A 70,000-nucleotide genomic window follows, 5' to 3' on the forward strand; every position below is an offset into this window, starting at 1 on the left:
AAACAAAACTTTCTCCAGCATATCATAACTAGTTTCACAACATCTGCAGCTGTCTTTGACGTTTAATACCTTGTCTGCTAATTTCAAACAAAATCCACTTCAGTATGATTCTTTCAAATCATCACAAAACAAAGAATGGAATCTTGAAATAAGAAATTGTTTTTTTTCCATGATTTCTCTTGTTCCAAGCAAACGTCTTAAAAAAGAAGAAGTTATATTCTCCTGGAAAAAAAGTTACTGAAACCAACAAAAGTGTCTGTCAGCACAGTGAGATGATCTGATTCATTACTCTGAGGAAATCTTGATAAATAAAATGGTTTGCAGAGTGAGACGCGTCCCGCAGCCGATCAGTTACTGTGTGAAGAGAAATGTGAATTCAGTGTGAATCAGTCTGATCTGATCTGATCTGATCTGACCTGACCTGACCTGATCTGATCTGATCTGACCTGATCTGACCTAACCTGATCTGACCTAATCTGATCTGATCTGACCTGACCTGATCTGATCTGATCTGATCTGATCTGACCTGCTCTGCTCTGCTCTGCTCTGCTCTGATTTGATCTGACCTGCTCTGCTCTGATTTGATCTGACCTGCTCTGATCTGATCTGATCTGATCTGACCTGATCTGATCTGACCTGACCTGCTCTGCTCTGCTCTGCTCTGCTCTGATCTGACCTGATCTGATCTGATTTGATCTGACCTGCTCTGATCTGATCTGATCTGATCTGACCTGATCTGATCTGATCTGACCTGACCTGCTCTGCTCTGCTCTGCTCTGCTCTGCTCTGCTCTGATCTGACCTGATCTGATCTGATCTGATCTGACCTGCTGGCAGCGCTGCAGCAGGAAACACTGGGTATTTTTGTGAATGGAAGAATTCCTGATGTGTGTGTGTGTGCGTGCATGCCTGCACACATGCATGAATGAGTCTGTGTGTGTGTGTGTGTGTGTGTGTGTGTGTGTGTGTGTGTGTGTGTGTGTGTGTGTGGCGGGGGTGTCTGCTGTGTAACAGGCAGCAGTCGTGTGAATGGGAGAATTTCACCTTGTGTGTATCTGTGTGCATGTGAGTCTGTGTCTATGTGTTTGATTCTGTGAGTGTGTGTGTGTGTGTGTGTGTGTGTGTGTGTGTGTGTGAATGAACGTGTGTGTGTGTGTGTGTGTGTGTGTGTGTGTGTGTGTGAATGAACGTGTGTGTGTGTGTGTGTGTGTGTGAATGAACGTGTGTGTGTGCCTGTGCCTGCTATGACTGGCACAGTCAGCAGTGTGAATGGGAGAATTTCACTTTGTGTGTGTTTCTGCAATTGTATCTGTGGGTTTGATTGTGTGTGTGTGTGTGTGTGTGTGTGTATCTGTGTGTGTATGCATGTGCGTCTGTCTGTGCATTTGATTCTGTGAGTGTGTGTGTGTGCGTGTGTGTGTGTGTGTGCGTGTGTGTGTGTGTGTGTGTGCGCATCATGAAGGATGTGTGTGATGTTGGCAGTGAGTGTGTTTTTGTGTGTTTGTGTATTTACGTGTTTGAGTCTTTGTCTGCGTCTGTGTGTGCTGTGAAGAATGTGTGTGACGTGGGTTGAGTGTGTGTGTGTGTGTGTGTGTCTGTGTCTTGGGGGAATGCAGGAGTGTGCACGTCGGGGAGCGTGCACGTGACGGTCGGAGGCGTTTATTTGCAGGGATGGAAAATGCTAAAATTAGCCGATGTTGCTGGACAATACGCTTCGCCCTTCGCTAAAACTGGACCTGTGTGTGTGTGTGTGTGTGTGTGTGTGTGTGTGTGTGTGTGTGTGTGTGTGTGTGTGTGTGTGAACTCGCCGTGGGGTAAAACCAAACCACGGGGGAGGATTTTAAAAGTTTAGACAATTTGTTCCATCTACCATGAGGCTGCTGTGACCTCTGACCTTCGACCTCCTCACTGTGGGCTGATTGTAATGTTGGTGATCTGAGAAGTGAAGCTTCTGCTGTGTGTGTGTGTGTGTGTGTGTGTGTGTGTGTGTGTGTGTGTGTGTATGTGTGTGTGTGTGTGTGTACTGGACTGAAATCAGCAGCTCCAGCAGTGTGTTATGACCAGTCGACCTGCAGCTCTAAGCTCCTGCTGGCTCCATTGTAAATAAACGGAGCAGAGATGAACTCAGTGTAAAGATGAGTTTTGGATTCCTCAGCTGTTTGGTTCATGACCTTCCTTTACTCATCCAGGGCAGGTTGACTGAGCTGCACTCTGCTTCACAGCCATCCAGATCCAGGGGCAAGAGTGCCTGGCTCATGGGTAACTTGATGGTGGCTGTTGGGGTGTTGAGGGATTTCCTCATGTTTGTCCAAAGCCTTTCAGTGTAATAAATTGAGGAAAAGGTCGTAACAGATGTGCATTACAAAGACTTGAGATTCAGATCTTCGTCTATAAATCTAAATTGTTCTAAGCAGTGTTGGGAAAGTTACCATTGAAACTAACTGGTTAAAAAAGTAACCAGTTACTTCAAACTGGCAACTAGTTACTAAGTTAGCTAACAATAACTCAGAATCCTTTCAAGTTACCCACTTAGATCTAAGTTCTTCGCACAGCTATACCAGGAGACAGGTTTGTAGGACTTTTGTCCAACACAACTTACAATAAGTGCAGTTTGTCAACAGTAGTGAAACCAACTGTGTCACAGTCTTCATCAGCTAAACATTGTAATAGGAATAAATAGCATTTGTAGAATCAGAGTTTTTTTTGGGTGTTTTTAGTAGTAGAAGGGGAAGAAGATCATTACACGATAGGTTAGTTGAAGTGGAGTCCAGGTGTAACCTGAAGAGATGTGTCTTCAGTCTCCGCCGAAAGATGGGCAGTGATTCAGCTGTTCTGACAGAAGGGGGCGGAGCTCGTTCCACCATTGTGGCGCCAGGGATGAGAAGAGTCGTGACCGGGATGAGCGAGCCCACGCAGCGATGGAGGGGAGAGGCGACCTGCGAGGGGGGAGGAGCAGAGGGAGGGAGGCGGAGTCTGAACCTGACCAGAGACTGCAGACAGGGAGGCAGTCTGATGTTCTGCTCTGTAGACGAGGACCAGGGTCTGGAATTTGATGCAGCAGAGATGGAAGCCAGTGAAGCAACAGGAAGAGGGGAGTGACGTGACGTGAGAGAATTTTGGTTGGTTGAACACCAGACGGGCTGCAGCGTTCTGATTGGCTGTAAAGGTCTGATGGCAGAGGCAGGTCGCCCGGCCAGAGGAACGTTGCAGGAGTCCAGGCGGGAGATGACAAGAGCCTGGACCAGGAGCTGAGCCGCTTCCCTCGTAAGGAACGGGCGAATTGTGATGTGATGTTATAGAGGGAGAACCTACAGGAGCGGATCGTCGCTGCAATGTAGGCAGAGCAGGACAGCTGGTCCAGGATCAGCCCGAGGTTATTGGCAGTCTGAGAGGGCAACACAGTGTTGTTGTCATGGTGATGGAGGTCTGTGTGAGGACATCTTTCCTCTTTCCTATGGGAGAAAGAGCAGCTCTGTTTTGTCAAGACTGAGCTTGAGGTGGAGCACAGACATCCAAGCACTGATGTCTTTAAGACAGGCAGAGAAACACCCATCAGTTAGGCCCCGTGTCACCAAAGACCTGTGAAAAAAGCGATGGCGCAGAGTTGAAACTAGTTAAACTTTTCTGAAGAGCACCGCTCATCAATGTCACTTCAGAGTTCTACCAACCAATGAGGATGAAGCAGGGGCGGGACCAAGAGCCCGCATCCTGCCGTTTATTAGCTAACGTTAGCTAACAGTTAGCATAGCAACAACACCAGGAGACGTGTTCTCAGCTTCCAGCTCACCTGATGCGGCCAAAGCGCTCAGCAGGTCGGCTGGTGGACACGCCCCCTTAGTGTTTCTGAGGAGGGGAAGGAGAGGTAGAGCTGAGTGTCGTCAGCATAACAGAACATGTGAAGAGACTCTCGCTATTGATATTTAAAACATTTTATTGAAAAATACCAACATTTCAGTTCTGAGACCGTCTCCTAGAACCGAAAGGTTGCTTTTTTTCAATAAAATGTTTAATTGCAGTGTGTGGGAGTCTCTTCACCCTCTAAAAAACAGCCTTTATTTGCAATAACGATATTATCAGAAACTTCAATCCAACACCTCGGTATCGGTCTCTGTATCAGTATCTGGTGCTGGTTGATGTCATGTGTTTGGACAGAGGGAGGGTCGAGGGTCGAGGCGTGTCCGTTCAGCCGTTCTCACCGTTCAGACATAACACCCCCCCTCCCTCCCCCACCCCACCGTACAGATAACAGATAATATTATAACTTCCTGCCGTATCCCAGCATTCCCACAGCCTCCCCGTTTTCACAGGTTGCATTGTGGGTAAAGGTAAATAGAGAGGGTCAGGTATCGCTGAAACCCGACGAGCCTCCAGAGTGTCTGAACACACACATACACACACACACACACTTACACACACAATCTGTCAGAATACACACATAGACACACACACACTGACTTAAGACACCTGCTGCGTGTCTACAACTAACACAGCGTGAGCAGAGGAACACACACACACACACACACACACACACAGGCAAAGACACTCTAACCCCAGTGTGTGTTCCTGTTACTGTATATTATGTCATTTGGAATAGGTAATATTGAAACAGCTGATTTGACTACAGGTTTTAGACTTTTAGACATTTCAGTCATTCTGACTCTCAGAGCTACTTCACTGAGCTCAACAGTAGAATCAGCTTCAGTTCCAGGATCACCAACATGACAAGCAACCAACAGTAAGGAGGTCAAGGGTCAGAGGTCACAGCACCCGACAATAGACAGAACACATATTCCTGCGATCCTACAATTAATGCATTTAACACTTTTAACCAAGAGAGACTTCACAAAGTGAAACAGGGGATATAAATACACATTAAATGAAGGAAAGAGAAAGAACAGACACAACAAAGGACTTTCAGGTGACATATCCCCCCCTCTGGCGGCCATCTTGGAGGTCCTCGGCTCTGTGAACAGCTGACTGTGTTTCTGTCGTCTCAACAGAATTGAACAGACGGTTAATTTCTGTCTGTTTCTGACTGAACTGATCATTTCATCACTGATCCATCTGATTGATTTAGTGTTTAGATAATGTCAGCTTGTTAGCTAGCTAACCATAGCATCTGGTCTGCTAACCCATAGAGATATAACACGATGTAAGATGTTATATCTCTATGAGCTAACCATCACTGTCTTGTTGTTAACACATCTGATTAGCACACTAAGCACACTAACAGAAATCATTCAAGTCAATGGAGGAGCTCCGTAAGAGTACAAACTCAACGCCCCCTTGTGGTCCACTGCCAATGCGTCAGAATTTGTCGTTTTCAAGTGACCGTTGGCATAGCAAATAGTAAACAATGTACGTTTTCAATTAATGAATCTTTTTTTAATACATATTTTATTTGACTTTTTATTAAAGATGTTTGTAGTGATGATCTTTAACATATAAATATTGTGATTGTTATTTTCAATGAAAATATGTTCTCACGCCAATTGTTTTTTAATAACCAGCCTTTGTAAGACAGATTACTTTTTAGATCAAGCTACTTTTGACAGCTCGCTTCCTTAGCTCCAGGTAGCTAGTGCTAGCTTATAGCCCAAACAGAGGCGCACCGGGCGCTCCTCCATCTTCAGTCATCTTATGTCAAGACACACTGTGCAGTAGGAACCGCTGGGTGGTGAGACTGCGTTGATAATTCAGGCTGTAAATAGACTACAGCACTAAAATCAAAGTTTATACAGTGTCCGTGGTCGTAGCTGCCGCCTGCACAGTTTGGTGAAATCAGGACCAGTTTCCAAAGCTGTTTTAATATGAATTTTTACCGTGCCATATCATGAAAATGTTATGCTAGTTTATATTGACGTTGATCTCTCATGCTGAAATACAAAATGTCCCCAAGTTTCGTTTTGTGGGCAACAGATAGTGTTTTCTGTTCCAGATACTAGTCTGTGGTCTTCTTCTGGCGGGGGAATCTTAATGTGTTCTTAATGTGAGCGTTCGTGTTTCTTTCCCTCCTTCAGTCTGACAGCATGTTGTAAAGTTCCTCAGTGTGTCTGTCGTGTTTCAGATGCTGGGCTGCGGCTGCCTGCTGTCCTGCCTGCTGTCCGTCACTCTGCTGCACTGCAGCGCGGGCGGCCTGAGAGTCCGACAGGAGCCGCCGCAGGTCAGAACACACACACACAGGTCCGAGGTGGGGACTTGAGTCACATGACTTGGACTCCAGTCGCATGACCTGGACTTGGGTCACAGTTTGAACTTCTTGAGACTCGACTTGATGCATGAAGAGAAGACTTGAGACTTGACTTGACTTGGGTTCTGGTGACTTGGGACTTGACTCTGACTTGTACTCTGATGACTTGAAAAGGTTTCTAAAGTCTTGACTTGAGATCTTGTGTTTGTGTAAATGACTTCGATTGAAAGTGATGAGATTTGTTCCAGCAGACGACTGAATTTAAATTCTGTTTTCTGAATTTGTATGGAATGATTGAATTTATTGAAGTTGAAACTGATTATAGAAATCAAACTCATGATGCTCTTTTTTATCCTATTAAAACCATATTGCATTGAAAAGTCCTAGATATTTAGTTTTCTTTAAGATATTAAATTGATACTGGACTCTTGATTTGTTCTGACTTGACTTGCTGTTCTACATTTAGACATTTAGTCAGAATTCTGACTTTATTCTCAGAATTCTGAGATTAAACTCAGTTTTTCACATGATTCTCTGATCCTCTTCCCTAAATTCCCACTGGAGCCACCCAAGCTGAAAGTTGATCCTGGTCCATGGTACTGTAAGGAGCTGTGGATAAAATCCTCCACCAAGCGGTTGATGTTTTGTTAGGTGAAACTAAAGTAAAGCACAGTTCACCTCGGCTAAACTCTCATCATGACAGTCTCTGGTGCAGACTGGCGCCCCCTGCAGGTGGCAGCAGGATAAGACAACAGGAGGCAGGAGACACTCGGGGTTTCAGGGTTGCGTAAGGCCGTGTGCCGCTACAACACTACAACAAACTACATCACAGAGCCATCAGATATGCAGCGGAGTCGGTATCAGACGGTGAAAAAGCATATCAGATGGTGTCATATCAAATCATCCCAAAGGCCAAAACAAACAGCAGCGCTCTCCCTCCCTCAGAGAGAGCTCCAGTGTTCGTCTGTATCAGATAGACGGACGTTATTCAGCTGATATCACATCATATCAGATGATGTAACGTCAGAGCGAAGCCAAAACAAAGCGCTCTGTTCTCAGCCGAAGGAGGAGTGATGGAAAACCCTCTGTGAGCCAAACTGTTTTCTGTGATGTCTGGGCAAAATCTGATACCATCTGATCCGTCAGCAGCAGGTTAGAGAGATGGTCCTGTAATGGGAAAGTCACAGGTTTGATCCCTGCGGTAGCCGACCCAGCTAACCAAACTACATCAACATGACGCTTCGACAGTGTAACCAGACAACTGGAGATTCATCGCAGCGATGTAACACTTTACATCGTGAAAAACAAAAAAGCAAAACTCCAGGATGCACCGCTGTGACACACTCTGTAACATCGACTGTCAGTCATAAAATTAACAAAAAAGTTTGAATAGTTTCCCTTAGCAAAAAGTAGAAGGCCAATACTTAACATAAGTATGTTTAAGAAAGTAAACTTAAGTATGGAAAGTATACTGACTCTGGGGAACTAGAAGTGAACTTATAAGTTTACTGTTTTGTTACTCGTTGGTACTAAATCATTTCCTACATCATTTCCTGTTTCCTGATGTGATGAAGTCAAACTGGTGTGAGCTGATTGGATCTCATCTCCTCCATCTGTCTGTCCGCTCAGACCGGGGGTGTCAGGAACATAGTTTGTATTCTAACCTGTGGTATGTTTCAGGATGTAGGCCTAACCTATTGTTATGTTTGAGTATGCAGACCTATCTTATCATTGTGTTTCAGTATGTAGACCTATCCCTCCTGTCCCTGTGTTTCAGTACGTAGACCTATCCCTCCTGTCCCTGTGTTTCAGTACGTAGACCTATCCCTCCTGTCCTTGTGTTTCAGTAGGTAGACTTATCCCCTCCTGTCCTTGTGTTTCAGTACGTAGACATATCCCTCCTATCCTTGTTTTTCAGTACGTAGACCTATCCCATCCTGTCCTCGTGTTTCAGTACGTAGACCTATCCCACCCTGTCCTTGTGTTTCAGTACATAGACCTATCCCTCCTATCCTTGTTTTTCAGTACGTAGACCTATCCCATCCTGTCCTTGTGTTTCAGTACATAGACCTATCCCACCCTGTCCTTGTGTTTCAGTACATAGACGTATCCCTCCTGTCCTTGTGTTTCAGTACATAGACGTATCCCTCCTGTCCTTGTGTTTCAGTACATAGACGTATCCCTCCTGTCCTTGTGTTTCAGTACGTAGACCTATCCCATCCTGTCCTTGTGTTTCAGTACATACCTATCCCACCCTGTCCTTGTGTTTCAGTACGTAGACCTATCCCTCCTGTCCCTGTGTTTCAGTACGTAGACCGGGTCGTGTCGGGGTCCCAGCCCAGCCTTCAGTCCCGTTCTGGAGAGCAGAAGGTGGGGGAGGAGCTAACTGCTAAGCTCCTCCTCCTGGACCACCTGGTGCGGATGGAGAACGACGTCATCGAGCCGAAGAGGAAGAGGAGTTTCTCCAACAACAACACGCCGCTGGACCGCCTGTCCATCAGCGCCATGGAAACCAAACAGGCGTCCAACAAGCAGAGGTAGGACGACCCAAAATATTATTTAGTGTCCTGTCCTGTGCACTTTAGTGTCCCGTGTACTTTAGTGTCCCGTGTACTTTAGTGTCCTGTGTACTTTAGTGTCCTGTGTACTTAAGTGTCCTGTGTACTTTAGTGTCCTGTGTACTTGTCTTGTGTACTTTAGTGTCCTGTGTACTTTAGTGTCCTGTGTACTTTAGTGTCCTGTGTACTTAAGTGTCCTGTGTACTTTAGTGTCCTGTGTACTTGTCTTGTGTACTTTAGTGTCCTGTGTACTTTAGTGTCCTGTGCACTTTAGTGTCCCGTGTACTTTAGTGTCCCGTGTACTTTAGTGTCCTGTGTACTTAAGTGTCCTGTGTACTTTAGTGTCCCGTGTACTTAAGTGTCCTGTGTAGTTTAGTGTCCTGTGTACTTGTCTTGTGTACTTTAGTGTCCTGTGTACTTGTCTTGTGTACTTTAGTGTCCTGTCCTGTGTACTTTAGTGTCCTGTGTGCTTGTCTTGTGTACTTTAGTGTCCTGTCCTGTGTACTTGTCCTGTCCTGTGTACTTTAGTGTCCTGTGTACGTGTCCTGTGTACATGTCCTGCCTTGTGTACTTTAGTGTCCTGTGTACGTGTCCTGTCCTGTGTACTTTAGTGTCCTGTGTACGTGTCCTGCCTTGTGTACTTTAGTGTCCTGTGTATGTGTCCTGCCTTGTGTACTTTAGTGTCCTGTCCTGTGTACTTTAGTGTCCTGTGTACTTGTCCTGTCCTGTGTACTTTAGTGTCCTGTGTACTTGTCCTGCCTTGTGTACTTTAGTGTCCTGTGTACTTGTCCTGTCCTGTGTACTTTAGTGTCCTGTGTACTTGTCCTGTCCTGTGTACTTTAGTGTCCTGTGTACTTGTCCTGCCCTGTGTACTTAAGTGTCCTGTGTACTTTAGTGTCCTGTGTACTTGTCTTGTGTACTTTAGTGTCCTGTGTACTTTAGTGTCCTGTGTGCTTGTCTTGTGTACTTTAGTGTCCTGTCCTGTGTACTTGTCCTGTCCTGTGTACTTTAGTGTCCTGTGTACGTGTCCTGTGTACATGTCCTGCCTTGTGTACTTTAGTGTCCTGTGTACGTGTCCTGTCCTGTGTACTTTAGTGTCCTGTGTACTTTAGTGTCCTGTGTACGTGTCCTGCCTTGTGTACTTTAGTGTCCTGTGTATGTGTCCTGCCTTGTGTACTTTAGTGTCCTGTCCTGTGTACTTGTCCTGTCCTGTGTACTTTAGTGTCCTGTGTACTTGTCCTGCCCTGTGTACTTTAGTGTCCTGTGTACTTGTCCTGCCTTGTGTACTTTAGTGTCCTGTGTACTTGTCCTGCCCTGTGTACTTTAGTGTCCTGTGTACTTGTCCTGCCCTGTGTACTTTAGTGTCCTGTGTACTTGTCCTGCCTTGTGTACTTTAGTGTCCTGTGTACTTGTCCTGCCCTGTGTACTTTAGTGTCCTGTGTACTTGTCCTGCCCTGTGTACTTTAGTGTCCTGTGTACTTGTCCTGCCTTGTGTACTTTAGTGTCCTGTGTACTTGTCCTGCCTTGTGTACTTTAGTGTCCTGTGTACTTGTCCTGCCCTGTGTACTTTAGTGTCCTAGCCAGGCTGCAGCATGGTGTTTGGTGTGTTTGACCTCATGTAAACTCTCTTGTCTTCTCAACATTGTGACTGAACTTTGAGACCCTGCTCTTCATAAAAAGCTCCATTAAAACATCTAGAAGGAATTTTCATTTGATTAAATAATAAAAAGTCATTTATATAATTTGGTTTTGTTTGTTTAAAGTGAACTGAGCTCATTTCACTCTGATGATTGAATTAAACAGAGTGAACATCTCTGCAGACAGTGATGGAAACAACAGCAGTAAACCCTCTGCTGACCTGATGAGGTCATTAACGCTAATTATCACATTGCTGACATCCACCAATAGAAAGCTGAGTGACAGAGGGACGACTTGTACTGCAGCCAATCAGAGCGGCTCGTTATTGACGCTCAGCCAATCAGTCAGTGAGTGAAAGTGTGTAAAACAGAAAAAGAGCGAGAGAGAGAGAGAGAGAGAGAGAGAGAGAGAGAGAGAGAGAGAGAGTGAGGAGGGTAAGTCTCAAACATTACACTGACATTTTGAATTTTAGTTTTATATTTTCTTAGTGCCTTGCTCAAAGACTGGACAAACCCCGTCTGTCCCTCCGTCTGTTTCTAACTGTCTGTCTGTGTGTTTCTGTCTGTCTGTCTGTAGGAAGGTGGTGGAGTCGCCACGGCGACGGGTCAGTCCGCCTATCGACAGGATCGGAGTCAGTCGTCTACCCAGCAGCCGAGGATAGGCCACGCCCCCTCCCCCCCCGACAGCCCCTCCCCCTCACAGCCCCCTCCTCTGGACAGGTACAGTACTGCTGCGTGCTGCGTTCACGAACAGGAAGACAAAATCTGAAATGTGATGCTTTGCAGCCTCAACACAACGCTGCCGTCTGCTGAAAAACACCAACGGGCAACTTTGGTGTCTTTGTTTTTCTTAAGTTAAAGTAAAGTTTCCACGTGTTGAGTGAGTTTCGTGACCTTTGAACTTTTGAAACCTGCTGGAAAGCGGATCGGAATACTTGAGTGTCCCAGTTACTGGAATATTACGGTGCATGTAAACGCAGCAGCTGAGCTCACCTGTTTCCTGTTTGTGTCTTTTCTCTCCAGAGGAATCACCACGGAAACGCACACCAGCAGCAGCCAATCACCAGCCGAGCTCCTCCCACCACCTGCCAATCACCACCCAATCACCTGCCTTCACCTCGCCAAGCCGCCTCCCACCACCCAACACACACACACACACGCACACACAGACAAACACACACCTATACATGTGCCAGTGATGAACTGTTTGATCATGGTGCGTTCAGGTGCTGCTCGTAAACTCATTATATTGTAAATCCATGCAAGAGGCTTGTCAGGACCAGTGAGGTTTGAAGTAGCAAAGTAAAAAATATTGTGCTTTTCAAAAAAAATGTCTTGATTTATATTTGCGATACGTCCCGCCACAGACAGATGACATCACACCCTGTGAGTGAATTATCAGATCAACCAATCACACAGGAGAATGAAAGCCACTGTCACTATACAGCTGTATCAAGTCAAGCTTTCACAAGTTTCCACCTTCTGATACCGGAAAAACACGAACAACAAAACCCAAGTTTCTGCTGAAAACGCATCCAGAACTTTCCTCTCCAGATCCTCCGCTTCACGACGGGAGGAAGAGAGAAACCACACGTCTAGAAGAAGAAGCGGAAATCGTGCACCAAAAAACAAATTACAGTTTAAATTACCGGATTACAGGATTAGTATTGTCAGAGGAACTCCGCCTCCAGCAACATACGGAAGGTCATTTGTGCCTGAAATTATGATTTTACAAACTGCAGACATACAGGCAGATTCACAGTGGATTCAAATCACTGATGATTTCCTCAGTGGTTACAAATCACAGCCATCTGTTTTTTTTTTTAGTTTCCCACTTGACTTCACAACTTCCCAGTGATAAAGACGGAAGTATTGTAGTTTACGAGGATCACCTGAATGCAGCGTTGCTCCTACTCGCCCATCTCCGCCTCCCAAAAGCTTTCAGTGCGTACCGCCTGACACACCGGGCCGTCACCAGCAGCCACCAGGTGAATGCTGGGTAATGTAGACTTCATCCGGTCTCCATGAACCGACCATCAGTCTGCTGAAAGGGTTTAAGGTTCAACTGGCTGTTTTTGTTTCAGTACAGAAGCCCATTAGGGACACTATATTCATACATTTTATTTGCGCCGTCTTCCAGTGATAATGACTTAATAATTTTCTGATGATGTAGAGTTATTTTTGTCTTCATCTCAACATAACACTTTGTTTTCCCAATATAATGAGAATTATCTCCTCAATTATGTCCTCAATGAGCTTCCGTACCACCGCTAGTAGCCGCCAGGTGGCCTGCTGCAGTTAAACTCACGCTGCATTCAAGTCATGTGGAATTTACTGTAAATATGAGCTGCCGACCAGGACAACCCGTTCACTCTTGGTTCATCTTTATCAGATTCAAAATCTAAAAACCCTCAGCAGGTCGTGGACTCTAACTGCCCACTGAAGAGTGATGTGGTATTTAATATGACATTTCAGGCAAAAAGGGGACATGTATGTGTGTGTGTGTGTGTGTGTGTGTGTGTGTGTGTGTGTGTGTGTGTGTGTGTGTGTGTGTGTGTGTGTGGTGGGGCGGGTCCTGTCCAAGGAAACTATAATGAAGGCAAAGTCAGCCAGGACAGAGTCGAGCACCTGGAAGCTCTAAAGCTCCAGCACATGTTGTATTGTGGCAGATGGGAAGATCAAACCTTAGTTCTTATTTAACTTTAAATAAATTAAAGACAGAACATCTGTATTGTTATATAAATAAATAACAAATTATTGCTAGTGTCGTCGTTGAGATAAAAGGTGTTTTAAAAAATGTTTTTCCCATCCGCTACAAGACAAACTGCTGCAGCTTTACAGTTCGTCTCTGACTCTCCTCTGTCTGTCCCTCTGTCCCGCCCGGTCCTGTCCCGTCCCGGGGGGCGGGGCCTCTCCGTCCCGTCCCGTCCCGTCCCGTCCCGTCCCGTCCCGGGGGGCGGGGCTGCTCCCTGCTCACACGCTCTCCTCTCCTCTCCTCTCCCTCTGACCGGAGGCCGGCGCCTCGACGCTCCAGTGATCTGACACAACTTGACTCCAGGTTTTGCCTCGTAGCTTTTCTACTAGAGCTGCAGGTCTGAGTTCACACCGGGACGACAAACCGCACCGGAGCTGGGCCGGGTCCGGACCTGGTCTGGCTTGGTCCGGCATGGCACAGGATCGGTACATTTTGGTTTTCCACTGCAAATTTGACCACATGGACCGGACCCTGTTCACAACACACATGTAACTACAGCAACAGCAGAACCAGAGCAGCCTCCGGCCCACTGGAGGCTTTTTTAATATTTTGGGAGTGAGCCCAGGATCTTTCTGGCTCTGTATCGCCCACTTTTAGACCAATCAGTAAATACATTACTACTTATATTTATATTTAAACAGATAAAAATATCAAAAATATGCAGCAGAGAAGTCCATATGTACAAGATAATGCTTGCTCTGTCTCAGATGCAGTCTGTAAACCGAATGGAGCTGAATTCAAACGTCTTTAAAGGGCAAATCAACATAAAACCGCTGCCTGCAGTTAGCCAACGCAACATTGATTATTTTTTTAAAGTTTTCCGCTGCGCTCTGATTGTTCTGCACTTTCCCATCAGCCCCTAACATGACGGGCGATCCTGTTCCTTCAGCTGGTGTCGTGTGTGATGACAGCTTCCTGCCTGTGGCGGCAGGCTGGGAGCGATCTGACCTCCTTCCTGTGTGAACTCAGTCTTGTTGTTGTGGTTCTGTGTTTTCAAACGCTTGTTACTGCCTGAATGTTAACTGTGCACATTAAAGAGTAAATGTTCAGTGATGAAGTGCTGTGACTTTGTTCTGAGGTTAAAACGCGACGTGAAACGAAGCAGAGAAAAATTAAAGCGGAGGAGTTTCAGTTTCATTTACCTTTTAGTTATTTCTCTGAAAGACACTGAGCTCAACAGTAGAAAAAGCCTCTGTTCCTAGATGAACCACACCGCAAGCAACCAGTTTAAATGTTTTTTATGCGTAGTTACCATGTCAAACATAAAAATTATGAAGGGACATAGTGGAGGATAAACATAAATTCAGCCGCCCCAGCTTTTAAACGGTGACAAAAACTCATAGTATCACAGAAAATAGCATCAAACTGAAAGTTATAAGTAGATTGGGTCGTTTAAGACAAAAAAAATCTACTTTCTGAAGTTATAATTGATTTGTTAATATTGGTGCTTGCCAACAGACTGCAGTCCCTCCTTTTCATTTAACGCTTCATTACTGGATTTAGTTTGCCGTTACCTTGAAACTACAACTGAACTAAAACACGATAGAAATAATGAGAGCGGAGCGGAGAGTTGAACCTCTTTATTATGAAAAGCGTCACGTGACCCGGGACAGACAGACGGGCTGCGATCACAGAGACATGATTCCTCACTGCTGAACGCCAGACCTGACATCAGGACCGTCTGAACGCAGCAAAAAACAGATTCATGTGGTTTTTACCTGTTCAGACACGCAGGAGGAGAGCGACCACAGAGTGACCGAGCTTTCTGTCACCTGCGTGGCTCAGCCCTACAGACAGTTACCTCTGGTTTCTGTACAGCCTCTACAGGAACAGAAAAGGGACAAAAAGGACTGAGGAGGTCTGGCCGGCCGATAACGTCCCAACACACCGACTGTAACGTCTTCACACTCAGACACTGGGGTGGGGGGGTGGGGGGGGGGGGGTTGTGGATTTTCTCTCCAAATCAAATAATGACAAACTTGAGGTGTGAGAGGGATGTCCTGTAGAGTCGGGGTAGTTATCCACGCGGCGGCCATGTTTGATTTACATCGTAACCCCGACCAGGAGACGGCAGGCTTGATGCATCGCACTTTGGACAGAAACTTTAGAATAAAAACCTAAATGACGGTTGATCTGGTGGAGAGACGAGCCGCTGAGAAGATCCAGATCAAAGATCCAGATAGCTAATGTTAGCTAACGCTAGCAGTCAGTTACGTTACATTTATCTTCACACCAACCAGTCAAATTACTTTTAACTGTCAGCATTAACAGCCTACAGCTTTAGCATTAGTAATGTGCTAACATTATTCTTCATATCCTTAATGGCGCTTCTGTTAAAGTCAAACTGTACCTGCTAACTAATGCTAGCAGGTAACTTTATCTGGCTGAAACTGCAACTGTTAAAACTAGTTCAACCTCATTGGTTTGGAGATAAATGTAACGTAGCTGACTGCTAATGTTAGCTAACATTATGGACCATCAGTCCAGTGTCTGTAGTCTTTGATCTGGATCTGCAACCTGATCCAAGGACAGTTTAGTGCAGATTTTACATGTTTTTGTCCAAAGACTGGTGAGTTTCCCGCTTGTTCTCTGTCTTCCAGGTCGGGTTTCCCACCCTGAGTCTGACTAAATCAAACATGGCCGCTGTGTAAATAAAACAAACTGTAATTTAATTTACAAACAATCTGCAGCATATATTCACATTCTGAAACGAGTAAACTGAAAGTGATTTGACAGCAGCTGGACGAGGCAGCTGGACCTGGGGGGGGGGGGGGGGGGAGTGTGGGATTGTTCAGGAACGAAACATTAAAAGAAAAAAAAGTGAATAAATCCTAAAGGAGGTTAAAATCAGAGCGGCATCCGGTTGCCCTCCACGCTGATCTTGACGGCGTGACCCGTCTTCGTCAGGCGGCGGATGTCGGCGAAACGCCGCATCTGTTTATCCACACGAGATAAACCTTTCTTCACCGGACCCTGAGAGAGAGAGAGAGAGAGAGAGAGAGAGAGAGAGAGAGAGAGAGAGAGAGAGAGAGAGAGAGAGAGAGAGAGAGAGAGAGAGAGAGAGAGAGAGAGAGAGAGAGAGAGAGAACATTAGGGAGTGCTCATACATTATTCATACATTTTATGTACACAGTTTTCCTGTAATAAGTTTATATACTTTTGTTTTCTTGAGTTATTCATTTCATTGTCTCAGGCGAACACATTTTGTTTTCCAGAGATAACGTCATAATCTCTTTATCTGGAGTTAAGTAATGGGCAGAGAGAAAGAGAGAAATTATCTCATTATCTCAAGAAAACCAAACTTTGCTTTCCTGAGATAATGAATTAATTGATATTGTTCCTCATGATGCCATGCTGATCCTGAACACTAACAGGTAGACCGACTGCAACATTTGGGTTTGGAATGATCTGCTTTCCTTTAGGATGTTAGTTCCAAGCAGAAATTTATCTCATTATCTCCAGAAAACAGTTCTTGTGATCCCGAGATAATGAGAAAATGATATCATTATATCCAAAGATCGAGATAATTTTCTTGGGAAAACAAAACGCGTTAACTCGAGAAAACAAAGACAATGTACTCATCACAGGAAAACAATAAATAAAATGTATGAATACACACATTAATGGGCTTCCGTAGTACAGGGTTCCTACACATTTTCAATTAAAAAGTTCCATACTTTTTCCAGACCTTGATTTGTTTTGAAGATTTTGTCTGGTGTTCAATATGATTTACGCAGATAGACATCTTGCCCCTGCTAACTAGGTCATATCACTGTATAGATGAAGATTGTTCTTCACAGACAAATATCAGAATATGTGAGATGATTGGCAGGGTTCCTACACGGTTTCCATTTTAAAATTGCATATTTTTCCCAGACCCTATGTTCTTGACCGGATTTGATTTTGGTGGGTATTTGATATAATGCAGCTAACAGCGGCTGGGTAATAAGAGCGTCCCTCTATCTGAACATTATTCTTCACATCAACAAAAACTGTGGACTCAAAGTGGCTCTACAACAACATAAAAGCTAGAATTATGTGTGTATCGGACATGAACCTAAACATTTTCCATACTTTTCCAGACATTTTTTCAAATTCCCAAACTATTCAAGACCTGGAAATTATCAAATTCATTTTTAATACTTTTCCAGACCTGCGTAGGAACACTGGTAGTAAAGCCCCTGGTAGTAAAGCCCGCTGCTCAACACACCTCACCCCCCCCCAGAGCCATGCAGGGTGAGTCAGGCTCGGTCTCTGCCACAGGGATCAGGCTCATGTCATCACTATAGTTGAGGGAAAACCTTCAGACACCAGACTCTGCCCGGCAGAGTCAGAGGTTCAGCTCCCACCAACACACAGTACACACTCACAGTATGTAAAAGCCTCCACCAAATGGTAAATGTTATTCCATTATTGACACAACACACACTGCTGGAGCTACTGCCCCCTGCAGGTGACCAGTGGATAATACAGGGGGGAGAAACCGCAGGTTGTTTGTAACCAGCTGAAGTGGCACTATGCTAATTTTCATTGTCCCTATCAAATAAACTATGTGAATAAATAAAAATAAATATCAGCTCTTCACTAGATGTTTCTGTTGGATCTCTGCTGTAATCAGCTAGCTTACTGCTCTACTGGGAAAATGTCACTTTGTCGTTTGTGTCAGTTACAGGCCACCGTAGCTCAGGGGGACGAGTGGTGTGTGTGTGTGTGTGTGTGTGTGTGTGTGTGTGTGTGTGTGTGGAGGTCAATAAAGGCCACAGGTTACTTAACGCCCCTTTAAAATGACTGACACCACACACTGCAGAGCCACACCATGCAGCAGGACTTACTGCCCCCTACAGGCAGCAGCAGCAGCTACAGAGGCATCCTGTTTCCCTCCACTGATCTTCACCGCCCCCTGCAGGCGGCTCCGCTTCCTCTGCTCAGCCAACCGCCGCTTGTGCTTCTCCAGCCGGCTGATGCCTTTCCTAAAGGCGCTCTACGGAGGACCAATCAGATCTCAGCGGCCGACCTCACTTCCTGACACGGGGGGGGGGGGGGGGGGGGGGTGATGCAGACAGACAGCCACCCGACCACAGGCCTCCACTCACCTCGAGACAGCTTCCAACATTTGGACCATTTTGGTTGCCGAATTCTCATATTTTCTCATTTGTTACACACTGCATGTCCAAAATATTGAGTTGCTGCTCCTTCTCAACACTAAATCAATTCAAACGTCTGATTTCTGTCAGAGTTCGAATGTAACCGCTTTAAAAAAAAATACTACTAATAATTAATACTGTATTTACTTTCTTAGATTTGATGGTGATTGATTTACTTAATTTGACTGTTGTTGTATTCTTGGCTGCATTGTAAATGGGGGTTCATCCCTCAATGCACCCAGAAACTTAAATACAGATTTACATACATAAATACATACACACCTACATACATTTACACCTAGCATTGTAACTGGATGTGATTTATCCACATTACATTTCTTATCAAAAATGTGTCTTATATGCTTCGGCATATAATTAACCAAGCAGAACATTTCAAGAAAATTTAAATTTGTATAACTGGTTCACACTGCTCGCTCCCACCCTCCAGTGTCTTTTGGTGGACAAAGATTGAGTGAATAAGAGGTGAACTATTGCTAAAAGTTTAAATTTTATTTAAAAATGGATTCATTCATGGCAAATTGGATGAGTGCTGAATTGAGGAGTGAACCCTGAGGATTTGTAAAAGAGTCTTGTCATGTAATGTGCTATGAGGTGCACGTCTGCAGATAAGAGAGGCAACGTTAAACTGACAGATTTTTTAAATGGAAGCTGGTGTGAAGTTCTTTACAAGACTGAACTGAGCACAGTGTGGCTAGGGCCCCTCTGTCATTAAGACTTCATGACTGACGGGATCTTTAACCCTCTGGGACACAGAACTGATCTGTCCATCATCCATCCATCCATCCATCATCCTCCACTCACCCTGTTGGACTCCACCTCCACGTTCCATTTGGGCCGAACAACGTAGTCCTTGTTGGAGGGCATGGGCACCCGGGCCCTCGCACAAAACCCTGGGTCCCCGGGTCGCAGGGCTCTGCAGGAGGAGGGGGGGGGGGGTGATACGCAGGAAACGTAAATTACAAACTAACTAACTGACAAACCTACACAGATTTTAATAGGACAAGTCTTATAGTTTAAAACTACCCAGCTGACTGGACAGTTGCTGCGAAAATTCATCTGAAAACTAAAGTCGGACTTACTTTTCTTCTCCAGTCAGCTGTTTCTCCAGGTCTCTCCGAGGCGTCTGACCCCCTGAACTGAAAGTAAAAGAGAAAGAGATATTTTGGGTTACGGCAGAGATAGTGAATTAACATTTCACCATTCAGTGACAACACAGCATAACCAGGGCGGGAAACAAGCAAAAAACTTCCCAAATCAGAATTTTTATAAACCTGCCAAAATGGCCGTTTGAACACATGAACACTTCCACAGTCTTCATCACTCCTGCTGTGTATCTGGTGGAACAAACTTACCAGCCTCAACCACATTTTAACCAGCAGCAGTCTGGCAGCTAGTGGAGGTTTCCCACCTGAGCAGAACAGCGGCTGAATCTCCATGCTATTACTGGCATTCTCCACCTCACAAAAGTTAGTTAGCATGTCAGTATGAGAACACATCCTGACGCCTCGCCTGCAGCCAGGCCCACATACTTACTTTATTTTGGACACGGCGACAGGTAAAATCCAAAATTCACGAATTTCACCATTTTACCAGCCAACTACATTGTCAACAGAATAGGACTCCTAATGATGCTTAACGTACCAACCAAGGATAAAAAACACCCAGCATTTGGCAGGAGGCTGCTGATATTGTCCCTGCCTGACTGGATCTCTGAATGGTTTTAACTCCTTGCTCTGTTAAGTGTACGGACACAACAGTACAAACTGCCGTTTCAACAGTAATACACTGGAAACTTCCACTGGAGAGCAGAACTTGCTGATTTGATTTTGACTCCAAACACCAGAGGGTTCAACACCAAAAATGTCACAGGAGATATTTGAACATTTCAAAACCAGACGTTTCAACAGCATAGTGAGTTAGTTAGTTAGTTAGGTGACAGTGACAGTTAAGATAGAGTTAGTTAGGTGACTGAGATAGGAGACAGACTTAGTTAGCTAACAGACTTAGGTGACAGACTTAGTTAGGTGACAGACTTAGTTAGGTGACAGACTTAGTTAGCTGACAGACTTAGTTAGCTGACAGAGATAGTTAGCTGACAGAGATAGTTAGCTGACAGACTTAGTTAGGTGACAGAGATAGTTAGGTGACAGACTTAGGTGACAGAGATAGTTAGGTGACAGTTAGCTGACAGACTTAGGTTAGCTGACAGATTAAGTTAGCTGACAGACTTAGTTAGTTGACAGACTTGGTTAGGTGACAGACTTAGTTAGCTGACAGAATTACTTAGGTGACAGACTTGGTTAGGTGACAGATTAAGTTAGTTGACAGACTTGGTTAGGTGACAGACTTAGTTAGCTGACAGATTAAGTTAGTTGACAGACTTGGTTAGGTGACAGACTTAGTTAGCTGACAGACTTAGTTAGGTGACAGACTTAGTTAGCTGACAGACTTAGTTAGGTGACAGACTTAGTTAGGTGACAGACTTAGTTAGCTGACAGACTTAGTTAGGTGACAGACTTAGTTAGGTGACAGACTTAGTTAGCTGACAGACTTAGTTAGGTGACAGACTTAGTTAGGTGACAGACTTAGTTAGCTGACAGATTAAGTTAGTTGACAGACTTGGTTAGGTGACAGACTTAGTTAGCTGACAGACTTAGTTAGGTGACAGACTTAGTTAGCTGACAGACTTAGTTAGGTGACAGACTTAGTTAGGTGACAGACTTAGTTAGCTGACAGACTTAGTTAGGTGACAGACTTAGTTAGGTGACAGACTTAGTTAGCTGACAGACTTGGTTAGCTGACAGAATTACTTAGGTGACAGACTTGGTTAGGTGACAGGGTTAGTTGGCTGGCAGAGTTAGTTAGGAGACAGAGACAGGTGATAGAGTTTTGACTCTAGACCTCCAGATTCAAACCAATAAATCAATCAACAAACTAAAGACAGATGGTACAGACTTAAACATCAAATTTGTTGCAAATTTCTTCATTTTTTAGACCCATTTGTTGATTTGAGCAAAAAAAACAAAACAAAACACGTAACTGCGTAGATTGAACATCATACTGACCTCAAACCTAAAAATACAAAGCATCAAAATAAGAACCAACCTGGGGTTTAGCCTATAAATATATCATCTATACAATCACTCCTATTATTAAGAGTTCACTCTACTACAACCAACTACTCTCTATTGCAGGGCCTCAAATTCGCCTGCTTTTGGATTCAGGATCACCTCTTTAACTCCTAAACACCAAAGACCGTTAGAGACAGTCAGTCAAGAGGCGGGGCTTGCAGTGCAACCATGGCAACCATGCAATTTTCCCACTGAACCTGATTGGAGGAGAGAAGACGTCAGGTTCCTCAGCCCGCTCCACCTTCTGGGGCTGACTGGGGGGAGGGGGGATGGAGAGATGAAATGGAGGAATGAAAGAGAAGAAGAATAATGGAGCTGTAAAGGGGGAGGAGTCTAAAAGAAATGATAATAGGATGAGAGGAAAGGCTGGAAGGAAGAACACAACATTTGCCCATGAAGAGATGGAGAGAAAGATAAGAGAAAGAAAAGATATAGAGAAAGATAAAGAGCCAGAGAGACAGACAATGAAAAAGAGAGAGACAGATCATGGTGGTGATAACAGAAGGTAGAGATTTAGGGTTATATTAGTAATTAAAGGTGCTATGTGTATCATTTTAACATCAATAAATGATCAGCACATTAATGTAGAGTCATCAGTATACTGACAGTAAACATCCTCCATTGTGTCTCCACCTGGTGGATCTGGAGGGAAATCTGCTGGATCGCTTTACGGCACAAAACAGGAAGAGGTTCTGTTCTTCCAGAGCAAACGGAGCTAAAGCTGAAAGAGTTTCTGGCAGCAGATGGTGGAAGGAGGGAAAGGAAGATGGAGAAATCACTTCCAACATTTTGATCCCAAGCGGCCAAAACATTGGGTGAATTTTGAAGCCAATAAGTAAGTGGCTGAAAGCTGCAGTTTCTCTAACGTCCGCTAGAGTCCGGCTCCAAAAAGACTCCAAACTGCCCAACTCCATGCAAGTCAATGGGACCACAACCCAACTTCTCACTCAAAATATAAAATATACATTACAGAGGTTTTGGTCTCAGTAGCTAATTTCACTTCTTCTAACGTGTGTCCATATGGAGATTTTCAAAATAATTGTGTCATTAACAGATACAACGGTTATAAAACAAGGTTGTTTCTCTAGTGATTGACAGGTCGCCTGTCCAGTGATTGAAGCTGAAGCAACAGGGCTTATGGGAAAAGTAGTCTTAATGTGGAGAAACACTACAACTAACAATACTACTGGAGTGAGATAGAGGAGACCCATCGTCTCCAACATGGACTCATTGGTTTAGACCAAGGCAGCAGGATTAATCTGACTATGATAAATTGTTGGTTAAAAATGAAACATATAACACCTTTAATTATCTCCTCAGATTATGTATAGAGCAGGGTTAGGACTGGTGGTGTAGGGTTAGGGTCATATTAGTCGTGGTAAAGTAGGGTTAAAGGGAAGGTTCAGTGATTTTATAAACCTTCCCCATTACTCACTAATCAAGCCCCGTCTTAGACTGAGCCAATAGTTTTTACATTAGAGTTTGTGTTTCTGTGAAATCAGCAGCAGCTAAAATCACTTGTAAGACATTCCATATACTTCCATAGCTGTTGTAATAGTAAGAATACGTAATAGAAATTGCTCAAAGCACTTGAGTGGGATTTTGAACGCATTTCAGACCCCATTGACTTGCACTAACAAACGCTAACAGGAGGCTGGTGCTGATTGCAGAGACAAAAACTTCAACATTCAAAAACAAAATGTTTTGAATGTTGTAATAGTGGACATGGTTAGTGATGAATAGGACAGGACTCTAAAAATCATGGGAGGTTAATCATCTCCTCTGAACCAGTAGGGTTAAGGGTGTGGTAGGGATGTGGGTTATGGAGTAGGATAAGTTTTAGTTTAATGGGTTACAGGGTAAGGGTAAGTAAGTAGTACGGGTCTTAGTAAGGGTGGGGGTAAGGGTCTTATCAGGACCTTGGTGAACTCGGAGGCAGTTTAAAGCAGGGGTAGGACCAGAGTTACAGGGTTTGGATTATATTATATTGGTTTGGTTAGATTACCTTAATCATCTCTGCTGAGGCAGAGTGGGGCTAGGACTGGACTGACAGGGTCGGGGTTATCTTAGTATAGTCTGAAGTGTCTTAATTAGCATATTAATTGTTCATTTATTAACCATTAGTAGGGCTATGTGTAGGGTACGGGTTAGGGTTATATAGTAGGGTTAGGGTTAAAGGATAATTCTGGTTAATTTTAAAGTTACGGGTTATATCGGTACCTCAGTCGTCGTCTCTGAGGCATCTGCTGGTCCAGATCCCTCTGCTGCCTCTCCTCCCTGGTCATCCCTTTGTAGTTCGACGTCAAGCCGAAGATCGGCCGCGACCACTCATCTGGAGAGAGGAGGAGGATCAATACTTGGCACTAAAAGTTAAAAACGCAATACTGACACCAAGATGGTTCGCGACCACTCAAAAACTAATAAAACACAAAACTGATGGACCAATAAACAGTGGCTCAAAAAAATAAATTGCCCATTTCTACGCTACTAACCTGCTATCCCCCATCAGATACTCTTAAACTGCTAGATATCATCAGTCTGTGATGTTCAATAAATTCTAGATTTTGTGAAGTGTTGTCATTTACTTTTTTGGTGAACCCACTTTCCTTCAACCTGCCTTGTCTACCTCTACTTTCCTACATTTCCCAGAATGCCTTTGGGCAAGAGGTTTGAACTCCAAGGTGGGTGATGCTATTTTGCTGAAAGATGTTAACTTTTGCTTTGTCTGAACTGTTAGCTGGCTAGCAAACTAGTTTGTGAACATTGGGGCGTGTCCATGACAGTGGCCTCTTCTCTGATGGATCTCTCCCTGTGTGATTGTTGAGCGTCTCTCGGTGCCAAAATGGCGGCTCTAGAAAGAAGCCCTCGCTCTTTAATTCTGAGGGACTGACACCAAAACCTGACATTTACCGCTGATGTTTTACATCCTGAAACATTTTCTCATATCAAACTCCACTGTAGCTGCTGGAAACATCTGGTGACGTCACCTCGTCTGTGATTGGCCGGTTATCCACTAAGAAGAAAAACACAACTAACTACTGAGTGGAGCCAGAGATGAAAAGTACATCACCAGTACCAGTAGCTGTGTGAAACTGTTGTAGGGAGGATTTTTCCTTTATGCCTGCCTTAAATAGTTTTAACAACCTCACCTGCAGCGTTGGATGACAATTTTTCAAGAATAATGTGGGAAATGTTTATTAGTCTTCCTGTGACCCGCCTTCAGGCCACACCCGGTCTCTGAAAAGCAAGAGGAGGCGTCAAGCTACTCACTGATGAGTTTGAGAGCCAGGTCTTTGTTGGATCGGGACTCTTTGGGGTGTTTGTACAGGAACATGACGGACCGGCCGATCCCACTGTGCTTCAACGTCTCCTGACTCACACTGGGGAGCTGCAGGGGGGAAACAAACCAGACTTAGACCTGAACCCAGAACCTTCTGGACTAGAAAAGAAACTGAACTGGAATGTGGGGTCTAGATGGGGGAAATACTGCTGAATATGAGCTGGGGAGGCTAGGAGTGAGTACTGAAGACATGATCATCTGGATCACAGCTTAAATCAATTAATTTCAGCTCAATCATTTCAGGAAGTGGATTGTCTCACTTAACATTATTTAGTGAAAACCTGAAGTCACCAAGAGGCTGTCGACATACTGAGAAACTAGAGAGAAAGAAGGTTCTTTCATCAGCAACTGATTGGGGAAGCTAGAGGTTATAGAAGTGGGTTTGTGACGGAAGGTTGTCGGTTCGAATCTGGGCGGGTAAAGTGAGTGGGGCAAAGGTCAGAGGTCAGGAGGCAGCCAGGAACAACACGCCTACAGCAGGTTGGGGTTCAGTGTCTCGCTACAATGCCAAAGCTACACTACGGACAGACTGGGTTTTTTGCGGGGACTGAACCTGCGACCTGCCGGTTCCGGAGCGTCCGGGACTCACCTCCTGCAGGATCCTGAGCAGCTCCTCCCTGATCCGGAGCGCAGGCAGGCTCTTGTCTGGAAGAGGACTGATCCACTCCTTAATGGCCGACATCACTCCGCTGTCGATGAACGTCTCCTTCAAGTCCTGTCTGAGAGAGAGAGAGAGAGAGAGAGAGAGAGAGAGAGAGAGAGAGAGAGAGAGAGAGAGACGGTGACACCTCCAACTCCGCTTCCACAAAATACTGGGCCGATACGGACTTTAATTTAAAGCCGCTCTGCTCGGACTCTTGTGGTTTATTGCTCAATAACACTGACACTGACTGTAACCAGTATTATTACAAAGGGTTGACCTACTATTATTTTTAGGTGGTACAAATAATGGTACAGAACCAGATATTCCAAGTTTAGTTTCCCTAATTAATACTGGTAGAAAAGCAGCATATCAGCAACACTAAAACATTTAATTTTGAACACCTACTGTCGTTAAAAACAGTCAAAATTTTGATATAAGATGCAAAAAAAAAAAAAAATTCCCTCAAATAATCCAGACTAATAATTGTGATCTCAGTATGTTGCAAAATAAGTGAGATTAGCATTTTAGCTAGAATTGTGCAGCGGCTGACCACAAATAATCAGAATGTTATGAACTGTCAATACTGTGATTGGCTCAGGAGGTATAGAAGTAGAAGGAGACCAAGATGACGACAATGATGATGATGGGTAGCGGTCGCACGACGATATGAGATAATAATTCATTCGCTGCAGCTCTTACTTCTTCAGGTGCATGACGACTGTAGGGAGCAGAGTCAGTTTCTTCAGAGCCGGTTTCTTCTGGCTGTTCAGAGTTCGATCCTCCTGGAAACACGACGACAAGTCAAGACAAACACACACACACACACACAGGTTGGAAAAACTACAGCTGTCCTGCAGAAGACCTGCTTGGCCCCAAAAAACAAAAGCTATCACAAATGGTGAGCTCTGGCCGGGCGGACCTCTGCGGCCTCGTTCATCTTGGTGATCATGGCGCTGACGACGTCGTCGGCGTCGCTGATGAACGTCCCTCCGTCTCGGTTCCTCCTCTTCCTGCCGCTCTGGGCTTTCTTCCGAGCCAACATGATGTCGAAGTCTGACATGAAACTGGTACTGGACGGAGTGACAGACGTAAGAAATTGATGATGATTGAAGTTGTTTCGCAATTAAAAAAATTTCCAATAGGTAGAAAAATTAAACATTAAACATTTAAAAATCCATTGTAACTCAACAGTTCTCACATCGTCTCAAGAAGAAGTGAGAAATGTTGAGTGGATGTGGACTTGTGGACTTGTATGCATATCAAAACAGTTCAATATTTTTCCGCACTTTTCTGTGCAATTTCCCAACTTTAAGACCTGAAAATGAATTACTTTGTTTTCCAAACATTTCCAGACTTTCTAGATCTGCATAGGAACCCTGCAATAAAACATTTACTGTACTTGGCATATAAATCCTCTGACTGCCACATCAGACTGTACTGCTAACTGTCCACTTCCATTTAGCCTGTACTGAAGTGTACTGAAGTGTACTGAAGTGTACTGAAGTGACCCGGCCTGGCTCTCACTCTTTGCCGCTGCGGTCGACTCCCTCGTCGGAGTCGGAGTCTTCCTCCGCCAGCTGCCTCTGCTCCTTCGCCTCCTTCTTCTCCCCCTCCAGGTCTTCCTGGTTGAAACCCTGCAGGAGAGAGAGAGAGAGAGACGAGGCTGCTGAGGCCGATACACAAGACCGCTGAGCCAGGCACTGAACCTGCACCGGCTCCAGAGCTGACTAGTGACCACCAGGTAAAAGACTGTGGCCGTACTGGTCAGCTCCCAGTGTGAATGTGAAGCAGGGTGGAGCTGGAGAAACGTACAGCAAAACAGTCTTGGAATTTAAATAAATAGGTAAAAAAAAATACATTAGTTGCAACAACAGTTGTTTCTTCGCACTATTGTTCCTTGTAAATTGTGGGGAAAAATACATAGTGCGGCATAAAGTCCGCTGAAGTCTTGACATTTGGATCCAGCAATACAGTCTCAGTCTGGGCCAATCGGGAGCCAGTATGTCTCCTTGTTTTGACCTGTATTTGGACCAATCGGTGTTTGAACATGCTGAAACACAGCGGTGAGATGCATCATGGTCCCAAGTTTGATCAGAATCTGACCAGCGGTGACATGACACATGGACCGACAGGTAAACAGACGCTGCAGCGCCTCCTCAGAGCACCGTTCCCTGAAGTTTCATCCAGATGTGATCAGTGGCGTCTGAGACGCTGTGTGAGGAAGCAGGAAGTTCAGAGTCCTACTCACCGTAAACTCCTCTCCCTCCTCGTCTCCTGATTCTCCAAAGATGTCTGCAATCATTTTCCTGGAAAAGACAGAGGCATCAGTCTAGTTTTTTTTTTTTATAATAAAATTAGGAAAACTACTTTCTGCTTTTTATTACAAAATTAGAAAACTGTTTTAAGCTTTATTTTCTTGAGTGAAAATAAACATGATTTCAGTATCTTTGGTGTTCGGTTTGCATATGTTCTATTGCTGCTTTCTGAATCAATTCAGTTACTAAAATGACATTTGTATGACTATTACACTTTTTAAAACACTGAAATGAATAAAATCATATTAGACCCTGTCAGGGCTTGACATCAGCACCCGCCCACCCGCCAAATGCAGGTAGAATTGGGCAGTGGCGTGTAACACAGACACTCTGACTATATCCTCATGCCCGCGTGTGGAATGGGAGGCGAACAGACGGGTCCGGTGAGCGAGCGAGCGAGATAAAGAGAGAGAGAGAGGCAGAGAGAGAGTGAGAGACAGAGAGAGTGAGCGAGATACAGAGAGAGAGACAGAGAGAGAGAGACAGAGAGAGCGAGATACAGAGAGAGAAACAGAGCGAGAGTGAGCGACAGAGAGAGAGCGAGATAGAGAGGCAGAGAGAGATACAGAGAGAGTGAGCGACAGAGAGAGATACAGAGAGTGAGCGACAGAGAGAGATACAGAGAGTGAGCGACAGAAAGAGAGAGCGAGATAGAGAGAGGCAGAGAGAGAGATACAGAGAGTGAGCGACAGTGAGCGAGATACAGAGAGTGAGCAACAGAGAGAGAGCGACAGAGAGCGACAGAGAGAGTGAGCGACAGAGAGAGAGAGTGAGCGACAGAGAGAGAGAGCGACAGAGAGCGAGAGAGTGAGCGACAGAGAGAGAGAGTGAGCGACAGAGAGAGAGAGCGCGACAGAGAGAGTGAGCGACAGAGAGAGAGAGAGCGACAGAGAGAGTGAGCGACAGAGAGAGAGAGAGCGACAGAGAGTGAGCGACAGAGAGAGAGAGAGAGAGCGACAGAGAGAGTGAGCGACAGAGAGAGCGACAGAGAGAGAGAGCGACAGAGTGAGCGACAGAGAGAGAGAGAGAGCGACAGAGAGAGCGACAGAGAGAGCGACAGAGAGAGTGAGCGACAGAGAGAGCGACAGAGAGAGTGAGCGACAGAGCGAGTGAGATACAGAGAAAGAGAGCGAGAGAGAGAGAGCGCAGAGTAATTAGTGGCTGAGTGAATCAATGTGCTACACGCAGTTCTACAATTAAATAGTGGAAAAAAAACATATAGTGTGGGTCAGTGGTGATAATGTGACGAGCCTCCACAGAGTTTTCTCTGTGTGGAAACCTGGCAGAGCCTGGAAGAACCAACAGGTGGGGGGGGCAACTCAGAGCGAGGGAGACGGTCCACTAGTTAATCGATCGCGGATGGCGTCGTTCTCTCGGACAGATGAAAAAAATAAAAATAAAAAAATGCTAAAATGGGTCGCCAAATATACTTTGGTGGTCGTTAATATACCTATAAGTAAAGTCTCTGTGTGGGAAACACTGAGTGTGACGCCCACACACCAGAGTCAACAAAATTGTGGCTAGTGAAAATGCTGGGCGGCTAGTAACTTTGGAAAACCACTAGCCACGGTGGCTGGTGAGCAAAAACGTTAACGTCAAGCCCTGGACGACATGTGAGACTTAACGATGCGTCCAAACCGAAGCTGAATCAAACTGAACGAGTCTAAACCCAGAGTTACAGCCCAGTTGAACCGGCTGAACCGGTGCGACTCCGGTACTCACTCCTCCTCGTCTTCTCCGGAGTCGCTGTCGCTGCCGAACAGCGTCTTCTCGTCCTTCTTCCCGGCGCCGCCCTTCGCCCGGTCCTCCTCCTCCTCCTCGCTGTCGGAGCCCAGCTCTCTCAGCTTGGCGGCCATGCTTTTATCGGGACCGTCCGAGCCGCCGTCGCTGTCCGAGTTCTCGTCGTCCGACACCGCCCGGCTCCTCTTCGCCGCTGAGAGACGAGCCGTGAGGTCAGAGGTCAGAGGTCAGACAAACAAACACTACCGCCGTCAGAGCTTCACGGTGCGATTATCACGGTCAAAAACATGGTGATGTCATGAAGAGAGAACCTGAAGAAGCAGGAAGCCGAACGTCAGGGGGGGCGGAGCCAAGAGCTTACCTGGTTTGTCTGTCTTCTCCTCATCCTCATCCTCACTGTCTGACAGGATGGCCTTCTTCCTCTTCACTGGGAACACACACACACACACACACATTATATTTTTTCAGATAGTGCTGAAACACACAGATTAGAGCTGAACAATTAATTAATATAACAATTAATCTAAGTTGCAATATGAATTTCTGCAATTTTCAAATCTCACAGTCTGCAGTTAATTTCTTCAGAGAGAGTTTGGTCCAATCAAAACCTTCAGACTCAAACTCAGTAAATCTGCACACTCACATCTCGTTTTTTAACTAAATCACTTTTCTTTAAACTATTTTAAAGTTCTAAAAAAAATGTATGACAGGAAAAACTTGAACTTGAAATGAATCACAGTTTAAATCGCAAGTGCAATATTCTGTCAAATGATCCCAATTACATTTTCTGTCAATAACGTTCAGCCCCAACACCGATGACTGAATGCTGAACACAGATTTGAAGATCAGATTTCAGACATGTGAATGATAACTGATCTGAGGAAAGGATTCACAGCACAAGATGAAAACAGAAGCTGGTGTTTTGTAGAGGAGCGGACCAACACACCTCATCACCGCTTTGATGCCTTATAATGAAGAGACTTTACTAACTGAGCAAATGCAAGGGAACAAAATCTAATCACCTCAAGTCTGCATCAGCAGATCCATTAGTAAGAATAATATTGTTCCTGCACAATTTCAAAATTCCACTTAATTTATTGATTTGATTTTCAGATTTCGGTGCTCAGGATGATTTACACTGTAACTTATCTTGCCCCGAATAACACTATACTACTAATACACACCATACCTCCCACATCACTCTATAGACACTGACAAATAGCACAATACAGTGATATTTAGTGAAATAAGTACAGCAGTACTTTCCATACTTTTCCAAACTTATCAAGACCTGGAAATTGCTAGATCTTTTTTTCCATACATTTCCAGACTCGTGTAGGAACCCAGTTAGAAGTGACTTGGCAGCTTAAATATCCAGAGTTTCCACACACTAGACATCAAATTCAAAGACTTCTCAATGACTGAAGGCAGAGGTGGGATGTAACAAAGTAAAAATACTTCATTACTGTACTTAAGTAAGATTTTCAAGTATCTGTACTTTCTTTCACTGAAGACATTTTACTTTTACTCACTACATTTCAAAAGAAAAATCTGTACTTTCAACTCACTACATTTTCAAAACAGATTCGTTACTCTCGGGAAATCATCAACTGATTTTCAGCATCAGACGGCTTCCATCCCAGAAGCAGCTGATCAAGAGCCAGATGTGATCGGCTGCTTGTTCAGCAAAGCGACACCAAAAATTAGGGAAAGGGAGAGAGAGAAGCAACAAGAGAGAGAAGCAACAAGAGAGAGAAGCAACGAGAGAGAGAGAATTAACGTTAGTGAATTCAGCTGCTAGGGTTCAGGTTCCTGATCTGAGCTGCAGACTCTTTCTCATCTGGGATTCAGAGGAACGCTCAACAGAAAACCAGCTTAGAACATTAGAAATGACTTTTTTAGAGAACGACTTTTACTTTTATACTTATAAGTAAATTTAAGTCCACGTACTTTTATATATTTGACTTGAGAAAAGGATTTGAAACGGTACTTCAACTTCTACCAGAGTATATTTCTAAATGAGTATTTGCACTTTTACTTGAGTAGGGAGTAGGGAATTTGTGTACTGCTACCACCTCTGACTGAAGGTCTTGTTTGGTGAGACTGAAGGACTTAACACTGTCATGACTTGGGTTAAGACAGAGGTCAGAATTAGGCATCATGGAGGCTTCATGTTTTATTCTCGTAAGTAAAGAAATCCTGGTGAAATCCTTCATTTTACAACTCTCCGTCACAAGGTTTCCCTCAGGATGGGCGACGCTGGCGTACTGATGAATTTGGGCGCTACATGTTGATCAAATACTTTCATGGCCATTCCATTCATTTTCATAAACCTTTCAAAAGGCCTTATTTTATTTTTTCTCAAATCCACAAACTTTCGAGGCCTGTGGGACTCACTGCACTAGAGTTCGACTGAGAAGTGCTGTGAAGGCTGATGCTCTTACTCTCTCTTAAAAATATGATACGCTTATTCCCTATATGAGCCAATCAGAAGCCTCAGATCATCCGGTTCCCTCCAGACAGAACCACGACGGCACCGAGCGTCTGGAACATCCAAAATATTAATTGACTGGAGAGTTTTAAGAGGAAACTTCACAGTGTTGCTTTTGAATAAGTCGTCAGAAATACGGCAGAAACATTCATTCATTGCAGATTAGGGAAACCTCAATGACTCTCGGGGCTTAAATAAAGGTCTGAACTGAATTCATGCGTACTTGCTGTCCAGAATCTGATCAAAAGAATCAGTTCAGGTTCAGTGGAATCAATCAAACTGCATCGTATCAGACGATGTTGGATGTGAGTCTGGCCCCAGCCGACAACACGACACACACAACCTGATCTGAGGTCAGTACCTGGCTTGTCGTCGTCGCTGTCGTCCTTCTGCCCCTCCTCCTGCTCTCCGTCACTCCCTGCCGCAGCCTTCCTCCTCCCTCCCTCCTCCTCCTCCTCGCTGTCTGACTGCATCACCGCCTTCCACTTCCCCTCTCCCCCTCCTCCTGCTTCCTCTTCCTGTTTCCCAGGCTCCTCCTCCTCATCAGAGTCTATCTGTGCCGTCTTGCGTTTGGCCGTCCTCTCTGTGTCAGAGTCACTGTCGGCGTCGGAGCGGCGGCTCCGGGACGCCGCCGGCTTGTTGCCCTCGTTGTCCGAGTCGCTGTCCGCGGCCGCTCTGGGCCCCCCCTGCCCCTCCCCCTCCCCCTCCCCCTCCTCCATGTCGGAGGTGCTGCCCCGGCGCTTGGCGGGGGACGGCGCCTCCTCCTCCTCGTTATCGGAGGCGGCGTGTTTGACGGGCGACTCCTCCTGGGTGTCCGACGCGCTCCTCCCGCGCTTCTCCGGCGACTCCTGCTCCTCCTCGTTGTCGGAGCCGCTCGTCCTGCGTTTGACCGGAGAGTCGTCGTCGCTGTCGGCGGGCCGCGGGGCCTCCGGCTCCGAGTCGCTGTCGGCGTCGCGGCGGCGGCCCCTGGGGGCCTCGTCCTCCGAGTCGCTGTCGGCCCCTCGCCGGCCCTCGTTGTCGGAGCCGCCGGCCGCCCGGTTTGTCTCCATGCGGCGGGAGGCGTCCTCGCCGTCACTGCCCTCTTCCTGTTCAACAACAAATCCGGACTTCAGCATTAGACAACTGTTATAAAGACCAATCTGAGAGTTTTTTTGTCCCTAGCAAATTAATTCCAGTTTGACCGGAGAGTGGACGCTCACCTCAGACTGATGCTTGTCGCTCCTCATCTCCTCCTCGCCGTCTGACCCGGGGTGTTCGTCCAGAACCGGAGTGCCGCCGCCGTCATCTGGGGAGAAACAACAGTTCAGATACGAGAGCAAGACGGCACGGTGGAGTTTGCATGTTCTCCCCGTGTTTGTGTGGGTTTCCTTCTCTCCAGATTTACAGTAAATACAAAGGCAAATACAGCCTTTGGGAATCTGATTTGTCTCATACGCAGCTGTAGCTAGCTGACATCAGACATCCCGACAGCATATGACCATATAATCACAACCATATACCAATATATTTAATCCCGTACTGTTTTCGCTGAAGTTTCTCATAAATTAACAATCCTCCATCTGTCTTTTTTAAAGTTTAATATCGCCTTTACCTTAACTTGTAATTGATTTTCTTCCAGTCCCTGCAAATGGATGATAGCGCACCTATTTTTGAGATTCAAAATTCGTATCCAATTCCAGACACTTACTTTCGTCCGTGTCGGTGTATTCATATACTCGATATTAACCCTTTATTAACCCTTCCTGTACCTTCACAATGTTACAGATACTTGTAAGAAGTGCAGGCTATGTACTCAAAGCTCTTATTTTTCCATTTATCAGCCAATACCGATTCTCTACATGAAGTAACTGTCGCCCAAAGTGGGATTTAAGGCTTCCCGCTTCTTGTTCGTGACTAAGTTCGTAACTTAGTGTTTTATATGCTTAAATGTGCATAGATATTTATGAAATTTGATACCTAGCTTCTGAAATGTGTATGAATTTACGTCACTCAGCTTTCGGTTGGGAACTCCGTATAAAAATGCCGGTAAACACCGGAAATTACGCGAGTGACCGAGTGGCAGGAATTGGATACAATTCCGTAAGTCAAACAACAGCTAAAGCGAGCGGGTTGTACCGGTTGTACATGCGTAAAAATAACAAAGAAGCTACCGATTATTTTGCCAATCAGCACTAAATCTGACATGAGGTTCAGACCAGCATGATGCTGGCGGGCCGGAGGCGGTTTGAAGACGGGTCGAAGCTGGCCTGAACCCGCCTGGTTTACACATAATTATGAATTGACACCCACACTGACAAATGTAAACACTTTAAGGGAAAATATATGATGGAGAACGGCAGTTACAGTTTACCTGCCCGCCATTCATGACGGGCATGAGGCGAGCTGAGGGTGGGGGACAGAGGGACGACCTCCCGGGTGTAAAGTCAGACATTTATTACATTTACCACACAGTTTAGACGGTAATATATGATATAACACGCATGCCGATCAGCCCGTGTTAAGTGGAACAAACGGCCCTCTAACGCTGGCTGTGTAAAGGCAGTTAAAGCTAAGGAAACAAAGCACCAACTCTTCTTACCGGAGTGACTCCCGGACATGAAATCGTCTTCTTCTCCGTCCATTTGTTTAGACGAAGGAAGCTAAATATCTAAATAACCGAACGGACCGGTCTCTGTTCACTACCTCTTTAATATTAAAGCAAAACAAAACGAACAAAATACCGCTGTGTTGTTTGCGCTAGCTAGCTAGCTGCTGTAGCCCTGAGATGTTGATCAAAATGGTGTCGCTCTCGCCATATACGCATGCGCGCAGATGTAGTCGCGCGGCAATGACGCATTTGTATTATGGTTTGGGGTTTTTTATTACGGTATTAAAGTTTTTTTTTGTTTGGCTGATGTTTTTAGACTTTTTTTCTCTCGTTCATGAAGCTTTTTCCCCCAAGGAATCTCCTGACACTACTTAACTTTTTTTGTTTTTTTATATTTTTGTAATTTGTTTTATTTGTATTTATTATTTTTTTATTCTTGTTATATCTCTTTATCGAGTTTTGCTTTGTGTGTGGTCTTGTCTCATTTATGCGTAATGTTAATGCTGTCAGTTTTTTTTCTACCTGACTGCTTGTACTTTATTGACTGAAATTAAATTGGCCTAAAAAGAAATCTGAATAGTGCTAAACTGTAACTGTCCTGGGTTTTTTTTTTTTTTTTGGGGGGGGGGGGGGGTTAACTAAGAAACGAGCAGTAAAGCAAAATGTTGACTACATTTGTATAAATTATTGTAATTTTTGTACTTTTGCGATAAACAATCGGGGGGCAGAGCGTCAGCACTTCCGCCTGCGACGTGACGACTTCACTGCGCGACGCTGTCCCATGGAAGAACGCGTGTGTGGAAGCAGTACACAGTTCGGGTGTATGGCAGTTTTCTAGTCGCTCAGTCTTACTTCCAGCCGTCTGACATGGCCGATAAGAGCCGGATCTGCTCGGTGTGGCTGGGCTCGGAGACCGGCATCCTGAAGGGCGTCAGCCTGGCCCGAAAACAGGCCTTCAACTTCTGCCACATGGGCAGCCTGAGCCGCGACCAGGAGGTCCGCGCGCTGTGCTGGGCGGACCCGGCGGAGAGCGAGCTGCTGCTGGGCGCCGTGGACGGCACCGTGAAGACCTTCAGCACCGAGAAGGGCGTCTTCACTGAGACCCGGCGCTGCGGAGACCCGACCGAGGGCGGCTTCACCGGGCTGGCCGTCACCGAGTCCGCCCTGGTGACGTGCGTGGAGTCCGGGAAGCTGCGCGTGTGGAAGGAGGAGAGCAGCTCGCACGTGGCGGAGGTGGACGCCGGGAAGAGCGTGTGCAGGATGAGGCAGAGTCCCGCTTACCGGCAGAAAGTAGCGACCGGCGGCAAGGAGAACGGGCTGAAGATCTGGGACCTGGAGCGGCCGGAGCAGCCGGTGTTCGCGGCGAAGAATCTGCGGAACGACTGGCTGGATCTACGGCAGCCGGAGTGGGTCAGAGACATGGCCTTCATCCCCGGGTCCGACAAGGTTGTCACCTGCACGAGCCACCACCAGGTCTGTCTGCACTCACTGAAATCCACTTTAAATCGAAGTTCCTCTGGTTTCCTTCACTCAAGCCTAGGCCGTTGGGAGAGAACCGGACGCCAGACTCCATTCAAATATCCAGCAGTTTAAAGTTTCCTTCCTTATCGGCAAATGTAAACACTTGGTAGAAAAGAGCTTAAGGCTTTTTTGGAGTCTTTAGGTTCTACTCTTCCATTCGGCATACATCTTATACATATTGGAGATGTAATGACGTTGGTTGTAGAGCTGCAACGATTAATCAAGTAGTTGTCAACTATTAAATTAATCGCCAACTATTTTGATAATCGATTAATCGGTTTGAGTAAGTTTTTAAGAAAAATAAGTCAAAATTCTCTGATTCCAGCTTCTTCAATGTGAATATTTTCTGGTTTCTTTCCTCCTCTATGACAGTAAACTGAATATCTTTGGGTTGTGGACAAAACAAGACATTTGAGGACGTCATCTTGGGCTTTGGGAAACACTGATCCACATTTTTCACCATTTTCTGACATTTTATAGACCAAACAACTAATCGATTAATCGAGAAAATCATCAACAGATTAATCGACAATGAAAATAAGTTAGAAAATAGTTAGTTGCAGCCCTAGTTGGTTGCACTGCATGACCACTCTTTGGTGAACCCAAAACAGGGTTAGTAGTCCAATCTGCTTACTAAACACAGTTGGACTTCATGTCCCTTTTTACTTTAAAGTTCCTGCTCTCCTTTTTGTTGTTCTGCACATTTCTAGTTTCAGATCTTTCATCAGCTGTTCAGTCAGAAACAGGCTGCTTTTACAGCCTGGTTTCTTTATTTTGTTTTGTAATCAAAATAAAGTCAAAGTCAGTTGAAGATGGCATTAAAAAGCTCTTCAAAAGTCTTAAATGTTGCTTTTGATGAAATAACTGTCTGATCTTTGGTGCCAGCCAGGTGATGTCGCCTTCTATAGAGTACAACAGGTGGCGACATCATCACCTGGCACCAAAGATCAGCCAATAGCAGATGGCATTTCAGCAGCATATTTTTCACCTTTAGATCTCAGGCTGTACACAGATTTGGGTTTGGGGTTTAGCTCCTCTTTAACGTCCTTCATCATACACCTGTATAATATTTTTTTCTGTCTGCCCTCTGTCAGGTGCGTGTGTACGACCCGTCGTCTCCTCAGCGCCGGCCGGTCCTTGAGGTCCAGTACGAGGAATACCCGCTGACGGCGCTGTCGCTGCCCGCCGCCGGCCACAGCGTGGTGGTGGGAAACACGCGGGGCCAGATCGCCATGCTGGACCTGCGGCGGGGCGCGGTGTGCGGCTGCCTGAAGGGCCTGGCGGGCGGCGTGCGGGCGCTGCAGTGCCACCCCGCCCGCCCCCTGGTGGCCTCCTGCGGCCTGGACCGCTTCCTCAGGATCCACAGCCTGGACGACCGCACGCTGCTGCACAAAGTCTACCTGAAGTCCAGACTCAACTGCCTGCTGCTGTCCAGCCGCCCGGACCGGGAGGAGGAGGAGGGGGGTGGGGCGGGACAGGAGGGGGAGGTGCAGGAGGTGAAGGAGGAGGAGGACGAGGTGTGGGACGCCATGGAGCGGGTGGAGGAGGGGAAGCCGAAGAGAAAAACCACAGAGGAAGAGGAGGAAGGTGTGCAGAAGAAGAGCAAGAAGAAAAGGAAAAAGGGACAAGAATGAGGAGTGAGGGTGTCTGTTCTGTCTGAGCAGACTCTTCTTCTGTGGTCGTTCGACAGAAATGTAACAGAACTGAACTGAAAGGTGAGACTCATCTCTCCAGCGATACCCAGTTCATACAGCTGGTTCAGAATGGTCCTGAAACTGGATCCGGACCGGACTCTCTCTCTGATCTGAGACTCAAACTGACTGAACTCAATTCTGTCTCAAAAAATCTGTTTGTACAGATTTGTATTATTTTTCCAACAGTCCAAGAGGTTTATTCAGATGAAAGGTATCATTTGAAAACTGCTAACAGTTGTTTCATGATTAATATGCATGTTTTTTTTGTAGCGGATTCTATCTGTATCCAGAACCAGTTTCTGGATCTGCTGTTGTTTAGTTGTAAGGAAGGGAAAAAATGACAAAATAATTACTTTGAATTAATAGGCAAACAAATAAAATCCTGTTCTCCTGTCCTTCTTATCTTTATGTTTTAAATCAATCAGACCAGCAATCATTAAAATATTAAGCCCTTCTCTGAAACCGGCATTCCCTACAATGTGAGTCCCTGAACCAGCTGGTATCAGACCTCAGCAGCATGTCAACACCAAGACACACACCAACACACACCAACACACACTAACACACACCAACACACACCAAGAGAGACAATAAAGTGCCTTGACCTCCACTAAAACAGGCTGCACAGATAAGAGGAATAACGGAATTAAAAACCAGAATAAACTTCAGCGCCATCACACAGAAAGGAAATTGGCGAAATACCTTCGCATTCATGAAGTTAAAGAAAGAAACATTCTTAGGAAATATAGACTTGAGGACCATAACTTTGAAATTGGTTTGGTGTTTGGGTTTCCAGGTTTGAAATAAAACTGGAACTTATTGACGTCCTGGGACAAATTCACAGACTGTAAAACTCCTCATAACACTGAGGGAGAACTTCAGCTACCAGTCTGACTATCAGAGCTCATCTGGACCAGTTCACACTCCTAACATTATAAAATAACATTTTGAATCTATAGGCCTAAGTTTATAATGGGAATATTAACATATTTACATTCATCTAATATTGACCTAGAATATTAATTAGGATATGAATAGGATACTAAAAATGATGTGATCATGCTGCCATGCCAGTATTACTTAGTCAGCATGCATTTTGAGCTGACCTAAGTGCTGTTAGAATCCTCTACCCACAATGCTGTTCAGTGTCAAAAGGGCGTGAGTGCAGTTACACCCTTTTGACAGCAAACAAAACCCTACTTTTACTGTTACGGCATTCAGTCTTCGTTTAATTAAAACGTATGGGTCATGATTTCAGCTGTGTCCTTTTGGCACTGAAAAGATCTCACTGAGACCTTTAAATTGATGTATAATACTCATATTTGCCCAAAATCACAATTTAAGGTTGCTTTGAGGTCTAGAGATACTACCTGAGAACCATCAGTGCTAATATGAAGTATGTAAATACAACCAGTGGGTAAAAAACATGGGATCAACTTGGTATTCCCTGTTACAAGGCAGGCATTTTTGTGTACTTTTTTGGGTTATACTCACTGGATAGTCACAGTAACAGTGCTCAGTGACAAACTATTACTTCTTGTTTTTGATGAGACAATGTCAGTGACTACCTGAAATGAATTATTATCATAATTGGGTACTGATTACAGTATTATTAGATTAGGATTAGGATTAGAAGTGAGAAAAATTAACTCTTTTATATTTCCGCCTATAATAAGGCCTTATATAAAAGGCTGCTGATTCACAATAGAACTATATTTTGACATTCTGGTTGCTTTGGAGTGTAGGGACACTACCTGTACACCATCAGTGCAAACATGATGTAAATACAGCCAGTAGGTAGAAAATGACATGGGATTAATTTGGTACTCCCTCTTTCAGGGCAGACGTTTTTTTGTACTTTTTTGCCTATGTGGTGAATCACTTCATTGATGAATTTAATGACTTTTGCATTACAAAGAAAAATTATGACCATCCATTTCATGAAGGGGACATGTCAAAGTTATGAAAAAACACAGTCATGTGTTGTTCTACCCCGGGTAGGGGTAGAACAACATTTTGTGGGTTTGGTTTCTGCTCTACTTTCTGTTCTCATGTCCAACGACAAGATGAGAGAAACCTATGACCCTAAACTGAAATAAATATTTTCTGCTCTCTCTGCTACTATAAACTTATTTTATTATTAATATTGTCTGTATATATTTCCAAGCTATCTGAATGAACATGAACAGATAGGAGTTGTTGTTGTACAATATGCACAATTATAATATTTTAATATGTATAATATTTGACTTCTTAGTTCAATGATTTAAAATGCTCCAACTTTAATGGATGCCTTTAAAATGCCTCCAACTTTCTATCCTATTCTATTCTATTCTATTCTACTGACCTGCTGAATGCTGCTAGATGAAAATGATGCTCAGTGGATTCAGGTGTTGAGAATTGTGAGAAAACAGCTCCATCTGCTGGCCATAGAGACACACAGTAGAGCTGAATATATTGCTGTATATCACTGAATAGAACTGTATTACTGAACTGTATATATTACTGTGTTGAAGCAGAGTTGTGATGCAGCCGGTTCATTTTGGTGACAAAGTGTGGGACTTAACATGGAGTGATTTATTTGAATTAAACGAGAATTACAGTGAGTTAAGTGAGATTTTTGACAAGATGATGATGAATAATATTAATATTGCTGTTGAATTAAAAACAACAAATGTTGCTCAGCGGGAAAGTAGGAAATAAGAGACGTAAATGGAACGATTTCTCTTATCTTCTCTTCTGTTCTGTTCTCTCCTCTCTTTTCCCCTCTTCTCATCTTGTTTCTTCTCTTCTCTCCTCTTCTCTTCTCTCCTTTTCTCTTCTCTTCTCTCCTCTTCTCTTCTCTTCTCATCTCGTTTCTTCTCTCCTCTCCTCTTCTCTTCTCGTTTCTCCTCTTCTCTTCTCTCCTCTCCTCTCCTCTCCTCTCCTCTCCTCTTCTCTTCTCTTCTCTTCTCTTCTCTTCTCTTCTCTTCTCTTCTCTTCTCTTCTCTTCTCTTCTCTTGACCTGCTGAATGCTGCTGGCTGAAACAGAAGCTCAGTGGACTCAGGTGCTGAGAAATGAGGAAACAGCACCACCTGCTGGTCTTAGAGACACAGTAGAGAGCTGAGATGGTGACTGAGTACAAGTACAAGTACTTCATCTGGAGTACTTGCTGATACAGAGTACTGATCTAATTCTGACCTGATGTTCTTTCCTCTTTGCACTTTGAGATCTGCTGTAAATGAACAGTGAGTTACAGTGAGTTATTCTGATCATTATTGTTGTTAGAAACAGCAGGAGCTCAGAAAACATCACTCACCAGGCCAACAAAGTCAATGGAAGGAATCATAACAGACTCTGACTCCAGTTTAGATTTGTGTAAATGAAGGAATATTTTCTAAAACCTCTCCCCTCTGATTTCTAGAAGAATCCTCTCACATTATGGAGTTGTAGTTTCTCCTCAGATTCCCTGCAGGTTTCAGACTCACCGCCAGAGGGAGCAGCGAGCCTGTCCAGCCCTGCTGATTCTATCTGATTCTATCTGTTTCTATCGGTTTCTAATGTTTCTCTTTCTAGTCTTTTTCTGTCTTTTTTGACTGTTTCTATCTATTTCTACTCTGTTCCTATCTGTTTCTACTGTTTCTGTTTCTATCGATTTCTATTTCTAATCTGTTTCTAGCTGTTTCTATGTGTTTCTTACATTTCTGTTTCTTACACAAACAGCTAATATTGCTCAAAGCAGCAGCTAAGATGAGCATCACTCACCATCCTAATACAAATAAATGGAAGACTTGGCTACTAGTTAAGATTTCCTAAAACACATCCTAACTGATTTCTACAAGAACCCTAAAACATTATGGAACTGTGATTTATCTCCATTATTCATGTTAGAAATGACTGAATTATAATTTCTCTGTCTGTATAATTGATATAATTGTGATTTCTCTGTCTGTATAATTGATATCATTTCTCCATCCAGCCTTGAGTCTTCTCCCTCCTGGCTCCTCAGTGGTAGAAAACCTTCCCACTCCAGTCTGGACAGCAGAGTCTCTCCCTCTACTGCACAGTTCAGTTTTTCAGTTTGACGCCAATTACTCTCTGACTCACAATACAGTGACTGGATTCAGCAGAATGAATAAAAGGGAATAGGGAGGAGAGTGTGTGTGTGTGTGTGTGTGTGTGTGTGTGTGTGTGTGGGGGGGGGGGGGGTCTTATTGGATCATCCAGTGGCTCCAGGAGGCTCAACAGTAAACTCAGACGTCCCAGAACCAATGGATAGTGATGCAGATCAACTCACACATAACTAACTGGAGCTGTGGTTCTCTAGATCAAACTGAATGATGGACAGTTCAAACTTAAAGCCCAGCCTTGGCTTACTGACTGTACGCGTGCTCTCAGGAGGGATTGTACAAAAGCTGAGCGCAAATGGAAAACAAATAAAATGTAATTTTTCTTTGATATCTTGAAAGACCATCTGGCCAAATACCAGGAAGCAGTTTAGACTGCAAGAGCAAATTACTTCTCTTCTATCATTGCAAAGAACCACAAAAACCCGAGGGTCCTGTTCAATACTATTAACGCTGTCATTGCTCCCCCTCCCCACACCAACATTGAGGAGTCAGCTGCCAAATGTGAAGAATTTCTAAAAAATGTTCCTCAGCAAAGTTGACAGTATTCGTCATAGTATTTCTCACCCTGTCCGGGACCTTTCCATCTCCACACCAAATCCGCTGGGCTTGAACTGTTTTGAATCCATAACCCTACCTGTCCTAATTGATACTATCTCCCACATGAAGTCTGTAACCTGCCCCCTCGACATTATGGATGTAGTCGGCCCTAGCACCCTCTCCATTATTAATAGCTCTCTGGCCAGCGGTACTGTTCCATCATGTTTTAAACGTGCAGTTGTCCAGCCCCTCCTTAAAAAACCAAACCTAGATCCCTCCATTCTCAACAATTTCAGACCCATATCTAAATTACCATTTTTATCTAAAATTATTGAAAAGGTTGTTCTGTCACAGCTCATGTCACATCTGAATCACAATAACATCCTTGAGAAATTCCAATCTGGTTTCAGGGCCTTCCATAGTACAGAATCAGCCCTGCTTAAAGTATCAAACGACCTGCTCCTTGCTACTGTAACGTGAGGGTTCGATAGGTGGTGGTTGGATCACTCTCAAGGAAGAGAAACAGCCGGATGGAGACGGATATTAAACAGCACTTTACTTTTCTCCACACATCACTTTTTACAACCACAACACTTCCTTGTTCTGACTCCCATGTGTCTGAACTAACCAATCAGAAGCAAGGACTTAAACTAAGGTAAAAGTGAGGGAACCACAGAGGTAGATTCAGCAGATTATTAAGGATTTAAACATGTAAATATGTAAATAATAATTGTGTAAACATAAATAAATAAATAAATAACTAAAATATATGAATTAACTAAAATATATGAATTAACTTAACTGCTAAACCTTACATTTCCTCCCCCTCTCACAAAAAAAACGTCCCCGTTTCACACACAATAAGGAGAAACAAGTAACTGCGGATAAAAAGAACAAAGCAACAGTATATTTTCAGAACACAGTCCATAAGGTATCTGGGAGGTCTAAAGTGACGTCATCTGGGGCGCAGTGAAGAACCAGAGCCTTGACCAGGAGAGGCAGAGTGGACAGTGTCAGACTGGCGTACCGTCAGTTGGCCAGAGGGGGGAGCAGTCAAACACTGAACCAAAGGAGCAGGTGACAGGGGAGAGTAGGATCGGGGCTGTGGCCGGCCGAGGGGCTGAGGAAGGAGCACTGCTGCGGCCAGGTATGGTGTAGCTCTTTGTCGCTGCAGACTTTGAAGGTTTAAAGGGCAAAGCACCTGACAATGCAGTCAAGTGAGGGAGTTGGGGCTGCAAAGATGAGTCACAAACAGGTGTCTTATGTCCACGATCTGACACAGGAGCATTGTAAGGTCTGAGACGGTTGTAATGGACAATATGGGACTTGTCAGACTGATCCAGGAGGTAACGAATCCTGTACGTCACTCCAGGAGAATCCACATCAGATCTAAGGCACTCCAATATTTCAAAGGGGCCTTTCCAGTGAGGAGCGAGTTTGTGTCTCGATGTAGTGGGGTCATTTAACCACACGAGGTCTCCAGAAACATAGGGAGTGTGCTTGACACTTTTGTCATACTGCTGTTTCTGCTGGTTGTGGGCACAGTCTCTGTTCCATGCAGCAGAACCGAAGGCAGACTGAAGTTTCTGGGTCAACTGTGCAACATAGTCAGCAGGAGAACCTGGAGTAGATGAAGATGGTGTGTTGTTAGGTAACAGCACGTTGGCAGGCATCCCAGCTTCCTGACCGTGTGTGAGGAAGAATGGAGTGAAACCTGTTGTAGAGTGATCTGATCATTAAGTGTTCTGTTGAATCTCTCAGTCATGCGGTCACACTGAGGATGATATGGACTGGTTTGTGTTTTCTGGATGCCCAACAGTTGACACAGGTGTTTCACTAGGTCAGACTCAAATTGACGTCCTTGATCTGTGTCCAGCATTTCTGGAATGCCATGTTCACAGATTAAATTTTGCATTTTGCAACTGTTGTAGAGCGCTGATCTGGAATGGCATACAGGTTGACATACTTGGAGAAATAATCTTGACAACAACTTGATGCAGCACTGACTTAGTGGATGGGTTGAAAACTTTACGACAGAGTAAACCATTATGAAAGGTAAGTCTGTGGTACTCTTGCCAAAGTGCTTTCTCAGCAGTTGCGTGTTTTTTCATGCGCCAGTATGGTGGTTTCTGACCTTTAGCTTTCCAGCTAATAACCTCTGACAGTATGGAATCTTGTTGTTCCTTTTTAAGATCTTCTTCAGGGAGCTGAAGCACAAATGTGGAGGAGACAGACTGTGTAGCACACTGTAAGTCTGGACCAGGAGGCTGTGGTCCAGTCTGGTTACAGGAAACTGGCTTTGGATCAGTACTGCAGGAGCTGTGTTGAACTGACAGGACAAGATGGATTTACAGGACTTGAGTGTCTCTCATCAGGGCGTGGACTGGCAGGAGCAGTGCAGGAGGTGCTCTGCTCTGTTGATCCGGTGTCCGCAGGGCGACGTGACATTGCATCTGCATTGAGGTGGCGGTGGCCTTCTCTGTGAATTATAGTCCACTCTAAAGGATCAAGTTCAAGAGCCCAGCGTGCACGACGACCAGTTCTGTCACTGTCAATGGGCATTTTTCTGAGACCCAAGAGAGGTTTCTGGTCTGTGAGAATAACAAAGGGCAAAACTAGCACAGCACCGATAGCAGAGCCTGAAGCGTCTGTGTAGAGGGAGAATGGCAATGTGAAATCAGGAAATGCAACCACTGGAGGATTTGAGAGTGCATGTTTCAGGTAAGTGAATGCATCCTGAAATTGAGAAGTCCTGATGAACTTGCGGTAATATGAACAAAGTCCTAGGAATGCTCTTACTTCCGTTACTCAGTCTTGAACACTTTTCACATTTCGTGGGTCTGGCAGAATGCAGTTTGTGGATACAACATGGCCCAAAAATCGTACCTGATCTCTGGCAAGACAGCATTTTGATGGATTTAGCTTGAGGCCACTTGACTGAAATCTGGAGAGGATTTCTTCCAGGTGCTGGAGATGTTAGCTGTAAATGAGGACATCATCCAAATACACTAGGCAGGTTTTCCATGGGAGGCCACGGAGTACCATCTCCATTAAGCGTTGGCATGTGGCTGAAGCATTGGTGAGTCCCATTGGTATAACTTTAAAGTGATAAAGTCCACTGCCTGTTGTGAATGCCGTTTTTTCATGGTCTTTCTCCTCCAGCTCAACTTGCCAATAGCCATGTTGAAGGTCCATTGTGGAGAACCAGGCAGAGCCGGACAGAGCATCCAGTGCTTTGTCAACTCTGGGAAGAAGATGTGAATCTTTCATTGTCACCATATTGAGTTTTCTATAGTCAAGGCAGAAACGCCATGTGCCATTTTTCTTGCGCACCAAAACAACTGGCGCAGCCCAGGGACTATAGCTTTCTTCAATGATATCTGCTTTCAACATGTTTTCAACTTGAGTCTGTATTTCAGCCCTCTGTTCTGGTGTTACTCTGTAGGCTCTCTGTTTACTTGGTGTGGCATCACCAGTGCGAATACTATGCTTGATTGTGCCTGTGCGACCTCTGTCCTCTGAGTGCGTATTGAATACTGCTGAGTATTTCTGAAGCAGTGATTTCAGAGACTGAACTTGGGAAGGTGACAGGTTTGTTTCATTTATCTGCACAGGTGGCGCTAAATCATATACAGGTGAGGTTGCACAACATGTCTCTTCAACTGGCATAATGTCAACAGATGGAGCAGAATGAAACTCACCAAGGTGTTGACCAGAATGCAGCTCAATGTCATCTCTGGAGGGATTTAAGACTCGAACCACAGTTGTGCCATTTTGATCTTCACTGAGCGAGTGTGCCACGATGATGTCACAGGCTGGGTTGGGCATGAGAACACCACAGTAGTCAGTTGGCATAGGAGAAGCAGGTGTAGCTGCTGACACACAGGCTGTGATGAGGGTTTCACTCATAGCTGGAATCTTAGTGGGTGCTAGCACAGACACATTACAGCAGGAGGCCACTTCATGTCCTTTGGGCAATAGAGGAATTTTCATGTCCCAAAGTTGCAGTACTTTGTTTCTGAGATCGAGGAGGGCATGGTGTGTTTCCAGAAAATCCCAACCTAATATGACTGGCTGATAAGCACCTCTTAGAACTTCAAATTCCTGCTTCCATACCTGTTTCCCAAGTCTGATTCCAATGGTTAACTTGCCTAAGATATCCAGGCGCTGTCCATTGACTGAACGAGCGGGCACAGAGGAGGCTGCCATGGGGCGTTTTTTCAAAGCTGGATGAGAATTTCGAAAATCTTCACTCACAATGGAGACAAAAGAGCCAGAGTCAATTAAAGCGCACACTTCAATGCCTTCAACAATAGCAAAGATGTTAGAAGAAACAGAGCCATCAGGCTGTGAGTCATTGTCATCAGGCATTAACTGTGGGGAATCATTCTGGGGCTGTGATGCAATAGCTGATGTTTGCCCCTCAATAGCAGCTAATGAAAGTTTCCCTGTCGGTTGGAGCTAGAGTGTGCATGCCTTTCAGGAGATTGGATCACTGAATGATGTTATTACATAATGAAGTGAAAATTTATTACATTTTGTCGAGTTATTACATAATACGGTGTTGTTACATAATGCGTTGTTACACATGTGGCCCCTTCCATCAACACTTTTAAATCCAGCTTAAAAACTAATTTCTACTCCTTAGTGTTTGAATCCTCCTGACTGTTCTGTGGGTAGAGGTGTGTGTGTGTGTGTGTGTGTGTGTGTGTGTGTGCACACCTGTTGTTGCCCTGTTTTTGATTTCTGTGTACTCTTATTCATTGTATTTGATATGTTTTGTTTCTTTCATCGTGTGCCCACTGTCTGGCATCTTTGCACTGTACAGCACTTTGGTCAACTACAGTTGTTTTTGGCTGTAACGCAACAGCGGGGGGGTCAGCCCTACAAACGCAAATGTCTGTCACTGACTGACTGACTGACTGAGTGATCAAGTTACACCATTGGTCGGCCGTGGCACGTGGCACATCATAGGATCACAGAGCCAGAAATTTAAGTTTCGTTTTCTCCGCCGTCTTTTCTCCGCTCAGGAGCCCGTTTCTCCCACACAGTCAGCAGGCTGACCAACATCATGCATGTAAGCTGAAGCTAAAGTAGAATCTATACAATTATAGCATATCACTGTTTATTTCGCTGCATATGCACGAGCTCAGTCCACCTGAAGTCCTCTGTTCTGTCGGCGGAGAGAGAGACACAGACAAGCATGGAGGTTTCATCACGCCGAGGGCTTATTTACGACTTTCCCGAAGTTTCCCGGGGCCACGGTTCCGGCGCTTGGATCGGGAGGCTCGATGCGGGCCGTGGGCGCGGTGGAGACAACTGCGGCGGGGAGACGGAACGGGACGCGCTGGAACGGAGAGCAGTATGGATGTATGGACTATTATTCTGTATTAGCAGTCTACAGCGGAGTTAGTTACGACATTGGTCGGCCGTGGCACGTGGCACACTCATACATGGTCCAGCCATATACTAGGTTTTGACCTAGTCTTGTTAACTGTGCTCTACAAATAAACTTGACTTGACAGTGGACATGAAGCTACAGGAAGTCGCTGTGGTTACTGCCAGCAGCTTCCTGTCAGTGCAGCCAGCCAGTGAGGAGGGACTGACATCAGAGACAAACCACATTAAGCTGAAACACCACATCTCACTAGCAGATGAGAGCTGAGTGTCAAACATAAAGACCCAGAAGACCAAGAGACACCAAGTTAAGACGACACACTGACAGGCTGGTTCAGACAGACAGGCTGGTTCAGACCGACAGGCTGGTTCAGTGAGACAGGCTGGTTCAGACTCCTGACTGACTGGATATGGATCCCATGCTGATGCTGTTCATGTTGCTCTGCAGCTCAGGTAGGACTCTGATTTAATGATGATGTGTGAAAGGCTCTGAGGCAGATATCTGGGAGAACCAGGCTGCAATGGAAGATCTATGAACGTTAAACTGTTATGAACTGGGCCAACTTCACTGTTAGAGAGAGAGGGTGTGTGTGTGTGTGTGTGTGTGTGTGTGTAGGTGTGTGTGTGTGTGTGTGTTCGTGTGTGCGTGTGTGTGTGTGTGATAGATTCTGTGTTTAGAGCTCAGTGCCTGTGTCAAGCAAACCAGAATATAAAAAATAGGATTACAGTTCACAGTTTTCAAAATAAAACCGTTATTGATGAACATACAACATTTTTGCGTAATATAATATACCAAAGTGAAAATATAGGATATATCGGGGGCTTGGAGCCAAAGGTGCGTAATTGTGATTTTGGGCAAATATGAGTATTATACATCAATTGAAAGGTCTCAGTGAGATCTTTTCAGTGCCAAAAGGACACAGCTGAAATCATGACCCATACGTTTTAATTAAACAAAAACTGAATGCCGTAACAGTAAAAGTAGGGTTTTGTTTGCTGTCAAAAGTGTGTAACTGCACTCACGCCATTTTGACACCTAGCAAAACCCTTTTGACACCTAGCAAAATCCTTTTCACACCTAGCAAAACACTTTTGACACTGAACAAGCGTTGTGGGTAGAGGACTCTAACAGTGTGAACTGGTCAAGATGAGCTCTGATAGTCAGACTGCTGGTAGCTGAAGTTCTCCCTCAGTGTTATGAGGAGTTTTACAGTCTGTGAATGTGTCCCAGGACACATCAATATGTGATGTGTCCTGGGACACATAGAAAAATGTATTATACTAGCAAAAGAAAAAAAAGTAGTAGTTTAGAATCAAAAGTTGTTTCTTATGTCTATAGAGGTTTATTAAAAAGGTTTATTAAAAGTTTTTAACAGAAAAAATTTATCAATTTGATATGTTCCATGTAGCCTATCATTTTAAAGGCCTTGGTGAAATTTGCTGAGCATTACTTCAAGATAAAGATATTCATTCTGATCTTGTTTTATTGAAGTGTAATTGCTAGATTTGTATTAAAATGAATGTGTTTTACAATTGTTTACTTACATACACCCATATTCTGCATGGCTGTATTGGGACAATGTTTGTGCCAAAAAGGCGTATTTCACTCTTTTGCCATTTTTAAAAGAGTTAACAAATATAATTCAACTTAAACTGTAGCAGTATTGTTTTGATAGTAATGCTCAATCTGATAACACAAAAAGTTAAAATATTGTGCTTAGTATGTGGTAACGGCAGCTGATCCAAGTTTAATCAGAATTTGTTTTGGCTCTCCTGTAAAATCTACTGTAACGCACTTATGCCCCTTTGGCTCCAAGCCCTCGATATATGAGGGGGGTTCAATAATTAATAAATATACAGTTGATGTTATTTCCCACAATGTTCTGTACACCTCAATAGTTTTTTTTTTTTTTTTTTTACGTATGTTAGACTTTGTTAGACTTAAAGGAAAGTCACCCACAGAACTTCCTGTCTTCTGGTCTCCTCTGTTGGTTGAAAAACCAAAATATCTTTACAAGCCCCAATACATGGAGAGATTGAGCAGGAAAGTAGGTTGTTAACCAGGTTATGTTACTGTGATTATGACCTTATAATCAGATAAAGGCTTTTACATGACATGTCAATAGTCAAAGTATTGCTTTAATCAGGTTAAGATGGAATTATTAGTGTGAATGTAAACACACTTACTGCCACAACATTGTAATTTAGTTAGCTGAGGAGTGTGTTTGAGTTTTGTATTGTGAAATGTGTGTTTTGTAGTGTAGTGAGTGTTTGTGTGTTTTGTGTTGAGTGTTTCCCTGCTGACTGCTGTAGTGACACCTGAGTTTCCCTCTGGATTTAATTCACTATATTTCATCTCATCATTTATATTTAATGAGTCAAATTATGCACATTGATTTACAGTGACCTTGTCCAAAATGAATCACAGCTGAGTTCAGTCAGAGACTTACGTCAAAGGAGTTTGGACCATTATAGCACTAATGGTTATACAGTTGTATTTGGCGGAAAAGGCTCTGCTCTTGAGGAAGCTTCCCAATGAATCCAAGCAGCATGTGAGAGATTCTGCAGGGAGCGCAATAAACCCCCCAAGGCATAGTAGACAAATCATTAATAATATGAACCAACATAAAGCCAGATATAATTCAGAGATAGCTTGCACAGCATCCTGGGAACAGATAATACAGGAGGAGGTTGGGGTGGTGGAAGGACAGACTGATCTCACAGAAAAACGTGAAATGAACACGACATATTAACAGCAAATTATGTATTGGTGGAACGTAAAGTGTTAAATTTCCCAGCACGATGCAGTTCTGTGAAGGAGACACGACTATAAACAGGAAGTACTGTGACACTGAAGTAGCACTGGCTAGTCAGGGTGCTGTGGTCGGGATGGTGGATGGGTGAATATGTTTGCCTTTGATGTCCGTGACCGGGGTTCGATTCCCAGCGTTTCCATAGGACATGCAACTGTAAGTCACATTTTAATTTTTAAGGAACGCTAACCCTAACCCTAACCCTAACCCTTATTTAACCATGACCAAACCATTTCCCTAACCTTAACCAAGTTGTTTTAGTTGCCTAAACTTTACCATAACCTTAACCCTAACCTTAACCAAACTTGTTTTAGTTGCCTAAATTTAACCGTTAACTGACCTTTGGGATGTAATTCAATTCGAGGAGGACACACGTTTTTTTTCCCATAACACGTGTCCACAACACGTAAATCGCCGTTTTAGAGTTTGTGTTTCACGTATTTTTGTGAGATCATGTTGCGGAAGGAATTGCATCGACTTGGGTCAAAAGCAGCAGTGGCATGAATGATCAGCAGTGTGAGCTGGCAGATTATAAAGACCGCCTCATTGACTTATTTGAATGTGATTGGTGATGAGAGTCAGCTTGGATTGGACAGCTGATAGCCAATCAGCTGATAGCGTGCACGACTTCAGTGTTCTGCCTGAACTAACGCGATGCTCCATTTCAGTCCATAATCTCTGTGCTTTGTAATTGAGATCCTCCAGTGCTCCTTGAGTGTTTAGTTTGTCCACGGCTCTGATTTCAGTTCAAGTTTGTTTATTTCTATAACCTTCATCACAAGCCTGTCTCAAAGGACTTTACAGAGAAAGAGCCGACCTAGATCTAACTGATCAACAGATTTAACAATCATTTAACATTTAACAATCAATCATAGAACAAAACACAAACTTATGGAAGCAAAACAAAGCACAAGACTCACAATAGCAAGTTAGAGCAAGACACAGAAAGCCCACCTATTGTACAGATCCTAACCTACCCAGCACCACCAGCCTTAGACCCTCGAAGCATACAAGGAAAAACTCCTAAGAAAACCTTATTAGGAAAAACTGTTAGAAACCTCGGGCGGGCCGAGTCACAGAGGGACGGCTGAGTGTGCAACAGGTGCCGGGACAAACAGGGGAATGGACGGTGACATGGACAATGACCAGGGACCTGCAGAGAGCTCTTCAGGGGCAGGTGCTCAAATAAAAAAAGGGGCATCACAGTGTCAAACAGTCTGTGGAATAATCTCTGTGTCTTCATAGTGCAGCAATGCGGTGTTGTTATCGCCCTTTACTTTACTCATCTGTTATATTTGCTTCCATCTCTTATCTTTCTGTCTCACTGTCCTCTTCTTTCTCCGCCTCATCTCTCTGCATTTCTGTCTGCCTGTGCTAAATATTAAATAAAACAAAAAAACAAAACTTACCTTAGTGATTAATCCTCCATTATCTTATTCTATTATTATATTTATATCATAATAGTACAAGCTCTAAACAAAATGTAACAATCTTCATTGGATAGTTTTCATGATAAAGTCACTAAATCTATTTTTTTTTCCTTGCATGATAAATATGAAGTTAAGTTAGCTCAATCAACAAGCCGAACACTCCCGACTGCACACTCGCTGTGTGGTGTAAAAACTTAAGTCTCTTCATGTCTCTGTGGGTGTGTCATACAACTGTGATGAACCAATGACCGTTCAGCTCGAGGCGTTTCCCATGATCCTCGGAGCTGTGCAGTCGGTGGAGAGCTGCAGCAACTCGCTCCAAAAACTCGCCTCGGTCCCGCGGGATTCCAGTGGCTCGCGCAGTCGGGTCGGCGGAGCAAGTCGGACAACTTTTCTACCCATCATGCAACGGACCAAGCAAGTCGCTGGTCAAAACTGCATTGAACCTAATGACAATGACATGAGAAAACAAATCATCAAATCATGATACTCATTTATTTTCTGCTTTTTCTGCTCAGGACTCCAGGCTGAAGAAAAACACAATTCAGCAGGTAACTAGAGGAAAGCAATAGAAATGGAGAATTAAAAGAAGAGAAACAGCTGTCTCATTTGGTTTGATTTTTGTTTCAAATCAAATTAAGTTTAATCAAAGTGACTTTACTTCTTTTACTAATTACTCTCTTGTCTCTGTTCAGAGCCTGATGATGTCAGGTTGGTGGGAGGAGCCAGCCGCTGTGCTGGTGGACTGGAGGTGAAACAACATGGAGACTGGAAACCAGTGGATGACTGGAACTGGAACTGGAACCTGAAGTCAGCAGCTGTAGTGTGTAGACAGCTGGACTGTGGCTCTGCTGTTTCAACAGAAAGGAGAAAGAATTCCTCATCAAGATCTGTATGGAGGATCAGGTCTTCCTGTCTTCAGCTTGGGTCTACACTGAGGGAGTGTGTAGAAACAGAGTCTGACTCTTCCCCTCTCAGCCTGCAGATCACCTGCTCAGGTAACACCATCAATGACATCAACTATGACAGTAATGTTTCCAGTCTCTTCCTTCCTCTGTCACAGTGACAGTCAGTGGTTTACATTGGACTGAACTGTAAAGTTATCCAGGACAATGGCATCCTAAAGGGAAGAGAAGTGGGCTTGTTGCTGGAAGCTCACTGGTTCAAATCCCCCTCTTTTACTGTGGTGCCCTTCAGCAAGGCAGCTCCCCCCTAACTGCTATAGTGGAGCTGTTAACATAATAATGTATTACGTTAGTCAAGGCAGCAGTTTGTCTCTGAGCTTTTTCATGTATTTTGGAAAACAATGGGAGTCTATGAGTTCAAACCTGCAGTAGAACAGACAGTAGGAGCTTCTGACTGTGGAAATACATCAGAGGATTTAGACTTTTCATGGGAGATAATGGAGACAGGAAAACAATATTCTGGTATTATCCTTTCAACAAATAAGAACTGAATCTAGATCAGTATTGCAACTTGACCTTCTCTCTCCCTGTCTCTGTTCATCTGTCTGTCTGTCTGTCTGTCTGTCTGTCTGTCTTTTTGTCTTTCTGTCTTCCTCTCAATTTAATTCCAAATATGCTTTATTGTCATTACAGTAAAGAAATGCATGTTGTCAAAGCAGTACAGTATATCAGTTACAGATCAACATTTTCACATTAAAACCCCCTCCCCCTTGTATCAGTGTGTGTGTGTGTGTGTGTGTGTGTGTGTGTGTGTGTGTGTGTGTGTGTGTGGACGGGGTGCTCCCTCACTGTCCCTCAGATTGTAGCATGTCACAATATATTTAGCTGCTGTGTTGCAGCTTGTCTTCTCCTCTCCCAGCAGGACGGCTGGTTTGCTGATGTCAGGGAGGCTTCTGAAATTTGGGTGGATCTGTTCAATTTTTGGGTAATAGTAATTTGTAATTTGGTTTTATTTAGGACAGGTGATGATGAAGTGCAGCTCTGTCTCCACCTCTCCCATGTCGCAGTGTGAGCACAGCCTCTCTTCTGTTGGCAGCCATGTTTTTCTGTGTCTGCCTTTTTCCACGGCCAGGCCGGGCTCACTGAGTCTGGACTTGGTCAAGCCGGTGTGCAGATATTCTGCCACAGTGTTCTGTCTTTTTAGGGCCAGATAGCATTGCATTTTATTTTGGTTTTTAGTTTGTGTGTCCCAATAAGTAATATAATTTAGTTTTTGTTGAGTTATAAGTTGGTGGATTCTGATGTTCTGGTCCTGAGGCTGTGAAGTGTTAGTGTGTGTTAGTGAACTGAGCGTCAGGACCAGCTGAGTGAGCGGACTGGTTTTGCTCAGCTCTTGGTACTGCAGGGCTTTGTAATGGTATGAGTGGGGGTCACTGTTTTTCAAATGTTGCCAGAATTTGATTTCCCTTTTTTGTATTCTGATCAGTAATGGATATTGGCCTAATTCTGCCCTGCATGTGTTGTTTGTTGTTTTCTTCTGAACATGTAAGAGGTTCTTACAGAACTCTGTTTCTCTCTCTCTCTCTCTCTCTCTCTCCATCTCTCTCTCTCAATTCAGTTCAATTCAATTCAAAGGGGCTTTATTGGCATGGGAAACATACGTTTACATTGCCAAAGCAAGTCTGAAATAAATGCAAAAAAAAGTACGTACTATTAAAGATATGCTAGAATAAATAAATTTGTAAACAGAGCTGTGTAACATTGCAACATTGCAATCAAATATATAAATAAGAATAGGTAAAAATAACTTAAAAATACAAACAGAAAAATTGTGCTTTTGCTGTTAAAATGTATATACATATAAACATCGAACAAATAGTTCGGAAATTTGTGTTTGGTAGATTATTTCTCTGTTGTAACAATGCTTCTTGGCAATACATTTTATACCGTTGGAAAGCCTGTTTATTTCCCTTTTAAATGGTGCCCCATTTGTAAGGAACATGCATTTGTGGGATGAGCAGCACAGCTGAGTATGTGGGTTGCGCTCATGAAAAATTTGCCAAATCTTCTCTGCCAATGCCAAACAGCTTATTCTGCTGTTGCTATCGACTCTTGTTTTGAGCTTCCGGTACCCCCAGGTGCTGACAATCAGGTACCTGATTGGCACCTGATTGGCAGCACCTGTGAGCATGGGCCCTGCTACAGTGGTCAATTGGTGTCTGCTCCAAGAATCGGCATGCCACGTTTGACTGATCTCGATAAGGCCTGTGCGATAGGGCGACTTCAAGCTGGTGTTCCACAAAAGCAAGTTGCGGCATTATTTGGAGTGAGCCATAGTACCATCTCCAAACTGAAGGCCAAGTTCCATGAAACGGGAGATGTCAGAGACAGACCGCGAAGTGGGCGTCCCAAGAAGACGACACCCCAAGAAGACCGGTTCCTCACCCTTTCAGCACTTAGGAACCGTAGGCTGTCTTCTACAGATTTGCAGTCAAGGTTTGCAGGACGATATGGCGCACGGCTCTCGGCCCAGACGATCCGGAACAGACCGCACGCAGCCGATCTCCGGGCTCATGGGGCTGCCAGGAGGCCTGCCATGACCGCCCTTCACCGTCAGGCCCGTTTGCGCCGGTGTCGGCAACACCTGCACTGGAACCTGAACATGTGGAGGAACGTTATGTTCAGCAATGAGTCCAGATTCTGCCTACGGAAGTTGGATCGTAGGGTCAAAGTGTGGAGAAGACGGGGAGAACGCTATGCTGATCGCTGCACCGATAGAGTAACACCTTTTGGTGGAGGCGGTGTGATGGTGTGGGGCGGCATCTCCATCACTGGAAAAACAAGGCTTGTCATCATTAGAGGCGATCTCAATGCAGAGAGATATCGAGATGAGATTCTGCAACCGGTGGCGATCCCATATCTCCCAGTCTGGGACCGAACTCCATCCTCCAAGATGACAACGCTCGCCCCCACAGAGCGGGGTTTATCAGAGACTACCTCCAGAATTTGGGAGTAGAGAGAATGGAACGGCCTGCCAACAGTCCTGACCTCAACCCAACTGAACACTTATGGGATCAGTTCGGGCGTGCCGTTTGTGCTAGAGTGACAGACACAACCACGTCGGCTGACTTGCGACAAATCCTGGTTGAGGAGTGGAATGCCATCCCACAGCAGTGTGTGACCAGGCTGGTGACCAGCATGAGGAGGAGGTGCCAGGCTGTTGTGGCTGTGTATGGTTCTTCCACACGCTACTGAGGCTCCTGACTGTTTGTTAAATGAATAAATTGTAAAATTGCCAATATGTCTTGTTTCTTCCTTGTTACTGATAGACTTCAATCATCCAATCCACCAAACAACACCAAACAAGAGTCGATAGCAACAGCAGAATAAGCTGTTTGGCATTGGCAGAGAAGATTTGGCAAATTTTACATGAGCGCAACCCACATACTCAGCTGTGCTGCTCATCCCACAAATGCATGTTCCTTACAAATGAGGCACCATTTAAAAGGGAAATAAACAGGCTTTCCAACGGTATAAAATGTATTGCCAAGAAGCATTGTTACAACAGAGAAATAATCTACCAAACACAAATTTCCTAACTTTTTGTTCGATGTTTATATATATAGAAAGATGTGGACATTGCAGTAAAAAAATAATTGTCGACAGTCTTTACTGGAAACCAGTGGATGACTGGGACTGGAACTGGAACCTGAAGTCAGCAGCTGTAGTGTGTAGACAGCTGGACTGTGGCTCTGCTGTTTCAACAGAAAGGAGAGAGGATTCCTCACTAAGATCTGTATGGAGGATTCATCCTCACTGTGATGGGTCTGAGTCTGCACTGAGGGAGTGTGTAGTAAAGATGGAGTCATATCATAGCTCTTCCAGCCTGGATCTGATCTGCTCAGGTAACACTGAACAGTGACATCACATCCTCAGCTGCTTCCACAGTGACAGGCTGCTCTCTGACTCCTCTGTATTACATATGAATGCAGCAGTTCTCTGTCTTGTACGGTGGCTGCTAACAGACAAATCCTGTCGCCTTTCAACCATCAGCGTTCATCACTTTGACAAAACAGATGAGGAGAAAACAGTCAGTTTCTCACTGAGGAAGGAGGCATTAGGATATCAGTAACATGTATTCTCTAGTCTTCATCATCTATCTGTCTACAGATCTGCTGGTTCAGCCAATCATCTCCCTCTCTCCCTCCATGGACGGGGTCTCCGAGGCCAAGCAGCAGGGGCTTCAGGTGTTCAGCTGCTCCATCCAGCCACAGTACCCAGGAGGCTCCTTCCACCTCACCTCCACCGCCTCCAACACAGACCACAACCACACCCAGCCAGCTGTCAATCACTCTGCCCACTTCCTGTTTCCTGCTGCAGGCCACGCCCACCAAGGGATCTACAGCTGTGTTTATCACATCTCTGTTTTCTCTCATAACTTCTCCTCTGAGAGCCAGCCCCTCTCTCTCACTGTCTCAGGTAACCTGAAGGAGAATCTGAAGCTGAATCCAACAGGAATATGTGACAGTGTTAACAATCCATTTTATCATTTCAACAAGACATGAGAGTTCATGAGAGAATCAGCAGCTTTACTTCATTCCTGAAAACTGACTTTCTGCAGATATGTGGCTTTTGTCCAACAACATCAATATAATCTTTAGAGTGGATCAGATTACCATATTCTCTAAGAACTGAATCAAACAGAGATGTTAAAGTGACCTTCATTTAGTGGTTTTAAGGGTTTTAGGGCAACATGAACTTTATCTTTAATGGGAGCTGTTGTCCTCATGATGTCAGGTGATCTGATGAGATGATTCTGAATCTGTTTCAGCCTCTCCAACAGATCTCACCATCAGACTAGTTCTCCTGCTGCTGACTGTGGTGTTGCTGGTCACTGCCCTCTGTTTCTACTGCAAGGTACTGAACATCTTTATTCAGTAGAGGATTGGGTTAAATGAAGTAGTTAGACTGTATATTTTTTAGCTAGAAGAGAGGTGTGATCCAGTAACAGAGACGGCTGCTGTCATGTCTCTCCAGGCCACCAGGGGGCAGAAGCCAGGAAGAGAGGAGAACATCGAGCTGGATTATTATAACCTCGGTGGTTCCGGTGCTGAAGGCGGGCCGGGTGAAGAGGCAGGAGCCCAGGGAACAGAGTAGGATCTCCAAGGAGCTCATCTCACTTCCAGATGGATCGCTCAGCTTTCACACAACCGTCCATCACCTTAGTGAAGGATTTTACAGACAGAGCTGTTCCCTTTGAAGTCAGACTGACATCACAGCAGGAAAAACAGGATTGTTGAAAACTAAGTCAAAACATTTGTTCCCAGGAGAAGATGGTAGATGTGATGGTTTTCACCAAGTGGAAAAACACTGAAACAGTCTGTGTGGATTCATTCCAGTCATCCAGGTAGAAAGATGTCCCAAAAAATTCAGCCCTTCAGATTGAAGAGCTGAAGACTTAAACCAGTGGATGAGTGGCGAAACGTCTTCAATTTTAAGTCCAGTGGATTTTGTTTTTATCTTTTGGATTGTAAGAACCATTTATCCATGTGTTTGTTTTGGTGTAATACACTTTTGTACAGCCAGGTGGCGGTTACCTGTAATTGGCTGCATTTATACAGGAAGGGGTGCAGCCAGGTGTGCATGCCGGGTGAGGCATACAGTTTTTTGACCGTGGCCATGGCGTCCGCAGGTAGGCCTAGTGTAGCAGTAGCTTAAGTTTGGCTAGGCTACTTAACTGTGAGTAATGATGTTACCTGGATGCAAGAAACTATGTAAACATGTCTGAGCAATAAATGGAGCACCAAAAGCAAAGTTAAACGTCTGGACATTGTAAACGGTTTGTGCGCTACACAGCCGATGCCTACGGCACACGTCAATTACTTTCGCCGACATGCAACAATATAGTGACTTATTGGAAAGCCACTATATGGACACTGAAACAGGCGGCGGACATTTGGTTTCTCACTTTCACTGTTTAACCAGTCGGTCAGTTTGGTTTTTCGAACAGAAGCTGGTTGGTTCCCAGCTGAAGTGTATTCTTCATGTATTCTTTGCCTTAACGCAGCGTTCCTTTAACCGTAGCAGGTTTTCCACAGGCCTGAAAATCCTTGTCAGTTTTGAAAAGGAAGTGGGCTGCCTTGAAAGTGCTTTGACAGAGACAAGGATGTGATGTTTAATTCTGACCAATGTGATGATGTCTTACCCCAAACCTGCCCTGAATCTTCCCAGAGAAGTCCTTGAATTTGATGTCAGGTGGGTCGGAGGCCTCGGTCTGGATCACAGGAAAGGTTTTGGGTCTTTGCGTTAATAAAACAAGAAATCTCTCCTGAATTAAAGCGTTGTATCTTCACGTTGAACTCCTCGACTGTCTCTTCATTTGTGTGGATGAATCAGAACTCCTGAATTTCCAATTCAATTCCAATGCAGTTTCCTGTAGACTTTTTCAAATTGCAATTCCTCAGTTGAATTGGAATCGATGAGTTAATTTATTAATCGCCCCCGACCCTGGTTGGAAGAAAACCAGCAGGCCCTCGGCCCTCTGTGCCGCCTGGTGAGACGACGCCAACCAGCCAACCAATCAGGGATGAGATCTGTACCCTTTGAAAGATGTGACACCGACTGACTAAAAAGTAAGATTTGCTATTGAAGTTCTGAGCCATCCTGAAGAAACAGAGGATGTGATTATCTGTTTTTTTTTTTTAATCTTGAGCAATGAAAATCCGGTGACTTTTTTTCCCTTTAAAAACAGATGACTGGTGTTTCAGAACAAACAAATTCACGTCCATAATTGAGGCACCAGTGGATTTCCAGCAGCTCCGGACACGCTCTGCTTTCTCTGCAGAAACCACATACTTGAGGCTCATGAAAGAGAAACTCAACAACATGAATTAAGACTCATTTTATTGTGCAATAGCATCACATTAATAACAACAGTCTCTGGAATGAAATGTCTGAACAGCAAAGAGGGAAATCCGCCCTAAACCAGAATTCACATTATGATCCATGACAGTTTGATCTGAGAGAAGAAGAAGAAACGAAAAAGAAGAAGAAGAAGAAGAGGACGCTCTGCTGAGCTGCTGGCCGAGCTTCGCAGCACGTTCTGGTTCTGTTCAGGTCTGAGAAACAGGTTTCATCTTCTCACTGACCGCCATGTGGAAGTATGCATTGCAGTTTCAACAAGTTTCAAGGGTCCAAGACTCATGAAACTCATAAATGGAAGTAACAAGAGTTTTACTATAGGCTTGGGCCAATATTTGATAACATCGAATATCGCGATACTTAGAATACCCTCATATTTAAATAGCCTGTTTTCCTGGAAATAGCCGGACTGAGAAAATTACACCAAATGACCACCGCTTCCTTCTTGAATAGTAAAATCAAATTTCTAGGCTGTTAACCACGTGATAATATCATATATCACAATATTATGCCGGGACAGCATCACAATATTATATTTTGGATATTGCCCAAGCCTAGTTTTTAGCCAGCAGCAGCGATATGTGAATTCTGTTTTAGGTCTGGTTCCCTCTCTGAAGTCTGTTGGTCCAGTAGAGTCCTAACAGAGGATCAGCCTGGTTAAACCAGAGAAGAGGTTTCTGGACTCTGTGACCCGTGGAGCTGGATGTTTAACCCTTCATCTCTTTAACCCGTCATCTCTCCTCCTGGGTGTCTGACCTGGGACGGACCGGATGTGTTTCCTGGAGGTTTCTGCTCTGACTTTTCCCCCGAAACCCTCCGGAGACTCTGTTCATCTTTGTTCCTTGGCAAAGGTTTGGTCACATCTGATATGGATATGATGTATGGGCAGAAATATGTCACTAGAAACTGAAATTGAATTATTTATATTTGAATTTGAATTGCTCAACTTGAATAATTGCATTAAAAAAACTGAATTTGAATCACATAATTTGAATTTGTATTGTTTAACTTAACATAATTGCATTGAAAAATTGAAACTGAATTCCAATAACCTTGAAACTGAATGTAATATTATGAAATTGAATTCATTTGCTCTGAAACAGTATTCAGTTCTCACAATTCAAATTCAGTTTTCGTAATTCAAATTCAGTTCTTGCAATTCAGTTTCAGTTTACTGAGAGACACATCCTGGTCGTTGAGGAAGAGCAATCGAGTGCAGATTCACAGAACTCCTTTTCGGCCAATCAGCACCTCCTGTATGTTTTTGACCATTTCCTTCACTCCCATCGATCCATGGACTTGATACACGTTGAAGAATGTTTCTTTCGATCATGGATGAGGCTGGGACTGGGCTGTCAATCACGGTAATATCAGTTTACCATATATTTTAACAATCTTTTGACTGTTTAAGTGATGTTAATGTTATAGCTATTGTTGTAGAGTTCTGCACTCGATTGCTCTTCCTCAACGACCGGGATGTGTGTCTCAGTGAACTGAAACTGAATTGTAAGAACTGAATTTGAATTACGAGAACTGAATTTGAATTGTGAGAACTGAATACAGTTTCAGAGCAAATTAATTAAATTTCATATTACATTCAGTTTCAAGTTTATTGGAATTCATTTTCAAACAAATAAATTCAATTTCAATTCATGCTATTCAGATTGTTTTTCAATGCAATTATTCAAGTTAAACAATACAAATTCAAATTATGCGATTCAAATTCAGTTTTTTAATGCAATGATTCAAGTTGAGCAATTAAAATTCAAATATAAATAATTCAATCTCAGTTTCTAGTGACATATTTCTGCCCATAATGATGGCTTTTTAAAATGTGAAGCTTTTGGTCTTCTCCTGTCTGAAACCTTAAAGAAAACACATGGGAGTCTAACACCAACCATGATCTGACTGTAGCTCTGCAGTCCATCTGACTACAGCTGTTGGGTGTTTTCTTTAGTCTACCGTCTTATGAGGTCCCGTTAGGTTTAGTCCTGTATTGTGTAACTGCCTTGTAATGTGTCAGCACCAACCGGTCCAGGTCAAACTCTTAGTGTATCCCTCGAACTGGAAGAATAAAAGCAGATGTGAGTTGTGAATCGTCTCCTGCGGTCTGAGCAGGCAGAGACTAGCGATGTAAACACCAGAACCACGCAGAGTTCAAAACCAGATCCGCCGCTCTGGTTTGAAAGGAGTCTCGGTGGCAAAGACCTGTTCACACTGCAGCTGATTTTTCCTTCATGTGACTCAGATCGGCAAAAAGCTGCATGGAGTCTTGAGTTTTTTTAAATTCCCGTCCGGACCACACGGATCTACGGGACGAGATCGGCTCCCGAGGCATGAGACCCTTACACGCGACTTCTCAAATCAGACTCTGTCAGCGTTGCCGTGACAACAAGTAAATCTGACATCATCCACCTGAGACAGCTGTTGTATTTTTAACCGGTGTTTGGGGGGCGACGCTTCAGTTCAGTCAAAACCAGAAGGCTTTACATGCAGAAACCAAACCGTGTTGGGAGACAAGAAAGGACGCGACGTCTTTTGTTATCGTTACTGCTGTCAGTTCATATTATTATGGGATATGGGTTACATCCTACGATAGATATGAACAGTCATCATAAATATCAGAGGAGAGCAGCAGTTCAGAACTGAGCCTGAAGGCCTGCAGTGTGAACGGAGCCCATGTCCGTCTGATTCTGTTTTCTGCTACGTTCACACTGCAAGCCTTAGTGCTCAATTTGGATTTATTGCTCAGATCAGATTTTTTTGTTTTGCTGTTCACATAATTTTTTAAAATGTGGCCAATATCAGATTCCAGTGTGAACTGGTCACGGTCCTGAACTGACCCGCATGCGCTAAAGAACAACAACAAAGACGTCACACGCAGCTCGCCGTCGTACAGAAGTCAGCGTTTACGGGTTAATTTATGAGTCGATGTGCAGTGGAAGCCGGCGAATTCGTGAGCAGATGATAACGAGGATGAGGATGAGGAGAAAGAGAGACGAATCTTTAGTTATGGCTTTTTTTGTGGAGCGATGGCTGCTACTTCCGTACGGAGGTGTGTGTGGATGCGGAGTCAGGAGTGGTGGATCGTGACGTGAACGGCTTCACTGAAACAGATCTGATCCGCTGACTCCCTCCATCGCAGACTGACTCGCGCCGCGCAGAGCAGAACTGTGACGAACCTCGATCTCGAGTGACGTAAAAGTCGCATGAATTCCGATATGACTGTTCAGACCGAGGTCGCGTTGCAGAAAATCAGACCTGTATCTGATTTAGGACCACATATGCAGACCTGTCAACTCTCCTGTTTTTCCCCGGGTTTCTCTCGTATTTTCACCCCCTCTCCCGCTGTGCTCCCGTTTGGTAATTTTCCCCGTAAATCTCCCGTATTTCCCTTTTGTGTTTTTACAGTTATACAGAATCCTAATTGGTTGTGTCGGTTAGATCCATAGCCTATTTAACTTGGGAGACTATTTTCCCATTCCTGACCAGAAGTATGTTGGGAAAAATCCATTTGTTGAACTAGTTAACTCAATCCTTTCTGCTCTGAGGTTACAGCAGGACAGGCAGTAAAGGCAGCTGGTCATTAGATCTCTGGAACCGAGAGAGGAAACCCCTTTCATGATGTAAAAATGATGGTCGGGTGGGGGTCCCGGAAAATCTCCCTTATTTTCAAAGCCCAACGTTGACAGGTATGCATATGAAAGTGGCCCAAATCAGAATTGAAAAGATCAGATTCCATGTGATTTGTGCTGTTCACACTGTCACATATGAGCAAAAAAATCAGACTTGGGCCACTGTTGCCTGCAGTCTGAACATAGCCTTAGACACAAGAAGATCAGAACTGGAAATCAAGTCCACAATGTGCCAGAGCATTTAGTTATGCAGTAAAACTTGTATCATTAAAGTGGCTAAAATCCATGAAAAAAAAAAAAAAAGATAAAAATAACACTTTAGTATGATATGTAACGCTAGCAGCTATAATATAAATCCCTTATTGAGCATGTTTTAGATAATACAGCAGACTGAGAACAAACCAAACTCCTCCAGTCTGTAACAGCAGATCCAGGAACAGCAGGCTGAGGCTCGCTCTCTCTCTCCGGCTCCGTCAGGTTTAACTGGGAGAAGAGACTGAAGGGAGAGTCGAGCTTGTGACCTGAGAGGGGGGTTGTGAGCTTCAATCCCGACTAGCGGAAAATGTGGGCGGAGTCCCAACAACAACAGGGAAGTTATCTTCATCAGCAGACTGAAGTCTCATTGGAACTCCACGGCAAATATTCCTTCAAATTAATCGCTTGGACCACAATTTAACTTCCAAGATTCTCAGTCTCACATTAGCGCATGCGGGTCGCTTCACGGTGAAGCTCTGGTTCATACTGGTGTCAGATAGGTCACTGCTCAAGCATGAATGAGAACAGTTTAGACAAAAAGAAAAATCAGGTGTGAGTAAAATATGGGAGTGGAGCGTTAAAGCCTGTAATGTGAACGTAGCAAATCTGAACTGTGTGAATGTGAAGCAGGGAGCTGGAAAAGAGCCTGGACCTTCCCTGGATAAATGAAGGTTAAAGACACTAATACTAAAGCACTCATTTGTCAGCAGGTTAGGCTCCACAACCTGCTCTGACAGAGATGAGACGGACTGAAGTGAAAGGGAACTGAACCCAGACCGTCACTCCATCCGTTCACAAACAGCAGCACACTCCGTTCCTTCAGTCGAACATCTGAGATTTCATAGTTAGGTTTCTCTCCTATTGAAGGATTGAAGGATTGAAAGACTTCTGACACCGAGCTGTCCATACTGACATAATGTTTTTGGGCGGAGAGGCAGGCGGTGCAGCACAAGTCCAACTGCCATCACTTCTTTAACGAAACAGCTTTCTAACAGCTTTTTAACTTTATGAACAGCCAGTCATGGGGCAGCAGGGCCAAACCACAGAACATGAATGGACAGAACGGTCCTTCCTCTGTTTGTCGTGGTAATTTGGCTTGGATTATGGAATTTTAAGTGTTAGTTGCTATGGTGACAACACAAGCTGTAAAGTCTGTCACACTGTGAGAACTGAGCAGATGAGTCTGTTAGCAAACTGTCAGAACTCAACTGGAAGCTAACGTTAGCGACGAGGCTAACGTAGCTTCATCACAGACTGGACTTCTCTCTCTAGCTCTTCTAGTCAACATTAGCATGTTAGCATTAGCATGTTAGCAATCCATGGCAGCAAGGAGACAGAGAAGCTGCTTTGGTTCTTGCTGTAAAACCTCTCAGCTCAGTGACTTGCTGCGAGTCGCTTTATACAGAAGCTAGTCCAACGGGTCACAGCAAGATGGCCGCCGCTCCGACCGCCCAGGAACGCTGATCTGAATGGGAAAGACCGTTCTGTCCGTTCAAGTTCTGTGGGCCAAACTGCTTGTGACTTTGTGTGACTTTATGTGACTTTACCAGTAACAGTCTTCATTTTAACTTTCACACCTGTTCCTTACAGCTGAGGAACAAATGGACCAGGTGCATAAAGATGGCCGCCCTGTGCTGGAGTGGAATGACATGTTCATGACATGTCAGAAGAAACGTGAGATCTTGTTGCTACAACTTGGAATTGTTTGTGTTTAACTCGCCCACATGGTGCTCCTGTCTATTAAAAATGGACTTTTCTGGGAAAGTTCAGGTAGTTAACTGTAACAGGAAAATGAATGTGGATTTTCTCCAGAGTGACCTCAGCCAGGAGGCGGAGCTAGCTGTCACTTCCCAGCCTATCATCAGACTTTCTGATTCTCCATGATGACCTGAGCACTGCTAACATCAGCTGTCTTAACAATAATAACTATACATATGTATGTAGTTATATAGTTATTATAAAGGAAATACTATACTATATTATATTAATATATTATATTAAGCATTAGGAACGTGTTTTTATTCTGTAACTGTATTTTTGTAACTGTCAGGCATCTGACCCTCTATTGTTACACAGCTGCCGCAAAGCTGTCAGTCAACTGTCGCTAAAAGTTAAGATTCAGGCTGTTTCCCCAAACTGTTACCGTGGTAACTCAGTAGAATTCTACAACGATTTTACTAAACTGTTACCATGGCAACTCAGTGGTACTGAAGAAGGAATTGACCAAACTGTTATGGTGACACCTCAGTGGTACTCCAGAGGTTTTACTGTCACCATGGCAACGCAGTGGCGTTCTAGAGACATTCTGAGGCGCGACGGGCTTCCGGCCTCAGCTGCTGTTATTCTGAAGTCTTTTCATCATTATGTTGGCTGTTCACCATTTTCCCTCCTCCTCCTTCTCCTCCTCCTCTCTCTCCTCCTCCCTCCCCCTCTCCTCCTCTTCCTCCTCCTCCCTCCCCCTCTCCTCCTCCTCTTCCTCCTCCCCCCTCCTCCTCCTCCTCTCCTCCTCGGCTGAACTTGCGGCGGCTCAGCCTGTCAGGATCGTGGGAGGCCATGTCGCTGAAGTCACGGAAGATGTCCTGAAACGTCTCGTCGTCACCTGGAATTACAGACCATTTACAATTACTACTAATACTCAAATACACTAAATATACAGTAATACTACATACTATAATACTACTACATATAATCTACACCAGTCAGTTGCACATTCAAAAGCGTGAAGTCAAGCACAAAGCCTCTAAACACTTAAGCAGAAATGTAAATAGATCGCTGATATGGGTAAATATGCCTATTGTGTACATTCATCCTGGAATATTGATAGAAGTATTTATTATCAACACAAAAGTTTTGTGCCGTAAAGCTGGATCGCTTTATGGCACAAAACAGGAAGAGGTTCTGTTCTTCCAGAGCAAACAGAGCTAAAGCTTTTAGAGAGTTTCTGGCAGCAGATGGTGGAAGGAGGGAAAGGAAGATGGAGAAATCAACATGTTGATCCTCTTCAGGGGGGGGTGGGGGGCAGGAAGCAACGGGGCTGATGGGAAATGTAGTCTTAATGTGGAGAAACACTAGAACTAACAATACTACTGCTGTGAGACAGAGGAGGACAGTCGTCTCCACCAGGCTCTCGCTGGTTTACAGTCATTAGACCCAGGCAGGAATATTAATGTGACTGTAATATATTGATGGTTAAAATGACACACAGAGCAGGGAAACTATTACCAGACTCTCAGCAGATTATCAATACTTCTAGAGCACAACAAGAGCAATAACAAGATACCAGTCAAATACTAAAAATGGGTTTTCAGTTGCATTTTTGATTTTGTTTTTGTTTGTAATCTGTTTTTCTGTAGAACTGTTCTTACCCATGGATCCAAAGAATCCCTCTGAGTCTCTCATCTCCTCGTTCATCCTGGCCATCCGCAGCCTGACACACAAAGTCAAGATCACACAATACTGGTGATAAATTCTAAAATTATAGATTATATTACATTATACTATTACATTATACTTTAAATAACACATTTTATGATGACACATTTTAGTTGTATTTTAGAACTATTAGAACACAACTTTAAGTGAAAAGTAAAACCAAAAACCCCCAAATCCCAAATTCAGAAACTTAGATTTTTTTACTCACAGGGTGACGATGTCGGCATTGGCCGTTTCCACGGCGATGGCCAACGGGTCCTGTCCTCTCTCGTCTACAGCGTACTGATTGGCTCCTCTCTTCAGGAGCAGACACACCTGTCTGCAGCAGCCAATGACAGTTAAACAGTATTGATTGATTTTAATTTACCTTTTATTTTACCAGGTTAGTCCAGGTAGACGACACGTGTGTGTGTGTGTGTGTGTGTGTGTGTACCCGGTGTGTCCTGCAGTAGTGTGTGTGTGTGTGTGTGTGTGTGTGTGTGTGTGTGTGTGTGTGTGTGTGTGTGTGTGTGTGTGTGTGTGTGTGTACCCGGTGTGTCCTGCAGTAGTGTGTGTGTGTGTGTGTGTGTGTGTGTGTGTGTACCCGGTGTGTCCTGCGGTGGCAGCAGAGTGCAGGGCTCCTCGTCCTCTCAGGTCTCGGTGGTTCACGTTGGCTCCGTTCTGCAGCAGGAACTCGCAGCCCAGCAGCGACCCCTGCAGGCACAGGACAGACCCGCCTGAACCCTCTGAACCCTCTGAACCCTCTGACCCGCCTGAATCCACTGAACCCTCTGACCCGCCTGAATCCACTGAACCCTCCGACCCGCCTGAACCCTCTGAACCCTCTGAACCCTCTGACCCGCCTGAACCCTCTGACCCTCTGACCCTCTGAACCCTCTGAACCCTCTGAACCCTCTGACCCGCCTGAACCCTCTGACCCGCCTGAACCCTCTGACCCCCCTGAACCCTCTGAACCCTCTGAACCCTCTGACCCGCCTGCTGGTTCGGCTGCACCGGCTCAGTCTGCACGGTGACTTGTGTCGGTCTGGTCGGTCTATCCACCGGCAGTTAATTCAGACAGATACTGTCCGACAAACCTGATTGGCTGGTGTAGGCGGGACAAACCTGCTTATGACGAGCGTTACAGAGCGACGATGACGACCAAAATGGCCGCCAGCAGAGGAAAAAAACTGAACAGCTCCACGAGTTAAAACAGGAACAATCAGCTGATTAACAGCTGGGAAGTGAAGCTGCCATGACTGTTGTTGCTCTGAGGCGTTGCCAGATTACATCACTCTGCTTTGCTGCTGTGATTGGTCAAAGATTTTGATAACTGACAACTAACACAACTAACACTGACCAATCGGTCGGGGTGATAAATAGGGATGGAGAGTTGACTCCAAATGAGTCGATTCTCGATTCTGAGAATCGATTCTATTAATAAACGGAATCGGAGTCGACTCCAAACTCTGGAATCATAGAAACAGTTTCATTTAAATGAATTTGTAATTAATTAATTCCGATCTAAATCTGTGTTTGACTGCCTTGGTCTGATCCATTTCACAACAGGTGGGGAGGGGGGAGGGAGAAATTCAAGGCTCACTGTTGAATGCCAGCCAGCGAAAAAAATTTAGTGTTGATTTTCATTTGGAATCGGAACTGATTTAGAATCGATTCCATCAATTCCATTACAAGGAGTCGGAGTCAGAATCGACTCCAAAAAAACGTGGAATCGTCCATCCCTAGTGATGAATTCCATCAGTGAATCAGTGATGGACTGACCAGACCGACACGAGTCACCCTGCAGATTCAGACAGTGAAGACACTGAGACTTGTTCCAGCTCAAAGTCTTCATCAGAGCTCCAGTGTTTTTACCCCGACAGCGGCTCCTATCAGCGCCGTCCGTCCCTCCTCCTCAGCCACGCTCCCGTTGACCTCCGACCCCCGGGCCAACGCCGCCGCCATGGCGACCAGGTCTCCTAGCAGCGCCGCCTGGTACAGGCTCCGCCCCGCCTCCGCCTTCCCTCGCTCTGGAATGGCATCAACACAAAGAGATGAAACACATTAAACAAAACGTCCCAGAAAATATACACACTACCAGTCAAAAGTCTGGACACGCATTTTTCATTTATTTCTACTATTTTCCTCATTTTAGAATAACAGTAAAGACTCAAAACTATGAAATAACACAAATGGAATTATGCAGCGACCAAAAAAGTGTTAAACAAATCAAAATTATCTTATATTTTAGATTCTTTGCCTTGATGGAAAGGCAAAAGGCTTCGGAAAGAAATTCATACATAGGATCAACTTCACTATTTATATTTGTCTAAGAAACTCATTTCAAGCATTTAAGCAGAAGCCTTTAGATCAAAATGTCTTTAAGAGAATGAAACAGAACATTCAGTCAGGAGTCAGACTGTGGACTGGTAGTGTTTATATACATTATTACTCTCATATTCATATTCATTTTACACACAGAGGTATAGGGGAATAAGCAAGAAAAATCAACGAAATATAGTTATTTTGAGATTACATACATATTTTTTTAGATTGCCAGAGAACCAAATCTAAACATTTTTCCAGCCTGTCATGCTGTCGGCTGACCGGACTTACGGGCGTCGGCTCTGTTCAGGACGAATCTCTTCTCCACGTATTTCTCTTTGATCCACGTCTCTTTCTCTGGGCTGAGAGGGAGAGAGAACCACAGCATCAGTCAAACATGAAGTAATTATTAAGGTCAGAACAGAATGTCGGGCCGAGATTGACTTTATCGTTATTGTTCTTTTATATCTTCCAGTCATGTCGTCCATAAGAAAA

The 70,000-nt window shown here is 44.4% G+C and overlaps 5 protein-coding genes across 5 annotated transcripts in view; 3 read left to right on the forward strand and 2 right to left on the reverse strand.

The window, feature by feature from the left end:
- The first annotated feature begins 6,066 nt into the window (after positions 1 to 6,066).
- Positions 6,067 to 11,046, forward strand: ostn (osteocrin). The gene is made up of 3 exons (XM_071540046.1): positions 6,067 to 6,162; positions 8,497 to 8,726; positions 10,962 to 11,046. Exons 1-3 carry the CDS (start codon positions 6,067 to 6,069, stop codon positions 11,044 to 11,046), a joined length of 411 nt encoding a protein of 136 aa, XP_071396147.1.
- A 3,658-nt stretch (positions 11,047 to 14,704) lies between these two features.
- Positions 14,705 to 34,727, reverse strand: LOC139661571 (protein IWS1 homolog). Its single transcript, XM_071540047.1, has 15 exons — positions 34,543 to 34,727; positions 33,164 to 33,249; positions 32,326 to 33,049; positions 29,835 to 29,900; positions 29,456 to 29,666; positions 27,667 to 27,724; positions 26,943 to 27,052; positions 26,338 to 26,488; positions 26,118 to 26,200; positions 25,365 to 25,494; positions 24,706 to 24,823; positions 23,656 to 23,767; positions 19,384 to 19,440; positions 19,106 to 19,217; positions 14,705 to 16,112 (listed from the first exon to the last, which is right to left on the reverse strand). Exons 1-15 carry the CDS (start codon positions 34,583 to 34,585, stop codon positions 15,987 to 15,989), a joined length of 2,187 nt encoding a protein of 728 aa, XP_071396148.1. The 5' UTR covers positions 34,586 to 34,727; the 3' UTR covers positions 14,705 to 15,986.
- Positions 34,728 to 35,326: 599 nt separating this feature from the next.
- wdr74 (WD repeat domain 74) lies at positions 35,327 to 40,356 on the forward strand. Its single transcript, XM_071540048.1, has 2 exons — positions 35,327 to 36,024; positions 37,167 to 40,356. Exons 1-2 carry the CDS (start codon positions 35,419 to 35,421, stop codon positions 37,704 to 37,706), a joined length of 1,146 nt encoding a protein of 381 aa, XP_071396149.1. The 5' UTR covers positions 35,327 to 35,418; the 3' UTR covers positions 37,707 to 40,356.
- Positions 40,357 to 48,183: 7,827 nt separating this feature from the next.
- Positions 48,184 to 58,115, forward strand: LOC139661573 (uncharacterized). The gene is made up of 6 exons (XM_071540049.1): positions 48,184 to 48,263; positions 52,572 to 52,604; positions 52,749 to 53,051; positions 57,129 to 57,437; positions 57,802 to 57,875; positions 57,996 to 58,115. The coding sequence occupies exons 1-6, from the start codon at positions 48,221 to 48,223 to the stop codon at positions 58,113 to 58,115; spliced, it is 882 nt and encodes a 293-aa protein (XP_071396150.1). The 5' UTR covers positions 48,184 to 48,220.
- Positions 58,116 to 65,340: 7,225 nt separating this feature from the next.
- The window catches only part of LOC139661574 (arf-GAP with coiled-coil, ANK repeat and PH domain-containing protein 2), a 26,632-nt gene continuing 21,972 nt past the window's right edge, over positions 65,341 to 70,000 (reverse strand). Inside the window, exons 17-23 of the mRNA XM_071540050.1 lie at positions 69,797 to 69,867; positions 69,056 to 69,210; positions 67,785 to 67,894; positions 67,410 to 67,520; positions 67,135 to 67,196; positions 66,148 to 66,368; positions 65,341 to 65,403 (exon numbers count right to left, since the gene is read on the reverse strand). Of these exons, the coding sequence (XP_071396151.1) occupies positions 65,341 to 65,403; positions 66,148 to 66,368; positions 67,135 to 67,196; positions 67,410 to 67,520; positions 67,785 to 67,894; positions 69,056 to 69,210; positions 69,797 to 69,867 (793 nt within the window). The remainder of the gene's footprint in view (positions 65,404 to 66,147; positions 66,369 to 67,134; positions 67,197 to 67,409; positions 67,521 to 67,784; positions 67,895 to 69,055; positions 69,211 to 69,796; positions 69,868 to 70,000) is intronic.

The sequence above is a fragment of the Centroberyx affinis genome, unplaced genomic scaffold (genome assembly GCF_046629955.1).
Source record: "Centroberyx affinis isolate AG114_WGS23_722 - 3 ecotype Tasmania unplaced genomic scaffold, CSIRO-AGI_Caff_v1 ptg003559l_1, whole genome shotgun sequence".
Classification (NCBI taxonomy): Eukaryota; Metazoa; Chordata; class Actinopteri; order Beryciformes; family Berycidae; genus Centroberyx; species Centroberyx affinis.

Coding starts and splice junctions, on each gene's coding strand:
- ostn (XM_071540046.1), top strand. CDS start 6,067: ATGCTGGGCTGCGGCTGCCTGCTGTCCTGCCTGCTGTCCGTCACTCTG. Junction 6,163..8,496: donor TCCGACAGGAGCCGCCGCAG/GTCAGAACACAC, acceptor CCTGTGTTTCAG/TACGTAGACCGGGTCGTGTC. Junction 8,727..10,961: donor CAGGCGTCCAACAAGCAGAG/GTAGGACGACCC, acceptor GTCTGTCTGTAG/GAAGGTGGTGGAGTCGCCAC.
- LOC139661571 (XM_071540047.1), bottom strand. CDS start 34,585: ATGGACGGAGAAGAAGACGATTTCATGTCCGGGAGTCACTCCG. Junction 33,050..33,163: donor GCGACAAGCATCAGTCTGAG/GTGAGCGTCCAC, acceptor GTTGTTGAACAG/GAAGAGGGCAGTGACGGCGA. Junction 27,725..29,455: donor TCCGGAGAAGACGAGGAGGA/GTGAGTACCGGA, acceptor TGTCTTTTCCAG/GAAAATGATTGCAGACATCT.
- wdr74 (XM_071540048.1), top strand. CDS start 35,419: ATGGCCGATAAGAGCCGGATCTGCTCGGTGTGGCTGGGCTCGGAGACC. Junction 36,025..37,166: donor CCTGCACGAGCCACCACCAG/GTCTGTCTGCAC, acceptor GCCCTCTGTCAG/GTGCGTGTGTACGACCCGTC.
- LOC139661573 (XM_071540049.1), top strand. CDS start 48,221: ATGGATCCCATGCTGATGCTGTTCATGTTGCTCTGCAGCTCAG. Junction 48,264..52,571: donor CATGTTGCTCTGCAGCTCAG/GTAGGACTCTGA, acceptor TTTTCTGCTCAG/GACTCCAGGCTGAAGAAAAA. Junction 57,438..57,801: donor CCTCTCTCTCACTGTCTCAG/GTAACCTGAAGG, acceptor CCTCTCCAACAG/ATCTCACCATCAGACTAGTT.